Source organism: Odocoileus virginianus, chromosome 34 (genome assembly GCF_023699985.2).
Source record: "Odocoileus virginianus isolate 20LAN1187 ecotype Illinois chromosome 34, Ovbor_1.2, whole genome shotgun sequence".
NCBI lineage: Eukaryota > Metazoa > Chordata > Mammalia > Artiodactyla > Cervidae > Odocoileus > Odocoileus virginianus.
The window spans coordinates 22,427,456-22,499,544 of NC_069707.1; the positions used below are offsets into that span (position 1 = coordinate 22,427,456).

The 72,089-nt window shown below is 41.7% G+C and overlaps 1 protein-coding gene across 2 annotated transcripts; it reads left to right on the plus strand.

Annotated features, from left to right (window-relative positions):
• The first annotated feature begins 8,747 nt into the window (after positions 1 to 8,747).
• On the plus strand, positions 8,748 to 36,799 carry HIVEP2 (HIVEP zinc finger 2). Of its 2 annotated transcripts, none has more exons than XM_020899667.2 (6): positions 8,748 to 14,189; positions 16,115 to 16,269; positions 19,996 to 20,171; positions 25,030 to 25,131; positions 25,899 to 26,794; positions 33,419 to 35,897. In XM_020899667.2, exons 1-6 carry the CDS (start codon positions 9,018 to 9,020, stop codon positions 34,241 to 34,243), a joined length of 7,326 nt encoding a protein of 2,441 aa, XP_020755326.2. In that variant the 5' UTR covers positions 8,748 to 9,017; the 3' UTR covers positions 34,244 to 35,897. The 2 variants fall into 2 exon arrangements, with proteins under 2 accessions (XP_020755326.2, XP_070317427.1); XM_070461326.1 differs by lacking the exon at positions 33,419 to 35,897 and adding an exon at positions 36,002 to 36,799 and having other exon boundaries at positions 8,919 to 14,189.
• The last annotated feature ends 35,290 nt before the right edge of the window (positions 36,800 to 72,089 follow it).

Consider the following 72,089-nt stretch of genomic DNA (forward strand, 5'->3'; position numbering starts at 1 on the left):
CTTTGGACAGCCTGTATGTTGACACTCAGGTCTATGTTCCTGCGTTGCTAAAGAATTTGCGTGGTATGTCTTGTACTGGAGCTTATTGGCTCTTGGGTGGTGGTTGGTTTTGGTGTAGGTATGGAAGCTTTTGGATGGTCTCTTATTCCTTAATGTTCCGTGTAGTCAGGAGTTTTCTGGTTTTCTCAGGATTTGGGCTTAAGTCTCCTGCCCCTGGATTTCAGTTTTATTCTTCCAATAGTCTCAAAACTTCTCCAACTATACAGCACTGATAATAAAACTTCTAGGTTAATGGTGAAAAGATTCTTCACCGTGAGAGACAACCAGAGAGGTTCACAGAGTTACATGAAGAATAGGAGAGGGAGGAAGGAGATAGAGGTGAGCAGGAGGAGAAAAAGGGGACTCAAGAGGAGAGAGACAGATCTATGCAGTTATCTGTTCCCAAAGTGTTCTCCGTAGCCCAGACACCCACAAAGATTCACAGAGTTGGATTGGGAAGAGAAGGGGAAAGGAGGAAATAGAGGTGTTCTGAGGTAGAAAACAGAGAGTCAAAAGTGGGAGAGTATCACCACACTCCTGAATAGAAATGGGACCTGAATATTGGATTCTTAAATGACCAAAATTTATATCACATACTACTGAAAAACAAAGATTAAAAATCTAGTGTAGAGGTTAGACTCTTTGAAATACAATATTTAAAAACAAAAACAAAAACACACACAAAAATTTAGAACTGTATATGAAGTTCAGTTTAAAAATAGGGTTTCTCTCTCTCTCTCTTTTTTTGGCAAGGTTATAGTGAAATGAAAATGAAAATTAAGGAATAATAGAGGAGTATTAGACGACTTTAAAAGGAAATAGGAGAGAAAAACAAGAAAAAGAAAAAAAATTTTTTTTCCCTAATTAAAAAAATCGTAAAAATATATGAAAATGAAAGTTGAGGAGTAATGGGGGAGTAATAGGGAATTTTAAAAGAAAATAAAAGAGAAAAAATAAAAAATAAAAAAAAGGAAAGAAAAAAATTTTTTTTTTTAATTAAAAAAAAAAATATATATATATATATATCTAGGAATTTCTCTGGAGTTGTTGCGGTCAGCGTAGGTTACAGTTCAATTTCAGATAGCTCCTCTTTCCAGCTTACACTTCTCGATATCTGTAGGCCCCTTCCGGTGTAGTCGGTGTTACCTTCAGGGATTTTAATCTGTTGCACCGGTCCTTTCTAAAGCAGTTCCCTTTGTTTATTTGGCTTCTGTTTGCCGTCTCTTTGGTGTCTAATTTCCGCCCTGACACAGGCGGGCGGAGGTGATCTCTTATTTAGGTTCGCTAGTTCAGTTCAGTCCTGCTACGGGGAGGGCGGGGCGCTGCAGACAGATACCGCTCTGTGTGGATAGCGCTCACCGTGTTCCGGCCACACTGGGTTTGCCCCGCTCACGGGTGTCTGTGCTTTCCCCGTCTACACTGCTCAGGCTCCCGGCTGCTCTATATGGAGCGGGCCCTGCGTTGAGTGCGGTTCCAGTTTTCGGGTACTCCACAAAAGCGCAGATTCGGTTGCTCCTGCGTTTTGTGCCTTACCCGGCCTGAGCGGTTCAGGCAGCCAGAGGCTTGAGCGCACTCTCCCGGGTGCAGCACGCCTTTTCCCTCCGCGGCGAGCGGCCCAGGCAGCCAGAGGCTTGGGCGCACTCTCCCGGGTGCAGCACGCCTTTTCCCTCCGCGGCGAGCGGCTCAGGCAGCCAGAGGCTTGGGCGCACTCTCCCCCGGTACGGCGCACTTTTTCCCTCCGCGGCCCCAGCGCGCGCCGCCAGTCGGGTCTCAGGAAGTCTTTAGCTAGAACCCGGAGGCCTGTTTGCAGTGTGGGAGGGGGTGGCTTCTCAGGGGCTGAGTTTGCCCTTTTCCCCTCCCCCCTGCCTCCTACCTCCAGCGGGGATGGGCCGGCTCTTCTCTGGAGTTTCTCAGTCCCTTTGTTTTGCGAACCGCTGGCAGTGTGTTCGGGCCAGTTAATTTTGACCCTTGCTATCCCACAGTTTAAAAAGCTCCCTCCGATTGCTCTCAGGGTCTTCGGGCCGGTCCTTACCCTAAGCAATGCCGCCCGCTCCTCTCTGTTCCGCCCCGCTTGTTGCTGGCGGGTACGGGCGTCTGGGGTACTTTTCTGCTGGGAGTTGCTTTTAGGCACGTAATCTGTGGGCCTTGTTTAATTTTTCCTCCCAGTTAGATTGCAGAAAACTTCCCCCAGTCCCGCCAGTGAGAGGGTTTCCTGGTGATTGGAAACTTCCTCTATTAAGACTCCCTTCCCGGGACGGGTCTCCGTCCGTAGCTCTTTTGACTCCCTTTTTATCTTTTATATTTTGTCCTACCTCCCTTCAAAGACAATGGGCTGGGCGCCTGATGTCCTCTGCTAGCGATCAGAAGTTGTTTTGTGAAATTTGCTCAGCATTCAAATGTTCTTTCGATGAATTTGTAGGAGAGAAAGTGGTCTCCCCGTCCTATTCCTCCGCCATCTTGGCTCCTCTCCTGAATCTACTTTTGAATTTTGTGTAAATCACTTTTCTTCATCTTCTGGTCTGTTCTTTAATAGCAAAATATTATTAACTTTCCTTGAATTTTATTTGGTGCCTTTATTTTTATATATCCTTAGTGGATAAGAATTGTATATGTCTGGTTTAGGGTTTAATAAATGTAATTCTTTACTGTAAACCATAAAAATTAAATCTGATTTTAAAGGTTATTGCCTCATTGCTACACGAAAACACTATACTATATTTAATTATTGAATATAGTATCCCAGTCCCGTTTTTCATAAAATTTTATGTACGTGTTTAACTTGAAGTCCATGTGTTAAGCAAAATTATATATTCTATGAAAACTGAGAAATGGCAAGTGACCATATGCCTAATTTTCACTTGTGAGGTTCTTATTAATACTTTCTTAAAAGTAATGCTTTTCAAGGAACAAAGTAAAACAGTTGTGTGTCATGAGACTCAATCATGGTCTCACAAGGGGCTGTCTTCATTAATACTTCAATATACAGATTTTAACATTGTTTAAATTGTGGATTTGTTTGAAATCCATACAGAACTTATATATTCTCTTAGGACTATGAAAAATTCAAGCATGGAAGTATTGGAGTCAAGTGAAAATACTTAGGAGAAAGCATTATTGCAGATGTATTTTTTCTGTTATATTCAGTTGCTAAGTTGTGTCTGACTCTTTTTTTTTGACCCCATGGACTGAGCCTGGTGGCTTCTTGGTACATGGGATTTCCCAGGCAAGAATACTGAAGTGGGTTACCATTTCCTTCTCCGGGGGATCTTCCTCTCCCAGGGGTCAAACCCACATCTCCTGCATTGGCAGACAGATTCTTTACTGCTGAGCCACCAGGGAAGCCCATGTTTTATTTTACATTGTGATAAAACTTAACAGTTGAGCTGGGAGTAGGGGATGCCGGTTGGGGAGGTGAGACCCCCTTATGCTTGCTGCTGCTGCTGCTAAGTCGCTTCAGTCGTGTCCAACTCTGTGACCCCATGGACTGTAGCCGCCAGGCCCCTCTGTCCATGGACATTTTCCGGGCAAGAACACCAGAGTGGGTTGCCAAGCCCTCCTCCAGGGGATCTTCCCAAATCAGGAATCGAACCAGAGTCTCTTATGTCTCCTGCATTGGACATACTTAAGGTTAAAAAAAAAAAAAAGAAACAAAAGAAAGATTACCAGAAGTCATAAGGTTAAAGGTAGAAATCCCTTCCTTTGTCCTTTCTTTTGACCCCCTGGCTCCATTTCTGTGATTTAACTCATGTAAAAGCTGTTTGGCATCCTTACAGAAATTTTCTGTTTATTGCCTGTTTCTCTTTTACACAAATGGGACTATAAAATACATTCTAGGTCGCAATAAACTATTTTACATCCAATGTTACTACCTTCTGGATGAGCTTTTATATTAGTACTTATAGATATACTTCATTTTCTTTAAGTGGCTGAGTCCTATGACTGAGCCTTAATTGACCTACGTAATCCTTATACATACATCTTTGTGCTCTTGTGTACATCTATAAAGACACATTTCAAGAAATGGAATTTCTGGACCAAAGAATATGAGCTTTCTTACTATGATAAACACTGCTATATTGCCTATTAAGGAAACATCAGATATCATCATAATTGATAGAATTGAACATTGAAGTTCTCAGAATTCTATGTGTACTACATTGGCCATTACCTTATGGAAACTGAGTATTCACGTAATATCTAATAGTTTCTAAGTTGTCAAGTTTTCCTGGGCCATTCATAGTCATGCGGAAGACTCTTTCACTTTGCTGTCATTCAAATTTCCTAAAAAGGATATTTATTAAAAAAATTTTTAAATATACAGGTTACATTTTAAAAACCCACTCCTCAACTTTTTAATATCTAAGGAATTAAAACCAAGCCTTTCTGTTAAAAGTCTAAGATGTTTTAATATGTTAATCTTATATTTTAGAAAATATGATACTGAAGTTTAAAAAATTTTTTTCTCCTTGAGTTATTTTTAGGCATAGTGACAATCAATATTATGTTTACTACTTGAGTATAGTGTTTTCTAAAGCAGTTACTTGCTGTATTTTTTAGAGCACATAATACGGTGTTGTTTGCTGTTCAGTCGCTCAGTCGTGTCCAACTCTTTGTGACCCCATGGACTGCACCACACCAGGTTTCCCTGTCCTACACCACCGCCCAGAGTTTGCTCACACTCGTGTCCATTGAGTTGGTGATGTCATTCAACCATCTCATCCTCTGTCATCCCCTTTTCCTTCTGCCTTAAGTCTTTCCCAGCATCAGGGTCTTTTCCAATGAGTTGGCCCATCACATCAGGTGGCAAGAGTCTTGGAGCTTCAGCATCAGTCCTTCCAGTAATTTTTAATTCAGGGTTGATTTCCTTTAGGATGGACTGGTTTGATCTCTTTCCTGTCCAAGGGGTTCTCAAGAGTCTTCTCCAACACCACAGTTCAAAGGCATCAATTCTTCCGTGCTCAGCCTTCTTTATGGTCCAACTCTCACATCAGTACATGACTACTGGGAAAACCATAGCTTTGACTATACAGACCTTTGTCAGCAAAGTAATGTCTCTGCTTTTTAATATGCTGACTAGGTTTGTCATAGCCTTTCTTCCAAGGAGCAAGCATCTTTTAATTTCACGGCTGCAGTCACCATCCACATTGATTCTGGAGCCCAAGAAAATAGTCTGTCAGTGTTTCCATTGTTTCCCCATCTATCTGCCATGAAGTGATGGGACTGGATGCCATGATCTTAGTTTTTTGAATGTTGAGTTTTAAGCCAACTTTTTCACTCTCCTCTTTCACTTTCATCAAGAGGCTCTTTAGTTCCTCTTCGCTTTCTGCCATGAGGGTGGTGTCATCTGCATATCTGAGGTCATTGATATTTCTCCCCACAATCTTGATTCCAGCTTGTGCTTCAGACAGCCTGGCATTTCATATGATGTACTCCACATATGAGTTAAATAAACAGGATGATAATATGCAGTCTTGATATACTCCGTTCCCAATTTGGAACCAGTCTGTTGTTCCATGTCAGGTTCCTACTGTTGCTTCCTGACCTGCATAAAGGTTTCTCAGGAGGCGGGTAAGGTGGTCTGGTATTCCCATCTCTTTAAGAATTTTCCACATTTTGTTGTGATCCACACAGTCAAAGGATTAAGCGTAGTCAATGAAGCAGAAGTAGATGTTTTTCTGGAACTCTCTTGCTTTTTTTTATGACCCAACAGATGTTGGCAATTTGATCTCTGTTTCCTCTGCCTTTTCTAAATCCAACTTGTACATCTGGAAACTCTCGGTTCACATACTGTTGAGGCCTAGCTTGGAGGATTTTGAGCATGACCTCACTAGCATGTGAAACGAGTGCAACTGTGTGGTAGTTTGAACATTTTTTGGCATTGCGTTTCTTTGGGGTTGGAATGAAAACAGCTTTTCCAGTCCTGTGGCCACTGCTGAGTTTTCCAAATTTGCTGGCATATTGAGTGCAGCATTTTCACAGCATCATCATTTAGGACTTGAAATAGCTCAGCTGGAATTCCATCACTAGCTTTGTTCATAGTGATGCTTCCTAAGGCCCACTTGACTTTGTACTCCAGGATGTCTGGCTCTAGGTGAGTGATCACACCATCATGGTTATCTGGGTCATTAAGATATTTTTTGTATAGTTCTTCTGTGTATTCTGACCACCACTTCTTAATATCTTCTGCTTCTGTTAGGTCCATACCATTTCTGTCCGCTATTGTGTCCATCTTCGCATGAAATATTCCCTTGGTATCTCTGATTTTCTTGAAGAGATCTCTAGTCTTTCCCATTTTATTGTTTTCCTCTATTTCTTTGCATTGATCACTTAGGAAGGCTTTCTTATCTCTCCTTTTTCTTTGGAACTCTGTATTCAGATGGGTATATCTTTCCTTTTCTCCTTTGCCTTTCGCTTCTCTGCCTTTCTCAGCTCTTTGTAAGGTCTCCTCAGACAAACATTTTGCCTTTTTAGCATTTCTTTTTCCTGGGGATGGTTTTGATCACCACCTCCTGTACAATGTTTTGAACCTCCGTCTGTAGTTCTTCAGGCATTCTGTCGATCAGATCTAATCCCTTGAATCTATTTGGCAGTTTCACTGTATAATCATAAGGGATTTGATTTAGGTCACACTTGAATGGCTTAGTGGTTTTCCCTACTTTCTTCAATTAAGTCTGCACTTTGCAATAAGGAGTTCATGATCTGAGCCACAGTAAGCTCCCAGTCTTGTTTTTGCTGACTATATAGAGCTGCTTCATCTTCAACTGTAAAGAATATCATCAGTCTGATATTGGTATTGACCATCGGTGATGTCCATGTGTAGAATTGTTTCCTGTGTTGTTGCAAGAAGATGTTTGCTATGACCAATGTGTTCTCTTGGCAAAACCCTGTTAGCCTTTGCCCTGCTTCATTTTGTACTCCAAGGCCAAACTTGCCTTACTCCAGGTATCTCTTGACCTCCTACTTTTGCATTCCAGTCCGCTATGATGAAAAAGACTTTTTTTTTTTTTGGTGTTAGTTCTAGGAGTTCTTATAGAACATTCAAGAAGGTTGAGTGGTCTTCATAGAACTGTTCAACTTCAGCTTCTTTGGCATTAGTGGTTGGGCATAGACTTTGATTACTATATCAAATGGTTTGCCTTGGGAACGAACCAAGATAATTCTTTCATTTTGAGATTGCAGAGACATTACTTTGCCAACAAAGGTCTGTCTAGCCAAAGCTATGGTTTTTCCAGTAGTAGTATGGATATGAGAGTTGGACTCTAAGGAAAGCTGAGCACTGAAGAATTGATGCTCTTGAACTGTGGTGTTGGAGAAGACTCTTGAGAGTCCCTTGGACTGCAAGGAGATCCAACCAGTCCATCCTAAAGGAAATCAGTCCTGAATATTCATTGGAAAGACTGATGCTGAAGCTGAAACCTCCAATACTTTGGCCACCAGATTCGAAGAGCTGACTCATTTGAAAAGACCCTGATGCTTGGAAAGATGGCTGGATGGCATCACCGACTCAATGGACATGAGTTTGAGTCAACTCTGGGAGCTGGTGATGGACAGGGAGGCCTGGCGTGCTGCAGTCCATGGGGTCACAGAGTCGGACAGGACTGAGTGACTGAACTGCATTTTGGACTCTTTTGTTGACTACGAGGGCTACTCCATCTCTTCTATGGAATTCTTGCCCACAGTAGTAGATATAATGGTCATCCGATTTAAACTGGCCCATTCCTGTCCATTTTAGTTCACTGATTCCTAAAATGTCAGTGTTCACTCTTGCCATCTCCTTATATTACATCTCATAACATTGTGAGATCTACATATAATGAATTTTAAACTGACATTTGTAATTAGCAATGTTGTAGTTTAATGGAACAACATTTCCTAACTGTATTTATTTTCTACCCAGGAAGCGTCAAGACAATCATGCCCATGAGAACTCTAAACCATTCAGGTAAACATTATACTATTTTAACTTTCCCCAAAATATGTTTTGTCATCCATATTATGAAGATTTTATAACTATTTTATTTAGATGCACTTTTCTGCCTTTTCCAAAGCTCTTGTAGCCAGCCTTAGTCTCATCAATGTTTTTAAGCTATAAAATATACTTATATTTTATGTTAACATTATATATAATACATGTAACATTTTATGTTAACATCATATTATATACTTGTAAATTATATCATATTATAATTTAACATATCTAAATAGAGAAATATGTAGTACACTTAGCATGTAAGTCATAAAACTTGGTTAGAAATAGCTCCAAATTTATTTTCATGAAGACTTTTTAAAATGTTATGATTTTATAAATAATATATATCAAAAGTTTTCCTTTAAATGCTCTTATTTTATCAAGATTAAGGAGGTTTAAAAGGGTGACCAAAAGTTAAGAGATTTATGCTTATGAAAATATGAAATTTGCAATCAATAACCTTTAATTGTGGAATTAGTGTAACAGATATAAAAAGGATTTCTTGGAATAAACATATTTTCACTTTATCCAATTTCAGGCTGTATATTTAGGGTTGGTTTTAGTTTCTTACTTGATAACTGTTATTGACAATCTCTTTGTGTTTTGTTCTGTTTTCTTTCAGACCATTTTGTCTTAGTGAAACTGACAGTTGAACTTTGCTCTAGTTGATGGGCAAAATTTCTCCTAGACTATTCATCATCCCAATTTCATCCTAGTTGAAAATATTCAAATGCCATAAGAAATCTTTATAGATTTGCACTTAGCTTTTGGATGGACATTTCTACAATGGAGAGAACTGTGTTATAGCCCCGGTCCAAGGACATTACCATCAAATGCCCACAGACTACGGGGTAGGTGTGGAAGGTTCCAAAGAGAAGGAGAACTCAGCAAGTTTGCAGACACCCTGGAACATGGAAGCAAGCAAGCTTTGAAAGGCACAGCTTTGAAGGCACTCCATGAGTCTGCACGGCTTTCAAGCAAACTAGCACTTGAGACCTTGTGTGACAAAATGGACACTGGGGACACAGCTCTAGGACAAAAAGCTACCTCAAGGTCTGGAGAAACTGATAAAGCATCAGGTAGATGGAGACAGGAACAATCAGCTGTTATTAAGATGAGCACTTTTGGCAGTCAAGAAGGACAGCGGCAACCACAAATTGATCCTGAGCATATCGGAAACACAGCATCAGCACAACTCTTTGGTTCTGGGAAACTGGCCTCACCTAGCGAAGTGGTCCAGCAAGTCACAGAGAAGCAATACCCACCACACCGTCCAAGTCCTTATTCATGCCAACATTCACTGTCTTTCCCTCAGCACTCATTGCCACAGGGGGTCATGCACAGCAACAAGCCACACCAGAGCCTTGAAGGCCCTCCGTGGCTTTTCTCTGGCCCTTTGCCATCTGTTGCCTCTGAGGACCTATTTTCCTTTCCTATACACGGCCACAGTGGTGGTTATCCTAGAAAAAAGATTTCAAGTCTGAACCCTGCTTATAGCCAATACTCCCAGAAAAGTATCGAACAGTCCGAAGATGCTCACAAAAAAGAGCACAAACCCAAAAAGCCCGGCAAGTACATTTGCCCTTACTGCAGCAGGGCGTGTGCCAAACCCAGCGTACTGAAAAAACACATCAGGTCCCATACCGGTGAGCGGCCATATCCGTGTATACCTTGTGGCTTCTCTTTCAAGACGAAGAGCAATTTGTACAAGCACAGGAAGTCACATGCCCATGCAATTAAGGCAGGATTAGTCCCTTTCACAGAGTCAGCGGTATCAAAATTGGATCTAGAGGCCGGTTTTATTGATGTAGAAGCAGAAATACATTCGGACGGTGAACAGAGTACAGACACAGATGAGGAGAGTTCTTTGTTTGTTGAGGCGTCTGACAAGATGAGTCCTGGCCCACCCATTCCACTGGAAATGGCCACCAGAGGTGGCTATCATGGGTCATTGGAAGAATCGCTGGGAGGCCCAATGAAGGTGCCGATTTTGATTATCCCCAAAAGCGGAATTCCTTTAACTAATGAAAGCTCCCAGTATATTGGCTCTGATATGTTACCAAATCCGTCTTTAAGTACTAAGGCTGATGACTCTCACACAGTTAAACAGAAACTTGCACTAAGACTGTCAGAGAAAAAAGGACAAGATTCTGAGCCATCTCTGAACCTTCTGAGCCCGCACAGTAAAGGAAGCACCGACTCTGGTTACTTTTCCCGCTCAGAAAGCGCAGAGCAGCAGATCAGCCCTCCAAACACAAACGCGAAGTCTTACGAAGAAATCATCTTTGGAAAATACTGTCGGCTTAGTCCAAGAAATACACTCAGTGTTACAACCACCAGTCAGGAGCGCGCCACGATGGGTAGGAAGGGCACCATGGACTCATTACCTCATGTCAACACCAGGTTAGATGTCAAGATGTTTGAAGATCCTGTTTCCCAGCTGATCCCAAGCAAGGCGGAAATTGATCCCAGTCAGACAGGCATGCTAAAATCCACCAAATTCAACAGTGAGTCAAGACAATCCCAAACGATTCCATCATCTATCAGGAATGAAGGAAAACTTTATCCAGCCAATTTCCAAGGCGGCAGCCCAGTTCTACTCGAAGCGCCAGTTGACTCTTCACCCCTTATTCGAAGCAACTCAATGCCAACTTCTTCAGCAACTAACTTAAGTCTTCCTCCTTCTTTGAGAGGAAGTCACTCATTTGATGAGCGGATGACTGGCTCTGATGATGTGTTCTACCCAGGAACGGTAGGCATACCACCTCAGCGCATGTTAAGGAGACAAGCGGCTTTTGAGCTGCCTTCAGTCCAAGAGGGGCACCTGGAGGGAGATCACCACGGCAGGGTGTCCAAAAGCATCACAGGTCCATCCTTGAAGGAAAAGAAATTGATTCCTGGGGACAGGGTCGGCTATGACTATGACGTCTGCCGCAAGCCCTATAAGAAGTGGGAGGACTCTGAGACGACGAAGCAAAGCTACAGGGATGTTTCCTGCATCAGCCCCTTGAAACATGGCGGGGACTATTTCATGGATCCCTCGGCGCCATCCCAGGGCGTGCCAACCATGTTTGGAACCACGTGTGAAACTCGAAAACGCCGGAAAGAAAAGAGCGTGGGGGACGAGGAGGACACCCCCATGATCTGCAGCAGCACGCCCTTGGGCATCGCGACTGCAGATTATGAGTCCAAGCTGCAGATGCAGGAAGGCGCGAGGAGTGGGTTCGGCCTGGCTGGACAGGAAAACCCTTCTCATGGGCACTCTGAGCGCTTTGACCTGTGTCGACCCCCGCTGCAATCTGGGAGTCCCTCTCTCGGGTCGGAGGAGTCACCCTTGGCGGCTGATCAGGACAAGCAATTGGACGGAGCGGGCAGGAAGCCTCCCGGAAATGTGATCTCTGTGATTCAGCACACCAACTCGCTGAGCCGCCCCAATTCCTTCGAGCGGTCCGAGTCCGCTGAACTCGCAGCCAGCGCCCAGGAGAAAGCCTCGTCACCCTCCGAGACGTGTGACAGTGAGATCTCCGAAGCCCCGGTGAGCCCGGAGTGGGCCCCGCCCGGGGAGGGCGCAGACGGCGGGGGGAAGCCGTCCCCTGCGCCGCAAGCCCCGCCGCCGCCGCCGCCGCCGCCCTACCACGCGCCTCCTCGGCTGGTGCGTCAGCACAACATCCAGGTGCCGGAGATCCGCGTGACCGAGGAGCCGGACAAGCCGGAGAAGGAGAAGGAAACGCAGAGCAAAGAGCCGGAAAAGCCAGTGGAGGAGTTCCAGTGGCCCCAGAGAAGCGAGACCCTCTCCCAGCTCCCGGCCGAGAAGCTGCCGCCCAAGAAGAAGCGTCTGCGACTCGCGGACATGGAGCACTCCTCCGGGGAATCCAGCTTCGAGTCCACGGGCACCGGCCTCTCCCGCAGCCCCAGTCAAGAGAGTAACCTGTCCCACAGCTCCAGCTTCTCCATGTCTTTCGACCGAGAGGAGACCATGAAGCTTGCGGCGCCTCCCAAGCCGGATGAGTTCGGGAAGCATTCGGAGTTCTTGACCGTCCCCGCCGGTTCCTACTCACTATCTGTCCCCGGCCACCACCACCACCAAAAGGAGATGCGACGCTGCTCATCTGAGCAGATGCCTTGTCCTCACCCCACGGAGGTCCCAGAAATTCGGAGCAAGTCATTTGATTATGGGAACCTGTCCCATGCGCCCGCAGCCGGGGCGTCGGCCGCCTCTGCGCTGTCTCCATCCCGGGAGAGGAAGAAGTGCTTTCTGGTGCGCCAGGCGTCCTTCAGTGGCTCTCCTGAGATCGCCCAGGGGGAGGCCGGCGCGGATCTGGGTGTCAAGCAAGAGCAGCTGGAGCATCTGCACGCCAGCCTCAGGTCCACGTGGCCCCACGCCGCGTGCGCCGTGCTCCCTCCCCTCCCCGCCGAGGACCCAGGGAAGCAGGTCGTGGGTCCCTGCCCCCAGCTGAGCTCAGGTCCCCTCCACCTGGCCCAGCAGCAGATCCTGCACCTGGACAGTCAGGAATCTCTGAGAAATCCCTTGATACAACCGACATCGTATATTGCAAGCAAGCACTTGTCCGAACAGCCACATTTGTTTCCCCATCAGGAGGCTCTCCCCTTTTCTCCAATCCAGAGCGCTTTGTTTCAGTTCCAGTATCCTACCGTCTGTATGGTCCACTTACCAGGCCAGCAGCCCCCCTGGTGGCAGGCGCACTTCCCCCATCCCCTTGCTCAGCACGCTCCGAAGAGCTATGGCAAGCCTTCTTTCCAGGCAGAAGTTCACCCCAGCTACCCCTTGGAGCCCTTGGCCGAACACACTGGAAAGAAATCCGCTGATTACACGCACACGAAAGATCAAACCTACCCGGGCTATTCAGGAACATCAGGGCTACCCTCAAAGAACCTCCTTCCAAAGTTTCCCTCCGGGGAGAGCACCAAGTCAACGGATTCTCCCTCTGAGCAGGTTCTTCAGGAAGATTTTGCCTCAGTGAGCGCTGGGCCCTTGCAGTCCTTACCGGGAACAGTGGTTCCTGTTAGGATCCAGACGCACGTCCCATCCTATGGGAGTGTCATGTACACAAGCATTTCTCAGATGCTTGGGCAGAACAGTCCTGCCATTGTCATATGCAAAGTCGACGAGAATGTGACCCAAAGAACCCTGGTAACCAACGCGGCCATGCAAGGAATAGGATTTAACATTGCCCAGGTGTTGGGGCAGCATGCAGGCTTGGAAAAATACCCCATCTGGAAAGTACCTCAGACCTTACCCCTCGGCTTGGAGTCCTCAATCCCCTTGTGTTTACCTTCCACCTCTGACAGCGTGGCCACCCTGGGGGGCAGCAAACGCATGCTTTCTCCGGCCAGCAGCTTAGAGCTCTTCATGGAGACGAAACAGCAGAAGAGGGTCAAGGAAGAGAAGATGTACGGACAGATCGTAGAGGAGCTCAGTGCCGTGGAGCTGACCAACTCAGACATCAAGAAGGGTCTCTCCCGCCCCCAGAAGCCCCAGCTGGTTCGACAGGGCTGTGCCTCGGAGCCAAAGGATGGCTTGGCGTCAGGGTCATCTCCCTTCTCCTTGCTGTCCCCCTCCTCATCTCAAGACCATCCCTCTTCCAGCATGCCCTCAAGGGAGCCTGGCTCCCGAGCATCCCCCCTGGGGCAGAAGTCGTCCAGTGGGCCCTCGGAAAGCAGAGAGTCCTCAGATGAGTTGGACATTGACGAGACAGCCTCTGATATGAGCATGAGCCCTCAGACCTCCTCCTTGCCACCTGGGGACAGTCAGCTCGAAGAGCAAGGCAAGAGCCAGAAGCTGCCTGCTGGTGTGTTGGGCCCCAGGGCCTCGGGCCCCGGTGGGAAAGTGGCGAATTCAACTCTTCTTTTCACGGACGTGGTAGATTTCCAGCAGATTCTTCAGTTCCCCAGTCTGCGGACAACAACGACTGTGAGTTGGTGCTTCCTAAATTATACAAAACCCAATTATGTGCAGCAGGCCACCTTCAAATCCTCCGTTTATGCTTCATGGTGCATTAGTTCCTGTAACCCGAACCCATCCGGATTGAACACCAAGACCACGCTGGCTCTTCTGAGATCCAAGCAAAAAATCACTGCAGAAATTTATACTCTGGCTGCTATGCACCGGCCTGGAACCGGCAAACTGACATCGTCAAGTGCTTGGAAGCAGTTTGCTCAGGTAACAAACTGTTTCTGAAAGCCTTCTGTGTTGTGGATTTGATTGCTGAGCAGAATAACGTAGTAAAGAATGTACGAACGAAAAGATAAAAGTAAAGTGAAGGCCAAGGTGGGCGGAATCCTCTGTAGACAGGCCTTAACCACTGACCGTGAACTTGGTTATGAGGGTCTTAGGAGTCCCAAGCACAAAGTATCTCCCTGGCCAGGTGCTGAGAAATCGCACTACAAGGACTAATTCCTTAGAGTTCCTCCCGCTTTCCGAATGACCTGGATTAGTGACCTAGGAAATCGACTTTTTGTTGATGTGAGGAATTCAGGAAATTGTGAAATGAGGACATAGAACATGGAGTGAGCACTAGAGAGGAAAGATTGGGAAGGTGTCAATTACAAATTGGTGTTTGCCAAGGGCATTTATCATCTGCCTCTGCAGAGATTGCATCTGAATCCTGTGCTTCTGTAGCTGTTGACCTTCCACATGCCCTGAAGGGTATTCAGGGTAGAGAGTGAGGCACTCTGTACTCCAGGGAAACGGGTGGAGCAGGTCTTTAGATAGATATTTTCAGGAACTGATTCCATGATTCCAATCCTTGTTGTTGTTCAGTCACTCAGTCGTGTCCAGCTCTCGGCAACCCCATGGACTGCAGCACACCAGGCTTCCCTGACCTTCACTACCCACTGGAGTTTGCTCAAACTCTTGTCCACTGAGTCAATGATGCTATCCAACCGTCTTATCCTCTGTCACCCCATTCTCCTCCAACCCTCAATCTTTCCTGGCATCAGGTCTTTCCCAAAGAGTAGCTTGCAATCCTTGCATCTCCTCTTATCTAGGAAAGTGCTAAATCCCTTCATGGTGACATCAGCTCCTCGTGACTGGCAGAAAACCTTTTGTAAGAAGAGTGCTTGATGGCATTGAACTCCCCCTTCACCAAAATCTTATCTATTGACCTTCCCCCACTACCACTTGGGCTTCCCTGGTGTCTCAGAGGGTAAAGAATCCTCCTGCAATGCAGGAGACCTGGGTTTGATCCCTGGGCCAGGAAGATCCCCTGGAGAAGGGAATGGCAACCCACTCCTGTATTCTTGCCTGGAGAATCCCATGGACAAAGGAGCCTGGCAGGCTATAGTCCATGGGGTCGCAAAGAGGCGGACATGACTGAGGAACTCATACACACATACACTAACTCTTTGGAGCAGTTTCTCAGGGCTATCTAAAGTGCTATCTCCTGGGTTGCAGTCCTTATTTTGCCCCAAGTAAAACTCAACTTACAACTCTCACATTATGCATCTTTTTTCAGTCGACAAAGGAGACTGCAGGATGTCAAAACTGAACTCTGCAAACTTCTGAGGGAGGGGTTTTTCCCATTGACTATACTTTTTACTAAAATTTATTTTATATTTATAATACATATTATTTCTCTCAACTCATTTTCCAGAATTAGTGGGTTTGCTTCTGCATGAACAATTGTTGCCTTACATGTAAAATTATAAAAATATTAATAAGGGCCATTTTGGAATTTATGCTAATAAAAAAGTAAATGGAGAATTTATGAATATAATATATATAAAATATACAGTATATTTCAGTTACCATTTCTCTTTAATAACTTTTGAGAATATTTTGGAAATGCATAGAGATTGTTTGAATTGCTGTTTCCAAAATAGCACTTGTTTTTAACGTTTTTGTTAGCGTTGCATGGTATATGTGCTAATGGGGTCTTGTTTTTAAAAGAATGTTGAATTTATTCTGTGGAAACTGTCATTCTTTTCTGATTTTATCCCCATTGTCCCTTCTTTTATGTAGCCACCCTATGGCCTTTTAGTGTGGAATTTAGGCTAATTTTCAGAGACCATGAAAGAGTGGAATATGTGGGCTTCCTCTGTGTTTTAGGGAATGCATACAAAATGATCCTCTCTTTTTTCCTGCAGATGAAACCTGATGCGTCCTTTTTATTTGGCAGCAAACTAGAAAGGAAACTAGTGGGAAGTATCTTAAAGGAAAGAGGGAAAGGAGATATTCATGGAGATAAGGATATTGGATCCAAGCAAACTGAGCCTATTCGAATTAAAATCTTTGAAGGAGGGTAAGGAAACATAAGTGCAAATGTCAACTATTCTGTTAGACATCAGAGTAAATGGTCCTAAGTGTCTTTCCCTGGTGGCTCAGACGGTAAAGCGTCTATGCCTACAATGCGGGAGACCCGGGTTCGATCCCTGGGTCAGGAAGATCCTCTGGAGAAGGAAATGGCAACCCACTCCAGTACTCTTGCCTGGAAAATCCCATGGACGGAGAAGCATGGCAGGCTACAGTCCATGGGGTCCCGGAGAGTCAGACATGACTGAGTGACTTCACTTACTCACTCATCTGTGTGGAAAAATGTCGTATCTCCTCTGGTCCGAAGCATAAAGCAAATTCTTTTTCTATACACATTTCTGAAGTCTGCTTGGTAATAGATAATGAGTTCATGCCCATGCTTTCATGACTTGCTTTTAATAAAAATGTCTTAATGTATATGGTTTGAACTTCTGCCTTAAATTTTCATACCTCTAATTTAAATTGCTGGACTTTTGATGTCATCTAAGTTTGTTCATTCTTTCGTATTATTTTTACAACCACTTGTGTTACTAATGGACATGTTTTTATTTTGTGCTTACAAAAATGCAGTCTTGCACACTCATGTATGTACCTGGAAACTAGTTGGTTTTATTGCTTTTATTATTACCTGAACTCCAGACGTACGGGATTTTACCAGTTCCTGCCCTACCCTCTTTTTGTTCCAGGACCCAAGCCAGAGCACCATCTTGCACTTAGTTGTCATGTTTCCCCAGCCTCCTCTGATCTGTGATAGTTTCTCTGTCTTTAGAAGTTTCTTTTTAAGAATTCTGAGTTGCAGAAACTCAAATGATAAGGTTCAGTGACTTTGTTATCTATCTAGTTAAGAAAAATTGCATGTGTGTGTAATGTCAAGTTTTAGATTTTTATAGAAAAGTATCTTCAATCCAGTCACATTGGAGAAAAAGCCAAGATATTTGCTTTAAAATTTAAAAAATTTAAAGAACATTAACCACATTTGGGGATTGTCATGTAATTACCTTATCTCTACAGCAGATCTATAATTTACAACTTTCCATGAGCATGAATTTATTCTAATTATATTTGGAGGACAAAGTAATGTTATCTCTTTGACTCTAAATTTTTAAATGGTTGATCAGTTTCTCACATAGACTTACATTTGGAGATAGATTTTGGAAGCTGGTTCCCTCATAGTGTTGGCCCCCTTTGGGTGGATGCCTGAGCATTGTCACCACTGAAACCACAGTTGTTTGTCGTCATGAAGCTTGTCTCAGTATTTTTTGACATTCCTCATCTTTTAACACAAACAAGAGAAACAGAGATAATATCTTTCCTCAGAGACCAAGAAGTCCCTGTGACTGAGTCGACCCTTGTCTCCAGCAGTCTTCTTCAGAGCAGTACACTTGTGCTAGACAAGCGAGACCTTCACAGGTCTGCGTGCTTTGGGGAGCTCATCTCCACTAACAAAAGATGCAAATGAAAAGCATATGTGAACATTTTATGACTGTGTTTTGATGATCCAAAAGGGTTGTGCCGATATTTCATTTCCTCTTCCTTTCATTGTCTCTTTATGGGCTATATCTCATTCATTCCTTAATCTGTGATCCAACTTCTGCCTGGTGGTGACCAGTTGTTTATTCCAAGAAATGTGTTAAAACCTCTTATTTTGCCATTGCAAAGTGATGACTTCCAAAAAAAAAAAAAAATCACTGGCCAAATTTTTAAGTGTGTATGTTTCCTATATTGTCTAATTCATAGACCTAGTAATTTCATTGTTGTTGTTGTTTAGTTGCTAAGTCATGTCTGGCTCTTAGTGACCCCATGGACTGTAGCTCACCAGGCTCCTCTGTCCATGGGATTTCTTAGGCAAGTATACTAGAGTAGGTTGCCATATTTTTTTCAAAAATCCATTAATTCTTATATCAAGTAGATTCATGGGTCTGCAAAACTTTTGAAGGGTAAATGTTTTATTTGTACAGATTTTTCTAATACATTTATATTTTATACAGAACTTAATTTTCATTCTGGAAGCAAGTTAGTCAGCTAAGGAATTAAAAATAGTATTATTTGAAAATGAAATGCATTTTCCATCAAGTACAATGATGCACCACAGGAAGTTTGAAGTACCCTTCCCTGAAGAAGAATTGCTGTCTATTAAATTATTTGTTTTATTCTGTAGTCCTTAGGTAGTTTCATCCAGTTTGGGACAGAGAATAGTGGTATTAAAAGGTGACATATTGTGCAACTTTAGGTTCCTTTCTGCTTTATTACAAAAGACAATGAGATGAAAAATGAAGTTCAAAATAGCTTTGAAGAAAAAGTTGACTTTGGAAGTTCCTTGTAAAGGGGGAAAGATTTAAAGGACTAAAAAGTATGTAAAATTGACCATTGATATTTTTGATACTACTTAATTCTCACCTGGATTGGTACTGACCAAAAAATAGATAATGTTAAGATCAAATAGTATCCATAGCAGAGTTGATAGGATGGATTTTCTATCTTAAAAATCCTTCAGTGGTTTGGACGAATAAAGCTGGATTTGCTTTTATTCCTGATGATGGATTAGCTGGAACAAAATAGAGAAGTTTGCAATGCTCTTAGAATATTTAAAAACAAACAAAAGAAAAAAAAAAAAAAGGCTAAATCTAAGGCATTTAAGTCAGTCCACACTGAGTAAGGGCATTTGTAGGTCACTTTACCTTTGGAAGTTATAAAAAGAACCCTCACAAGAAATATCTTCGGCAGTAGACCCATAATTCTAGCCTGAGATTTAAGAGATAAAGATATTCACTGAGTTATTCAGTAGAATGCCGCTATACGCTGTGATGGGCATGTTTCCTTAAATTCTGAACAAAATGTGACTGATGGTGATCACTGGGTAGGTTTTTTCCGTGGATTATTACAGTGAATACCTAAGACTTTGTTCATCTTACTGATTTAATTAAACTGGATGACCTCAGACATCCTTTCAAACCTCTCTATAAATCCTCCCAGAAACAAAGGCAAATTTGATTGAAAAATAGAATCTCTAGTTTCCATTATGTAACGGTACCTTCCAGAAGCCACTTGAAATGTAGACTTCACTTCAGTACAGAATTACGGTCCTTGGGAAGAACAGATCAAATCTGTAGGCAACAGTTGGTGAGCTCAGCGCAGCCTGTGTAAGCTAGAAATTTCTGACTCTCGTGCCAGGATTGTAAAAATAGAGTAGAAACTTGCAGTGAAGAATTCTATAATCAGTTATATTTATTCTAGCAATTTAGAGGGGTATATGTGTTGTGCATGCACATCTTAGATGATGTAATGTTAACAAGTGATATATGATGATTTAAGTATGCTAGTATAACTTTTTGGATGTTTCTTGGTATCCAAATCTGGAAGTAGTAAGGCGCACAGTGTTGCAACTCTTTGCAGCTTATATAAGCCCATTTGAACTTCTGTACAGAGTCCATATAGTCACATGTCATAGAAGAGCCAACTCCACTTTGAACTCCACATAGAAAAAAAATTCCTTTTATTTACAATGCCAAATCTGTTTCCAAGTTCTTTCAGGTACGGCATAGATTTCACTGGCTCTGTAGAAATAAAGTTGAATAATTGTAAAAGACCCATCTAAAATTTTGTCTCGAAAGTGATTAGCTTTTGGTTTTATATATAACATGTATGTGGAAACATGTTAGTATTTGGAATCATGTAAAGTATTTGGAAACACACTGGATTTTCCCTTTTTTAACAGATATAAATCAAATGAAGATTATGTATATGTCAGAGGACGTGGACGTGGAAAGTACATTTGTGAGGAATGTGGGATTCGGTGTAAGAAACCCAGCATGCTCAAGAAGCATATCCGCACACATACTGATGTCCGGCCTTATGTATGCAAGTTATGTAACTTCGCCTTCAAAACAAAAGGTACAGGTCTGATTTTTTTTTTTTTTTTTAAGAAGGAAAACTCTTTTTTTCTTAATGGCTGTTCCAGATTCTGAATACCATTTTGTAACTGTCATTGACAATTCGATGGTTTCTTTGTGAAAATGTGACATTCATGAAATGTGTTTTCTTTCTGTAAGTGGTCTGAGGATGTGAGACAGTGAGGCTCCTTTTATGACTGAAGTAAGAGCTATAGACTTAGGTCCAGGCTAGTAGTCTCGAAGGAAGTGGCTAAGAATTGCCTGCATAGCTATTACTTCTTGTTGGAAATGTTATGTGGTCTAGAGAATCTTTGCACCGGTATTGAAATTCTGCAGGGAGACAACCCATTCCGGGGCAGTAGGAAAGCAAAGCAGCAGCTGGGAAGAAAACATGTGCCCATGGTCAGTTTCAAGATTATTAATAATGTAGAGACCCACAGAGTCCCGGGTGGGCCCCTCCATCCACACTGGCATTAATTATGCATAGAAATTTGATCGCTTGTGTTCTGTGTATTTATGAGCTCAGAGACAATTTCTTACTCTCAGGCCACAGCTATTAATCTCATAAAACTAAGACTTGCCTTGAAATGATATTCTGTCTTTTAAAAATAAGTCTGTTTTTAACAGGTAGTCTTACCTGAAAATATTTTATACAAAAATGTTGCTTCAATCTTACTTCTATCAGATTGTAAAATTATGAAAATGTTCATAAACCCAGTGTTTTCAGAATACAAATAGTTGTGGAATAGAGGTGATTTGACTTCTATAGAAGTTTATTTTACTACTTACTGTCAAAGTATGCAGGAGACAGGATATATGGGTTCAATCCCTAGATCAGGAAGATCCCTTGGAGGAGGAAATGGTAGCCCACTTCAGTATTCTTGCCAGGAAAATCCCATGGACAGAGAAGCCTGATGGGCTACAGTCCATGGGGTCGCAGAGTCAGACATGACTGAGCATACATAGACGCATGTGCACACGTAGAAATACTAATGAAACCCTATAGACACCCCACCACTGACCTTACACAAACATTTTCCGATGTTTTAACTTTAATTTGCATACTAATTAATCTGCTCCACTACCCATCAAGAAAAATAAATATCAAATAAAACTATCTTTGGTAGAGAAATATGTACATACTTTCTTTTATACCCCAAATCCAAAATTGTCTTTATTGGTTTGTCAGAAATGTAAATGTGTTGCCTCTGAGCATATCTGTTTTTTCTTTATTAAAAAGATATTTATATTACAATTATGCCTCTGTGAAGCCACGAAAAGGGGGAGGGAATGTTCATTTGCATTTCAAAGGAGGCAAACATGAGGTCCTTTAAATACCATCCACTTTTGCACAATCAAGCCTTTTATGTGGAACTTCAGTAAGAGACTCCCTAGGACATAAAAAATATATAAACTTTGGTTTTAGGAAATAAAGTGGATCCACCGGTCATTACAACTGGTATTTCCTGGGCGTGTGGGTTGACTGTGGGTATAGCCTCCTGAAACTGTACCTGAAGAAATGTCACATGGCTAGATAGTTCTTTTTTATCATGTTAAATTTGGCTCTGAACCATTGTCTTGGAGTTTTAGCAGAAAATAACTTATGCTTGATCATTATCGGAGTTTCCTTGTCACCCTTTGGAAAAGTACAAATGTCTTAGGATCTTGAAAAGAGCAAATCATCCTGGGAAACCCTCACCAGTGTCCACTTCCAGCCAGCTGCTGTCGTCACACCATCTGAGTACAGAATCAAAGTGCTCTTGTAGGACTGGTACCTCCTCTTTGCCTGTATCACTTCTCCAGGCACCCTTTCCTGCCATCCTGCTGCTTTCTCTTTGCTATAATTCTTCGGACATTCAAGACTTCAGTAAGCTAAAGTCAGGGCAGGGTCATTTCTGAGCCAGATTTCTAACTATAAACCTACCCTGAGGATGAGAGCCCAAAGCCTGAGTGCTTACTTGAAACAGGAAGAAAGAAAAATATAAGAAACACATATGAAGATCTATCTTGACTTAACTAACTTCCACATCTATCCACATACACAGATTATTTGCACCCTTACAGAAGCAGATGATTTTCATTAATTTACAGGTTTTGAAATTCTTGATAATCATGCGCTGTGCTTCGTTGTGTCCGACTCTTTGCAACCCCCATGGACTGTAGCCCGCCAGGCTCCTTTGTCCATGGGGATTCTCCAGACAAGAATACTGGAGTGGGGTGCCATGCCCTCCTCCGGGGATCTTCCCAACCCAGGTCTTCCGCGTTACAGGCGGATTCTTTACCATCTGAGCTACCAGTGAAGCCCAACACTACTGGAGCGGGTAGCCTATCCCTTCTCCAGGGGATCTTCCCAACCCAGAAATCGAACCAGGTTCTCCTCCATTGCAAGTGGATTCTTTACCAGCTGAACTACCAGGGAAGCTCATGATAATTTGTCTATAAGAATTTTTGAGACCTTTAGAAAAATTAGATGTATGACTTTTTGGTACATAAGAGCAATATGGGCCAGGAAATATTTCCATGTTTGGAGTTACAAAAATAGCACATTATATTTGTAGGAATATAAGCAATAAGCCAAATGTTAAGGATTCCCTGGTGGCTCAGATGGTAAAGAGTTTGCCTGAAATGTGGGAGACCCGAGTTCAATCCCTGGGGTCAGGAAAATTCCCTAGAGAAGGAAATGGCAAGCCACTCCAGTATCCTTGCCTGGAAAACCCCATGGACGGAGGAGCCTGGGGGGCTACAGTCCACAGGGTCGCAAAGAGTCGGACACAACTGAGTGACTTCATTTTCTCTAATTAAAAAACGAAGTAATATGAATAAAATAATAAACAACAGTGCCCCAGTTTAGAGTTGTGGCTCATATATTACAATAATAGTAAGCCAAAAACTCCTGCAAGAGGAACAAACTATTTCAGCAAGCTGGAGTTTCCGCCTGGATTTAGTGAGCCTACTCTTAAAGCATTTGCTGCTCTGTGACTAAAGCATTGTCAAAGAACAAAGTAATATGGCCCTTATAGCTGAATTAGTTCCTAAATTTCTTTTGATTAGTTATACATATGATGTGGAATGGGCTTCCCGGGTAGCTCAGCTGGTAAAGAATCTGCCTGTAATGCAGGAGACCCCAGTTTGATTCCTGGGTCAGGAAGATCCCCTGGAGAGGGGGTAGGCTACACACTCCAATATTTTGGGACTTCCCTGGTGGCTCAGATTGTAAAGAATTCACCTGCAATGTGGGAGACCTGGGTTCAATCCCTGGTTTGGGAAGATCCCCTGGAGGAGAGCATGGCAACCCACGCCAGGATTTCTGCCTGGAGAATCCCCATGGACAGAAGAGCCTGGTGGGCTACAGGCCATAGGGTCACAAAGAGTTGGACACGACTGAGCGACTAAACACAGCACAGCTGTGGAATTCCACATGATGTGAAATTTTATATATATATATACAATTTCATAGATCCTAAGTCAGAGGTGATTAATCAGTGTTTTCATAATTTCTCACATTCTGTTTAGAAATTATATAAATCTGTAGAAGCACATGGTCTTCCCAGGTGACGTAATGGTAAAGAAGCCTCCTGCCAATGCAGGAAGGAGATGCAGGTTTGAGCCCTGGGTCAGTAAGATCCCCCAGAGAAGGAAATGGCAATCCACTCCAGTATTTTTGCCTGGGAAATGCCGTGGACAGAGGAGCTTGGAGGGCTGCAATCCATGGAGTCACAAAGAGTCAAACACAACTTAGCGACTGAGCATGCACATGTAGAAACACACATACATATGTAATTAGGTACGTGTATAGTTATACAATCATCCCTCCTTATCCATGAACTCTGAACCTACAGATACAGAGGGCATCATACTATACTATTTATACTACACATAAGGGACAGTTGTCTATAACTATCTGTGTATGGAAGATGCAAGAGTTTGGGCTTATGCTATGTCGCTTCAGTTGTGTTTGACTCTTTGCGACCCTATGGACTATAGCCCACCAGGTGCCTCTGTTCATGGGATCTTCCACGCAAAAATATTGGTGTGGGTTGCCATTTCCTACTCCAGGGGATCTTCCCAACTCAGGGATCAAACCCCAGTCTGTTATGGCTCCTGCATTGGCAGGCATGTTTTTTATCACTAGCAACCTGGGAAGCTTATATCACCATCATAATACATTGAACAGTGGGAGTTTCAAGATAAATAAGGAATTTTGCTGCTCTGGAACTTTAGAAGTTGCTGTCATAAACTCTGCTGATATTTATCAGATGGATAGAAGCTAAATACTAAGATTAATGTTTCCAATAAGTAGTTAGCTAAGTATTTGTTTGGATCTTTGAATTCATTTACAGGATTGGCCCCAACATCGTTTTGTGTTTATTTTTTCTTCTGACAAGTGAGCATCCTGCCAGTTTAATCTATATCTGATTGATGACAGGAGGTCTGGGGTCCAGGGACGATGTTGATTACAATAGTTTACTCTAAAATCGCTCAGAGATGTGTTACCCAGCTTGTGTCACCCTGTTTATGTGGAGCCCAAGAAGGCAGACCCAATGGGGCCAAAGATATTAGATCCTCTCTCAGCCAGAAAAGTCTGGGATTCTCAGTCATACTTGAGTCTACACTTGAAATAATATGAGCTTAGACTTCCCCAGGTCTAGAACAAAGACGACCTGAGACTGGGCTGAAGCCGTTGGGGGTTCATATCTTCAGAAGCCAAATTGTTCCTCTTAAGTTTGAGGCAAGGAGCAGGGGGTAGAAACAAATTTGTGTTATCTCAAGTTGGTTCATTTCACACTGAATTTTGGAGCGGTCATCACATTTTGGTAACCAACTAATTGCTTTTTTTTTTTTTTGGCTGTATTTTCTAGGAAACTTAACGAAGCATATGAAATCTAAAGCACACATGAAGAAATGCCTGGAGTTGGGAGTCTCGATGACATCAGTTGATGACACCGAAACCGAGGAAGCAGGTATTCATACTTTGGTTGACTGACCTCTTTACTGTGCAGGCTGGCACTCTGCAGCCAAGGTGGTAGAATAAATATAGGTATTTAAAAAAAAGAAAACTGATCACGTTTCATTTTACTAAATACTAAACATAGAAGAGAAGTCTGACACATTGAATTGCTTGAGACCTAGCAAGAAGAAATCCATTTCAGTTTTGGCTGAAGAGGTAGAAATGCCTTAATGTGAAAACAATTCTGTTATTAGAATAGAACCATAAAGGAAATCTAATTGCACTTAAGTTGTAGTGGTGATTTAAATTTTATGATACTTTTTGGGAAATTTGAAAAGCATTTTAATGTCTTATTTTTTTGACCAAGAGGAAATCTAGTAGGAAAAGAAGTCCATCAATAACCTCAATAGAAAATCTGGGGATCAGCTGGACCTCCTGACTTGTAGAGACAGGTTCTTGCTTTTCTTTTTCCTCTAATATCATCATTAACATTGTGTACCCACTTATTGAGGGTTTTCGATGAGTGGTATGATGCTGAGCTAAAAGTTCCTACTCTGGAGGCCATATTTGTAGGTGGGAATGAAACCAGTTAGCTACATAAAAAGATAAGAACCAATCAGTGTCACAGAGGTAAGTGCTTATGTTATAGGCATTCAGAGATGACCATGTTTAGGGGCCTGGAGGATCGAGGAAAGCTTTTGGAAAGAGATGGCATCTGAATTAGCTTCTAACCTTCTTGTCTGAATCTTGATGTTCACTCTCTTTGTTCAATTGCTTCAGAAACGATGGAAGATTTGCACAAAGCAAGTGAAAAGCATAGCATGTCCAGCATTTCAACTGATCATCAGTTCTCAGATGCCGAAGAATCGGACGGTGAAGACGGAGATGATAATGACGATGATGATGAAGACGATGATGACTTTGATGACCAAGGAGATTTGACACCAAAAACAAGATCAAGAAGCACCAGTCCCCAGCCTCCTAGATTCTCCTCCTTGCCTGTGAATGTTGGCGCTGTGCCCCACGGGGTTCCTTCCGATAGCTCCCTGGGGCATTCTTCATTGATCAGCTATTTGGTTACATTGCCAAGTATTCAGGTTACTCAGCTGATGACACCAAGTGACTCATGTGAAGATACTCAGATGACAGAGTACCAGAGGTTATTCCAGAGCAAAAGTACAGACTCAGAACCAGACAAAGACAGGTTAGACATCCCCAGTTGTATGGATGAAGAGTGCATGCTGTCTTCAGAGCCGGGCTCCTCCCCACGGGACTTCTCACCCTCCAGCCGCCATTCCTCACCAGGATATGATTCTTCACCCTGTCGAGATAATTCACCAAAGAGGTGTCTGATACCCAAAGGGGATTTGTCACCCAGAAGACATTTGTCACCTCGAAGAGATCTGTCACCCATGCGACATCTTTCACCAAGAAAGGAAGCTGCCTTGAGAAGAGAGATGTCGCAGAGAGATGTTTCGCCAAGAAGGCATCTGTCCCCAAGGAGGCCAGTGTCACCTGGGAAAGAAATCATGGCCAGGAGGGACCTCTCTCCCAGAAGAGAGAGAAGATACATGACCACCATAAGGGCACCATCTCCCAGAAGGGCTTTATACCACAACCCACCGTTGTCCATGGGGCAGTATTTGCAAGCAGAGCCAATTGTATTGGGGCCTCCTGTAAGTATCGTTAGTTTTCTCTTTTTAATATATAAGCCTAAGCTCATTGGAGCCTCTTGATGACATACTGGTGTGAAATTTATGATGACATGGTATCTCTCGTGGGGAGGAGTGAACTTGGTTACTGAAAATAGCAGGAAGGCATTTTTATCACATGCTATTGTCAATCTCATGGCTGTGGCGTTACCCCAAGTGTAGTATTGCATCAGAGAAGAGCATTTCAATCTGGTAATGACAGGTGAGACCTCTCTGAATGCTTTCTAAGTTTAACTCGTTATAGGCAGGAGTTGAAACCTTGGCATGAGTGGAAAAGGTAAAAAGTCTTTGGAATGACATGACTCCCTAGACAGACACTCTTAGGGATATTTAGGTATCATTTATCTAACTCTCTACCAGGTGAAAATTCTGATTCAGGCATTAGCGTTGACTCTCAATCCAAAAAAAAGTTTTTTAAATAAACTAATTACTTTGCCGATAGTGAGTGGATGTGTGAAACCAGTCAGGGACCAGGAGAGGGGAGAATGAACCCCGTGGTATAAATGAAAGGCATGAACACGTATGCTTTTCTTGCTGGTCTCACCACCTCCTATTACCGAGAGCCCTTGTTCAATGATATCGTGAGCTCACAGTGGGCAGTTGGAAGAGGTAAGGGAGAAAGCATCAGAGGAGATTTCTGTGGATGCCTTCATTATAGATTAAGATAACAACAGTAGCAATCATGGATGAAATACGGGCAGTGGGGCTTAATGCACATCCATAGAAGAGGATCGGCCCTGCCTCACTTCACCGACATGATAGATCTTGATGTCTTTTTCAACTCGTGTAAAATTAAAAAAAAAGAAGCAGGCACCTAGCATACCTAGCATAGACAGAGGAAGGATACCTCTGGAGTTTGGCTGCTTTCCATGTGTTTTTTGTTTCCTGGGCTCTATTGGTGGCCATTCTCTCTTTGCTCTGGATTTCCATCATGTGGGGCGTCACTGCCCTTCACAGCCAAGGAAGCACTACCAGCTATCAGCTCTGCCGTCTTCTCACGGCCCTAGTGGTCAGCTTCCCCTCTCTCATCATCTTTTCACCATCCTGAGTTAGATGCTTAGAGGAAAACTCCCTGCTGCATTCTGCTTTCCAGCCCCTAGGACCCTCTGTTTACAAGCCTGCCACCAGCATGGTCTTCAGGGTGCAATGACTGTAGAAACAAACATGTGTAGCAATCAGGACATAACTTAGCTGCTGAGCTAATAAATTAGCCAGCTAAGAAAAAGAAGGGCATTTCCACAGGTTTTTGTGTCTTAGTGGTACCAAGTAGCAAGGAGGGCTCTTCTTAAGTCCATGATATTGCAAGATAAATAGAGTGAGAAATCCCTTTCATATCAGAATACCACATCTGGGGTGGAAAATGCTTTTTCTGGTATTTGTTGTTCAGTCACTAAGTTGTGTCTGACCCTTTGTGATCCCAGGGATTGCAGCACCCCAGGCTTCCCTGTCCTTCACGATCTCCAGAGTTTGCTCAGACTCATGTCTGTTGAGTCGATGATGCCATCTCATCTTCTGTCATCCCCTTCTCCTCCTGCCCTTAGCCGTTCCCAGCATCAGGGTCTTTTCCAATGAGTCAGCTCTTCGCATCAGGTGGCCGGCTTCAGCATCAGTTCTTCCAGTGAATATTCAGGGTTGATTTCATTGACTGCTTTATCTCCTTGCAGTCCAAGGGACTCTCAAGAGTCTTCTCAGGCACGACAGTTCAAAAGCATCAGTTCTTTTGGCGCTCAGCCTTCTTTATAGTTCACCTCTCACATCTGTACATGACTATTTGAGAAACCATAGATTTGACTAAATGAACCTTTGTTGGCAAAGTGATGTCTCTGCTTTTTAATAATCTGTCTAGGTTTATCATAGCTTTTCTTCCAGGGAGCAAGCGTCTTTTAATTTCATGACTGCAGTCACCGTCTACAGTGATTTTGGAGCCCATGAAAATAAAGTCTGTCACTGTTTCCATTTTTTCCCCATCTATTTGCCATGAGGTGATGGGACTGGATGCCATGACCTTACTTTTATGAATGTTGAGTATTAAGCCAGCTTTTTCACTCTCCTCTTTCCCCTTCATCAAGAGGCTCTTTAGTTCCTCTTCACTTTTTGTCATTAAGGTGGTGTCATGTGCATATCTGAGGCTGGTGTTATTTCTCCCTGCAGTCTTGATTCCAGCCTGTGATTCATCTAGCCTGGCATTTTGCATGGTTTACTCTGTATATTAAATAAGCAGGGTGATAATTGTAGCCTTGACATACTCCTTTCCCAGTTTAAACAAGTCCATTGTTCCATGTCCAGTTCTAACTGTTGCTTCTTAACCTGGATACAGATTTCTCAGAAGGCAGGTAAAGTGGTCTGGTACTCCCATCTCTTGAAGAATTTTCCACAGTTTGTTGTCATCCACACAGTCAAGGCTTTAGCATAGTCAATGAAGCAGAAGTAGATGTTTTTCTGGAATTCCCTTGTTTTTTCTACGATCCAACGGATGTTGGCAATTTGATCTCTGGTTAGACCCAATGGTGCTGTGGAGTGTGTCAGCTGAGGCTCCCCCATTCTAATTTGCCTAGTGGGTCAAGACTGTGATATATGGGAGATGTTGGAGTATACCAAGTCATCTGTAGGCATAAAAAATAATGCTTTGGTGCCAACACAGTACTGTTATTAAAAAATAATATCAACTCACAGTCACTTTGGGCAAAGGAAGCAAAGAAGTGGACTTAAAGACTTCATCTAATTTTTGGATCTCTGCCCAGAAAGTTGTTGGTGAAAAGAGATTGATTTTATTAGTGATTGAATTTGTATTTTTTTTCATACCAGTTCACCTGGATATTTAATGAAATTGTTGAACTTTACCATTTATGAAGCCCAAGTGTTCAGCTTTTGCTCTATTACCCAGTTTAATTCTCTGTAGACAGTTCTTAACATGCTACTTTGCTGACGTGATAGGAAAGAATAGCCCTTGGAATTCTTCCTAAAGCAGGGATGCTTGGTCTCAGACGCTTCCCATTTGATGCTTTAGCACTCTGTTTTTGAGGGGCAGCAGAGAATTTTCGTCTTTCCATGATGTATAGACAAGATTCTCATTGTGAAAAAGAATCAATGATCCTTTAAGGAGAACTTCTGCTGATTGCTGTAGGAGATGAGTGCTTCCCTGTCTGAAGAATCTATATTGTTGTTCTTCAATCAGTTAGTTGTGTCCAGCTCTCTGCAACCCCATGGATTGCAGCATGCCAGGTTTCCCTGTCCTTCACCATCTCCCAGAGTTTGCTCAAACTTGCATGTTCATTGAGCAGATGATGCTATCCGGCCATCTCACGTATGAACATATTAAATTGGAATAACCCTAAAGATTAATTATTTTTGGTGGAAATTCTGTTAGCAATACCTGTGGTTTAACATTGACCAAGCGCTCACAGCGTAGTGACTGGCATTGAAAGGACCTCGTAGCCAAGCATGGTACACTCGTTATCTGGTTCAGCCTGTAGTGGTAGGTTCCAGGGAGCAAGTTTGGAGGAGATGATATGCAGTCACTGAGATTCTAGAACCCTGCTATTTCTGCTCTAATGTCCTCTGGTTAGTTTTAATTTTAAGATAGATGATAAGTAGGTAGGTAGGTAGGTAAATGGATGGATAGATAAGGAGAAAAGGAAAGAAGGAAGGAAATAGAGGGAAGAAGGAAGGAAGAGGAAGAGAGAAAAGAGTTTTATTCACTCATTCAGTAAATTTTTTTTGAGGGCTTAATCATATGTGGCTCAGTGATGATGACGGAAAAATTGTATGGTTTCTGGCCTCATCCTTTTAAAACAAGAATTGTTCCTTTTCCGTTTTTAAGGTTTTGGTAGATAAATAGCAAGGAGACAAAGAAAGTGTGTCCTGGTCCGCAGTGCAGAGCATCCGTGAACACTGTCTAGTACAAGGGTCATGATTCGGTTCCATCCCTTGCTCTCTGTGTGGTCTTGAGCAAGTCACTTAACCTCTTGGTTAGTTTTTTCATCTGTTTGTGGCAGCCAGGGAGGTGGGCCAAGTAGACTTCTGTCCTTGAAAGAACTTACCATTCAGCTGTAAGGAATGCAGTGAGCTAACAGCCTCCTGATGTTGGAACCTTCAGGATAGACCTTCGTCTTCAAGCCAAGGCCACGTTCTCCCCTGCGCCCTCTATCGTGTCTGAGCCTGGATCAGTTCCAGCTGACCCCCTGTTTCCTCTCCCTGTTTCCGTCACATACCTTACATCCCGCTCCCCGTCACCAACCCCAGCCAGAACTCCTGTATCTCTACCTCCTTCTCATCCTTTGCTTCCAGAGGACCTACTGACACTGTTGAAAAGATGAGTTGGGGTAAATATCTGGTACATAGGATACAGATAGATATACACATACATATGCATACACTTAACACAACCCACACAGGCATTCATTATTCATATTTCTGTGTCAAGATTTTTAAGTAAGGTGGGATTTTATTCATATTAAAATGGTAAGGCTCAAATTGTAAAACAAGATAAGGTTGCAAATGAAGTAAAAATTAGAGTAGAAAAATCTCTTGGAGAGTTATTTGGAGGGTGAAGAAGGGGTGAATCTGAGGACAAAGAATATGTGAAAGGCTTGGCAGTATTTGGAGCCATGGAAGTGGTTACGTGATAGGAATTGTACACTCGCTTCTGTGGTTGTAATCATTTAATGTCTGGTCAGTAAAAGTCTGAATATAACACTTGTATACTTAACACAAAATTCTATTGGCTTTTGAACAGATTGAATACATCCTATTTTTAGAGGACACTTCATCACTCGCTTTGTTGGACTTGAGTCAGAGATCTTATGAAATAGGACAGCTCTGTCTTTGGCTGCCTCACAAACCCCCATTCTGATTAGGTATATACCGTGGACATCACAGAATAGCAACCAAAGGCAAGATGGAAAAAGAGCCAAGCTATGTTTTATTTCAAACTTTACATCTGTGATCATTGTGATCCAAAGAAGATTCATTTGGTTACATTCACAGGTGGTTATTGTAGGCATTATGATCTTCCACCTTACCTAGTGTTGGATGAAGTAAACATGCCTTTTTAAAACCAGAGCAAATAAATACAAGCGGGAATTTTTGGTCTCAGTCAGTGATTTTTCTCATACCATAGAATTCTTCCCTTACGTAGCTTATGAGGTCCTTAGCTTATGAGGATTGATGTTTTCATGATTTCTCCTGCACTTTCAGCACAAGTCTTTTGTTTTTGGCTTGAATAAGGTGAAGCCTAGAACAGGGTAAGGGCCAAGAATGGTACAGAGTAGCAGAAACGGTGGATAATTTATCGTTCCTAACCTGGTCTCACAATCTAATTAGAACTGGATGAATCACTAATGGTATAGAGCACAACTTGCATTTTAGATCTGAAACATTCTTGAAACGGTGGCACAGTGGTAAAGAATCTGCCTGCAATGCAGGAGACACAGGTTCAATCCCTGGGTTGGGAAGATCCTCTGGAGAAGGAAATGGCAACCCACGCTAGTATTCTTGCCTGGAGAATCCCATGGACAAAGGAGCCTAGTGGGCTACAGTCCATGGGGTCGCAAAGAGTCAGACATGACTGAGTGACTGACCATGCATGCATTAAAAGGATGAATCTCGGTTAATTGAAGCTTTGTCATCTCATTTAAACCCGATAATCTCACAGCTAGGTGAGGTTTTGCTATAGAAACAATTATACAAAATGGGTTCTCCATTTTCAGGACTGGGACCATGAAATCTGGAATTCTGGCCCCAAACTTTAAACGTCCTAATTTATTAAGTGCCAGGAAGCTATTTAAGTGGAAATAACAACATAGATAGAAAAATTAAAATATAGTCATTTCTGGTTCCCAGCCACAAAGTTGAATACGAATTATAACTATTTTAAATACTTAGCATTAACTACTTTGATGCATAGTTTCCATACAAAATCTGGCCTTGAATTATGGTCTGATGGAGATGCTGGTGTTGATCTTCTGCCTCGATGCCTCCTGAGCAGAAATCTATTTCTTTAGAGCAATGTCTTACACATTGGAGGGACCAGTTTGTGTATCACCACCATTTTGTCATCTGTTCTGTAGAAGACTAAAAAAGAAAAAAAAAAGAGAGCTAATTTTCAAGCTTGTCACTCCATTTATATTCATCAACACTTAAGAAAAATATTAAAAATCTGCCCAGTATATAAACAGATGGTAATCGTTTAACTTTCTTTTGGATTTAAAAACTTGTTATTAGTGTTTTTTGGCTCAGTATAGTTTTTCTGGTAATTATCCATTATTTTCTTTTCATTCTGTCTTACAAAAAAAAAGAGCTGGACAGTCTCTGTACCTAGTGGAAAACACACTGCAGGTTTTATCACATTCCTGTTTAACAACAAAAGCAACTTTTCACAGACCTACCTGCTTCATTCAAGAATCCTAAAAGACGGCGGAGCAAACCTCTTTTGTCTTGAGGAGTGAAAGAGTGATAGAGAGATTAGGGAGTCTTCACGTGTTTTGAAGGAATGAGTTAGTGAATGAATGAATGAATGAATGAATCAGCTTGACCTAAACATGAAGCACGGTGGGTCCTAAGTGTTGTCTCTCTGTGTCCCCGATGCAGAATTTAAGAAGAGGATTACCTCAGGTTCCTTACTTCAGTCTCTATGGAGACCAAGAAGGTGCTTATGAACATCCAGGCCCCAGCCTTTTCCCTGAGGGTCCCACTGACTATGTCTTCAGCCACCTTCCACTCCACTCTCAGCAGCAAGTGCGAGCTCCTATCCCCATGGTGCCAGTCGGTGGGATCCAAATGGTTCACTCCATCCCGCCGGCCCTTGCCGGTGTCCACCCCCCACCCACATTGCCTCTGCCAATGGAGGGCTCCGAGGAGAAGAGGGGCGCCTCGGGGGACTCCTTCGCCAAGGATCCCCATGCAGGTTCGAAGCCGCCTGGGAAGCGGTCGCCTCACGCTCCCCAGTCATCTGGTCCACCTAGCACGGCCTCCTCTCCGCGGCTGCTGATGAAACAGAGCACTTCAGAGGACAGCCTGAATGCCACCGAGCGGGAACAGGAGGAAAACATCCAGACTTGCACAAAAGCCATCGCCTCCCTCCGGATTGCCACAGAAGAGGCCGCTCTGCTGGGGGCAGATCAGTCAGCTCGGGGGCAAGCGCCTCATCAGAAACCCTTGGAAAGTGCACAGGCTAGCATTAGACACTTTAGTGGGCCTGAGCCAGGCCAGCCCTGTACCTCAGCCACCCACCCTGACTTGCATGATGGCGAAAAGGACAATTTTGGTACATCCCAGACTGCATTCGCTCACTCCACGTTTTACAGCAAGAGTTGTCTGGATGACCAACAGTCGGGCTTTCAAGACAGCAAGGAATTACCTTCAAGCACAGAGGAAGGCAAGGAATCGGCTTCAGAGAAGAGTCAACTACATTGATCTAAGATGCATGGAGACTTTCATTTCCACATTTTCCCATTTGTTTTTGTTTTCGTTTTTCTAGAAATAGAGGTAATCAAGTTTATAGCATGCCTGTCCTAAGTTACTGGTAGTTTGCTATTATATATACTTTTGTTATATCAGAAGAATTAGGTAAATTAACAAGTCATCATGAGCCTGACCAAAACAAAATTTGAAATTAACCTATTGGGTCTGGTACTTTTAAAATTGTACAGATGTTTGTGCCTTTTCTTTACTTTGCTTATATTCTTATAAGCATTTTTTAGCAGTAATTTGTACATATTTTAGAATTTGTGTATCTGCTTTGTAATAAATGTAATTTCTTTCCTTTTTTGGACACTTGGATCTAAATGATGTAAAGCAAAACAGCATCAATATATATGTGAGGTTGCACTAAAACATATTTTTATATGATTAAAACTGAACAGCTTTTATGTACAGCTCTGATTCTGTAATACTAATATTTATTTACTTTGTTTCATAAATTGTACATTTTTTCTTAATGTTGTGGATTGCTTTTCTATGTGAAGCATGGGGTTTATTGTTGCGTAACTAGAACAAAAAAATGTATATTGTAAACAAGATATTTAAACTAGAGTATCTTATTCTGCACTTATGCATTAGTTAAAAAAAAAAGATAAAGGATGTATCAGTCAGTTCTTAACTCTTGTAAATTTTTTTGTCTCTTGTTTGCTGGATTGACTATAACTTAAGTGCTGATTGTGATTTTAAACTGATAGTACCGTAAAGCATTAAAGTAAACAATGTGCTATTGTGAGTTTTTTCAAAGCTTTATAAATCAGTTATAAATAATATTAAAAGTATTTGGTCTTATGTGAACATGTTGATCTATATACTCAACTAAAAATATGGGAAAACATTCCGCCCCATGTAAATATGTACAAGTGCATCACTGGTACAATTTTATGTAACTCAGTTGGACACTAGGTTGCCACAGGCCTATGCTAGGGTGTCTTTAAAAATTAAAGTGACAAAGCACATTGGACTGTGTTGAGCTTGGTTATCGGCCGGCCCGGTGGCTTGGCAGGCGGTGCTGTGCGCTGCCCGTGGAGAAGACCTGGGCTTAGCAATCTCCTTGGTTCTTGCTGCACGAGATGGTGACTGAGGCTACTCCAGAGGGGTCGCGCTTGGACTGAGGTGGGTGTGGAAGCGGGGAAGGGCAGGGAGACCTGCTCCCCAGCCTTTTCTGTCAGCCAGTCTGCACGGTAACAGGGTTGACATCAGCTCTGGGGGAAGCCACTTGACCCTACTGCAGAAGGGGAGAGTGTCAGACCCCTGGCTATCTCAGGGGGAACGGAAAAGAGGCTTACCAGGGAAAAGAACTTGTGGGAGGATGCTGTCTTTTGTATATAACATTCAGAATGGGCTTTGGTTAGCGTTGACAATGGGCAGAGCCTTTGTTTGTAGGTTCCGATGAGTGGAAGGAAGGGAAGGGGTACAACACATGGGCACACACACACGTGTGTGCACGCACAGACACACACACACACACACAATCTGGGTTATCTTTGTGCTATATAGTGGATTATAATTCTGTGAAACCAAGTTTGTATATTGAATTACATTAAGGAGTGTTCTTTAAAAAGAGAAATAAATATACGATTACATGCTTGAGGTGTCTAGTTTTTATGTCTTGTTTGACATTTTGATTTCCCAATTTTGTTGCTGGAGAAATGTTGATGCTACCAACTTGCCATCTGTGCTTTTCACTCCTAGGCTCTGCCCGTCCCAGGCTGCGCAGAGTATGAATGCCTTGAACAAGTGAGAAGGCAGTCACTGGCTTCAGCGTGTCACCTGATTAGAACTGAGAGTGGTCAGCACAGTGCGCATTCTGGAAATGGAGTCCTTAGAACCTGGACATGGGAATGGGTGTCTGAAAGGAGTCGTGAAGAAATCAAAACATCATTTCCCCTCAGCTTCCCTCTCAGCATGCATGCATGTCTGAAATTCCACTACCCGGGAAACCTCCTGATTTTTGCTGAAATGACTGAAGGTAAAATCCAACTGAAACCAATACACCATAAAATATCCACAAATCTCAGTTCCTTTATTACAAAAAGAGTAGAATCTTTTAAATAATGGAAGTAGCTCATTAAAGGTCAAAATCTATCGGTATTTCCATTCCAGAAATCTCAAATCGGCGGATTTACAACTTACCTATGATGTTTTATGAGCCAGGCTGTCTCTTTAAAACTGTGTTTTACAAAGGTGATTTAACGGCCACCAAGACCAGGCTAGGATCCATCTCTCACAGAGAAGAATCCTTGAAACATTTAATTGCATAGGGTGATCTGTGTGTTTCACTCCTCACTGGTGTGTGTGTGTGTGTGTGTGTGTGACCCCGGGTCAAATCAAATGCTCTGCTTCTTCCTCTGATTTATGTATTCACTTGCTCATAAAACAGTTTTTGAATGCCTACCATGAACTGGGTGCTATAATGCACATTTAGGGTGGATAAGAGTATTCCTGCCATCAAGGAGACCAAATAAAGAAAAGAGATGATATGTGAGTAAAGGTGTGCAGTATGCTATTAGTGCTAAAATAATGGTACATTTGAAGTATTTTGCAATTGCAAAGGATCAAATACCCTGCTGAGAATGGAAGGCAGGATGGAGCAGGCTTCTTTGCAGAGTTGGTCCTGGAGCATTACCAACCAGGGTTCTTGGCCTTCTTAATCGATAGAAATTGCTGAGTTCAGACAAGAAATCCTGGCAAGACTTCACTGGGGGCACCTGCTGCAGCACGGAGGTGAGACGAACCAACGGGTGCCTTTGCTTGCCCACTTGCTGAGGGGGAGCAAGCAGGTTCCTTGTACGAGGTGAGGGTGGGTGTGGGTCCAGGGGTCAGGTTGGAGTGGTGGCTCCGTTCGTTTGCCCACCCCTTCCGTGGTCATGTGCAGAGGGTATGCCCAGCACTCTGCTTTGGCTCCCAACTCCCTGCTTTTGTCCCAGCTCTTCAGAAGTGGCCATTGGGCTTCTTGGTCTTTCTGCACCTTGTTCTCCATAATTTGCCCCAGCTGTCCACGCAGTTATTTTTAGTCCTTTATAACATCTTTGTATTTCGTTGCTCGAGGCATTTGTTCAACGGCAAGCACTGGAGCGAACCGTCCCAGGTCTCAGGTCTCATCCTATCTCAGAACAATTTATTGACTTTTCAATAGATAAACTTCATCATGGACACTGGGACACTGTTCTGTGTGCTAGGTCCACGGTACTACGCAAAACACAGCAGGTCCTTGCCTTCATGGAGTTTACATTCCAGTAGAGGTGGGGCATAAAAATAAATTGGAAAGCGGCATGTTAGATAATCGTGATCATGTTGTGTAAGACTGAATGGAGAAAATCTAGATGTAGCTGGCTGTCTGGGTCTATGACAGGATGGACGTAGTTAAGCTGGAAAAACAGGTCAAAACCCAAGATCCTAATCCAGCCCAAGGAGCTCAGATCTAGCCCTGTAAGCAATGAGGAGTGGAGCCAAGGGAAGATTGAAACAAGACAGTGGCATTGCCATTGTTAGTGTCTTTGTTATTATTTAGAAAAATATCCGTGTGGCAGCAAGGAAAATAATCGAGTTGAGAGGGAGTGGAGGCAGGGACACCAATTGGGACAATTATGAAGTCATGTTGTTTCCATGGAAATAGGACAGCAACAATCCAAACAGACAATGGAAGTAGAAGGGACAGTTTTGCTTAATGAAGAGGAATTGATCATAACTAGTGACTGATTTGATGTCAGGGGGAGAGAGAGATGGAGAACCTAAAGATGACCAGAATTCTAACCAGGGCAGTGGAAAGTGGTGGTCTTGTTAACCAAGAAAAAGCCTGGATTTATAAGATATCTGAAGATGCAGGTAAGGAATTGAGCTTCCCACTATGTTCATAAGGAGTGTGGTCTCAAGAAAGGCCCACACTGGAGGCTGATTTGTCCCTTCTTGTCACTTAATGATAGCTAAGCCCTGAACTGGATGAAATCCCTCAAGGTGTATGTGTTTGGAGAGCTAGAAAGAGGAAGTTTGAGGACTCTCATAGGAGAGAAGTTAATTTGTGATATGAAATGTCTTCGGGCATCAGGGCTTACACTTCTTGTGGAACCCTATTTGTAAAGAGATGTGATCAGTTGCTCAGTCATGTCCAACTCTTTGTGACCCATGAACTGTACCCCACCAGGCTCCTCTGTCCATGGGATTTTCCAGGCAGGAACACTGGAGTGTGTTCCCATTTCCTTCTCCAAGGTGTAAAGGGATGGACTGTAGTGTATTTCCCAATTCAACTCAAGCCCAGTCGCATTGTCAGACCTGGTTACCAGAGAGTGTATACTGAGTCTCATAGCATAGCATAACATCTTCTCAAATTGTACTTGAGATGTGGCTGGTCCAAAGGGATAAGTGCTGTGAATATAAAGTACATGCCAGACTTTGAAGACATGGCAGAAGGAGGAGGCCAAATGTCTTTTACAGTTTTTCGTATGAGTAGCATGTTGACATGATTAGCATTTGGATATAGTAAGTTAAATAAATTGCTATTAAAATTGATGGCCCATGTTTCCTTTTCTAAATGTTGGTCCAGAAAATTGAAAATTGCATAGAAGTCTTACTGTGTTTCTGTTGGATGATGGTGAAGAGAGGAGAGATCTGAGGAGATAAAGAGAGGAGACTGAGCTTAGCTTGGAGGCTATTTCCATAGGAGATGATGGTAGCTTGACATACTGTGGTAGTAGGCAGGAGAGAGAAAAGCAGATAGATTTGAAATATGCAGAGGGACTAGAATTTATGGGAAGGGGGGTTTATTGGATATAGGCCTCTCAGAAAGGAGAAGAGTCACATATAATGCTCCATGGCTAGCTGGCTACTACTAGGTTAAACATGAAGCCTTTTCACTACAAGGTTAAATCCAGATAGGAGCAAGTTTGGGGGAGTAATGGGCAGTTACTGAATTTGGTGACCCTGGTCTGAGTTTGGGGTCCATGTGGGGCATCCATAAGGAAAGATTCAAGGAGTGACTGGATATGTGGGTCTTCTAATATGGTATCAAAAATAGTAATAATACCACCAGTCATTTATTTAAACCTATCATATGTTCAGGAATATCTCCTTTAATCCTCACATTTATTCATGGATATGCTTCCATGAATATACCACCTTCCCTTTTTTTTTTATTTTAAAGTTTCTCTATATCAGGGGTTCACAGTCCTATTAAACCCAGTGCCACTCTCCTTTACTGATACATGTTTTATCATGCCCCTTTTATATAACATAATTGGCCTTTATATAACATTTCAAATTTTTCAATATAATATTCTAGCTGTATGTGAAGGGAGAAATGACAGGAACGTAATCTCTAAGGTAATTTTATTTATTCATTAGATAAATGCTGTTTAACTATTCCAGTTAAAGGTTACAGTAGAAGATCTAGTGACATAGTTTGGTACCTGCTCCTCTACACAGATCACCAGGAATATGACAGCTGCCAGTGCAGACTCATACCAGGATATCATGTTGGGGAGTTCACGGACCACAAGTCTTAACTGCCCAAAGGATATGATGTTCTGAAATGGTGAACAAATCTTGGAAAATTCCAAACCAAACAAAACCCACATTTTTCTTGATGGTAGCTGCCTTCCTAGAACAAGTCATAGTTCTCCTCTGACATTTGCTTTAAACTTTGTTCCAAAGCAATTGACATATTAAGGAACAATCTGAACATAATACATTTGCTGATTATGCTGGACATTTTCAGCGAGAAACACTTGGCAGACCCAGAGAAGTGCACTTCTTCTGAATGATTCATGTTCAGGAGTACACACACACATGCAAATGAACACACCAGACACAGACCAGTTACTTCATTTCACCACACCCGGACACGTAGCGAATGGGGCTGCGGCTTTCCATCCAGTTTCAGATAACCCTCCACCACTTCACAGTTACTCACAAATGTCGCCTCCTCTGTTGCTCGCTTCCACTAGTGAACTTTAGGGTTTTTTCCCCCCCGTACTTATTGTAGTCCTTGTATATTTCTTAACCATTTACCATGTATAAAACTATGCTACTACTTTTAATGGGATCCCATCTTTTTATTTATGTGTTGAATATAGTGTTCCTCATGAGCCCTGTGTTTTTTATTGCATGATTTTGCATAGCATGATGATTTTTAGAAACACGTCTTATAGCAGAAACGACGTACTAAAGATCTATTCCATCCCCAATTTGTCTTTAAAATAAAACAGATTCTAGATTCATATAAATCATAAATCTAAATAGATCTTTCACTTTCATGAATGACTCCTCTGGGAAAAAGAAAAAAAATGAGTATCTCCTCTGGAGGGACATTAGCAAGTTGTCCAGAACTGTCCTACACACAGCTGGGACCCCAGCATCCCAGAAGCTGGTCTACTAAATGTCAGTGTTACACTGCAGTCAAGATACCCTGCAATTATAGCAGCAATGGACAAGTCTTCATATATTTCTGAAAGGCACTGGGTGTTTATGTGTGTGATACTGCCCCAATTAAGAACCATTGGTCTGTTTGAAGCCGGGGGAGATAAATAGAAATTCATCAGAAATGTATTTATTTATTCTAAAATTCTCATCGTCAATTTCACAGAATCATTTTGAGTTTTATATCTGAAATGATTTTTCAAAGCATTTGACAGTTTCTAGAAGTCTATTCTGATTATAGTTGCTGATATGTAAACTCACCCATAGTGTGTTAAGAAGATTACTACTATTTAAGTATGATGCCAGGAAATTCCCTGGTGATCCAGTGGATTGGACTCTGCGGTTTCACTGCCAAGGGCCCGGGTTAGAGCCCTAGTCAGGGAACTAAGATTCCACAAACTATGTGGTGAAGACAAAAAAAAAAAAATTATAGTCCTGAAAAAAGAAAAAAAGTTGACAATAACTACTATTTTACTACTTTGTGTCTGCTGTTACTAAAATGATGAAGTTCAAATCCAAGTTAGACTCATTATTGTCATCCATGCAGTCTCCCTGTTTCTATATTTATTTGGTGTGATAACATAGATTTGTAAAATTTACACACATGCAAACATTACTTTACATACATATCCAAAGGTCTTCAAATTGACCTCTACCTATAAACTCATAAAAGTGACATTTCTTTACTCTCTTCACAAACCAAGCTGAATGCTCAAAGCTGTTCCCAATACATCTGAGCATTTTTGCTGTTACCAGTTGAATTACATGAAGTTGAATTTAATCCCAAACCAGTTTGTGCAAGTTTTGTGGATTATTGAAGTTGCATAATTTAAATGTCCCATAAAACTATGAAGTATGAGTACAAAAAGGGAGAGTCCTAACATCAATGACGACAAAGTTAAATGCTTTAGAAAGACTTAATAAAGATGAGTCACTAAAATTTGTCATTAAATTATGTGTGGTCGACACAACTATTAAAGAGTCAAAAAAGAAAATAAAAACTAAAAAATGATTCTGCCCTCCAACTGATTCTTAAATGTCTTTGAATTCTCATTCCTCTTTAAATGAAGTTGGAATTTTAGTTTATTATGGTTGGGTTTTATTTAAACTACCTGATTAGATTTCCAACAACAGACTCATACTCAAAAGAAAGATGGTGCATTTTCATATGCTAAAAGATAAGTGTATGAGCATTTTTAACTAAGTTAAAAGGAAATATTTAAAGGTATAATTATTAACTTTTATAATGCTTTGACTTTTTAAAATTAACTAATCAACTACTAGTTCTAGTTGCATTATATAAGACAACTTACTGTGTATTGCATTTCTAGAGTTTGGTGTAACAGAACCAAACCACAAGAACCAATAATGGAGTATTCACAAATAGAGCAGATTATATAGATATAGATCATCATTTGTTTCTCTTTATAACACTAGGGGTCCAGGATTAAAAAAAAATAACATCTTTCATCTTTGAAAGTAAAAGTCTAAGGAAAAAAAAGCAGTGTCTAAGGAAAAAGCAGAGTCTAAGGGAGATTCCAAAATAAACACTTATTAACTATTTTCTAACAACCTCTGTTTTCATATTAATCATTCTCTTTTCCCCAAGATGGACCGGAGAGATAAATTAACTGCACCCTTAATTTTAAAATGCAAACATCACCACAGAAACCTCCTTTTTGCATTCTTTATCCATGAGTGAGATCTCAGAATTAAAATATCTATTTTGAGGCCAACCGGTAACTATAAACTCCAGTGTAAACAAATCCTGCTTGGTGGGGAAAGATGGCAAGAATGAGCAGGAGTGGTATTTTGGAATGCCTGTTTCTTTCTTTCCAAACTTATACCAGGAAGACTTGCCAATTGTTTAGGTACACTATGTACCATTCAACATTTTGGACATGGACATGTTTAGGATAAGTTATACCAGAATGATCCCTTTTCATTTTTATTTTCTGTAAAGTTCCAGGGAAAAAATTTCTTTCTTTTTTTTTTTTAGTCATATTAAATAAGGTGTCAAAACTCTCTAAGGAATGTAAACCTTGGAAAGTATGGAAGGCCCCAGAGCCAACCCTAAACGTCTCGCCATCTCCCCTCCTCCCAAGAAAAGTACAGCATTGCTTCCAGATTTGGTGGACTCTGCACTAGGGGACCCTCCTGAGAAGGTGGCAGGGAGAGAGTCGGAGTTTGAAGAAACGGCACTTGCGGGATATTTGTAAGGTTCAAAATGTTAGTCCTACTCTTAGAAGGAATAGAAACAAGCCATCATCCTTGCCACCATCAAGCAAGATCTCTGTTAAATTGGGTGAAAAGTGAAAGCGTTAGTTACTCAATCGTGTCTGACTCTTTGTGACCGCATGGACTATAGCCCACCAGGCTCCTCTGTCCATGGAATTCTCTAGGCAAGAATATTGGAGTGGGTAGCCATCACCTTCTCCAGGGGATCTTCCTGACCCAGGGATCCAACTCGGGTCTCTTGCATTGCAGGCAGATCCTTTACCATCTAAGGCACCCGGGAAGCCTGTGGTGGGGTTTCAAGGCACAGTTGTGTAACGTAGAACTCTTACTGCTTGCATCTGTGCATTTCTGTCTGACTCAAGATGCAGAACAGGGTTGACAGTATGAAGCATGTGAGTCTCCTCAGCTCCTTTCCAGATCTTGATGGATGTCAGTAGTCAGGCTTGTCCTTTTTCTCAAGAGGCAGCCTCGTGCAATGTCAGCAAGTTCAAATCTGTGCTTTGCTACTTCCTAGTTCTGTGGCCTTGGATAAGTTATGGGAGGCTAACTGCTGGAACAAACAGCCCCCAAGTTTCAGGGGCTGCACGCACAAGTAGTCTATTTTAAACTCACAGAAAGTTTTCCATAGCAAGTGGCTTTCCTTTAAGCAACGATTTAGGGTAAGCTTGGTAAACTAAGGTCTGTGACTGAATTTGGCCTGCTACACATGTTTTGTACAACCAATTAGCTAAGAATAGTTCTTGCATTTTCTTTTATTTTTCCCAATCTTATTTATTTTAGACTGAAGGAAAATTGCTTCACAATATTGTGTTGGCCTCTGCCATACATCAGCATGAGTCAGTCATGTTTTTAAATTACCACATTTTAAGTGTTTATAGATGTAAATAGCTACATAATATCTGCAGTTCTGTGCTTCTTGGTCCTCAAAGGTATTCACTTTTTGGTATTTTACAGAAAAAGTCTGTTATTCCTCGATTTAGGGCCCAAAGCTCCATCTAACTCATGGCTTCACCATCTTCAACAGGAAGCTTCCAGAGCCCATTCATTACACAAGAAGGATGGATGGTACTTGGGAGAATTTAATGAGCCAGGCCGAGAAGTGCTGCGCACCATTCCCCAGCCATGTTCTCGCAGCCAGAACTCAGATACTTGGCCACACCTAGCCTCAAAAGAGGCTGAAAAATGTAACCCAGCTGCCTAACCAGGAAGCAAAAGAGAGGAGATGGATATTAGTTGGCTAGTCTCTGCCACAGCAGATTACTTAACTTCTCTATGTCTCTGATTCAGCTTGTGTGAAATGGGAATAATAAAATTTTAAAGAGAATTGAATGAACAGGCCCTGGAATAACACAAATGCTGTGTAAGCATTTGCTATTATTTCTCTCTGCCTGCAGGTGAGAAATCTTGATTTTCTTCTAGACATCTACTGTCTGGAATATACAATCAATCACATCAATGTCCTATTGGTCCATAATACTCTCAGATGTGTCCTCTTCTCTCATATGCCACTGTTTTAAAATGTAGTTTTACTGTTATTAAGGTTCAGCAAGGCCAAAGGATTGGGAGACAATTGCCATTTAAAAGATTAGCTTGCTATACTCACAGAAGAGGGGCATCCCACTGCATGTGGAAGCCACACAGGGAAGCTCCAGGGTTTGTCAGGAGGCAGAGGAGAGAGGATAGAACATGGTGGAAGCCTTTACTGTGGTTTCCACTGGAGGGAATGGGCAAGGCAGCGTAAGCAGGTTTAGGATTAGCTAGTTGCAGAATCTCAGTGGGCCCTGGAGCTATCTGGTTGTATGGTACCTGGCCTTGGGGTGACTAGGGTAGGTGGATACTGGCCCAGACTGTAAGAGCTTGATTTCAAAAAAAAAAAAAAGACAATTGAGGGCATTGGCTCTGAACAGTTTGGTTTTCATATAAAGCTATGCTTGAAGGCCAGTTGTTGTCAATCTCTAGGAATTAGTTAGTCCTGGGAAAAGCAGTCCACCAGGATCAACCAGCGCCAGATGCCCAAGTATCAGAATACAGAAAGTGAAAAGACCTGGTTAGCACAGCCTCTGTCTCGAACTGGATGGCTTGCGATGCTCTTCCATCTCTCTTACCCGTGTGAATAAGCCTCTCTCCCGCAGGCAGAGTGACCTTCTGAAAGCCTACATTGTGCCACCAGACAGCTTAAAATGATGCCGGAGTTTCCCAATGCCCTTGGAAGGAAGGTCAAGGTCATTGTCACTGCCGTAGTGCCCTAGTGTGCAGACCTCTCTTCTGGTCTCTTCCCCTGGGCTCTGCGCGGGCAGACCGGCACATCAGTTTCCTCGGTGCTCCTGCTCCTCCACCTACTGGGCCTTTGCGCCTGCTCTACTTTCTGCCCCTAAAGCTATTCCTTGCTCTGTGGCTTCCCCTCTGTCTCTATTCAATACGTATTTCAAATTTCATTCCAGATTCACTTCCTTAGAAAAATGCATGATCTTCCAGACATACACATACATTGTGTGATTAATTTCTTGGGTGCAAAGTGGCAAAGTTGATAAATATTAACCTTTGGAATTTGACTAAATGGATTCAAATCCCACCTTCATCACCTCTCCCCTGTTGGACCTTAAATACGTTATTTAATCACTCTAAACTCAGTTTCCCCTCTCATGGCCTAGGGATAACAAGAGGAACATTCTCCTGGGCTTCTTGGTAGGATTAAGATAATACATCTATAATGTTTAATCATCTCTAAGACTTAGATGTTTCATATTAAAATTTCCTATTAAGCCTCAGAATGCTTTGTAACCTACAGTTCTTGGCAGCCACTACCAATTAGTCAGGACTCAAATTGAGACCATTTTCATATCCCTGATTAAGAGAATGGTTTGTTAATTAGTATCAATCACTTCAGAAGGTTAATATAAGCTAATTAATAATTTAGATACTGTTATGGAAATGACATTTGCTCACCACGGGCACCAAAATGGTTTGTTTTTTTTTTTTTTTAGCTTATCTATCATGACATATAAATTATCCTTTTTTTTATTAACTGAGTTCTGCATATTGAAAATACAGAGAAAATAAACATAACATATGATGAGAACAAATATAAGGGCATCATTATTAACTTGCCTTTTCTCACTTTCTGCAGATGAAATCTCATTTGACCCTTGAATTCCTTCTAATAAAGTCTTACTTCTGTTAGGGTGAAAGAGTGAGGTACTATGTATGTGTTCATGCTTGAGTTTGTGCTAAGTTGCTTCAGTCGTGTCCGACTCTTTGCGACCCCATGGACTGGAGCCGGCCAGGCTCCTCTGTCCATGGGGATTCTGTAGGCAAGAATACTGGAGGGGGGATTGGGATGGGGAATACATGTAAATCCATGGCTGATTCATGTCAGTGTATGACAAAAACCGCTACAATATTGTAAAGTAATTAGCCTCCAACTAATAAAAATAAATGAAGAAAAAAAAAGAATACTGGAGTGGGTTGCCATGCCCTCCTCCAGGGAATCTTTCTGACCCAGGGATCAAACCCATGTCTCATGCAGCTCCTGCATTGCAGGTGGATTCTTTAGAGCCACCAGGGAAGCCTGAATGTATTCCTATATCAGTACAAAGATTAGATTTGATCAACAGTTGCCCAGAGCTAGGAGGGAAGGGAAGGCCTAATTTCAAAGAGTCACGAAGGCGTTTTTGGAGGAGACTGAGTGGTTCTATACCTTTACTGCCCTGCTGCTGGTGCTGTTTCTCATTTGTGCCGACTCTTTTGTGACCCTGTGGACTGTAGCCTGCCAGGCTCCTCTGACCACGGAATTTTCCCAGCAAGAATCTTGGAAATGATTGCCATTTCCGATTGCAGAGAATCTTCTGGGCCCAGGGATCGAAACTTTGTCTCTTGAACCTCCTGCACTGGCACTTCTTTACGACTGTGCCACCCGGGAAGCCCATTGTTTAATACATACATTTGTTAAAATTCGTGGTCTTATACATTAAAAAGGCAACTTTTACTCCATACAAGTTTTATCATAATTTTTTTAAAAAAAGAAGGATTGGCTTGACAATTCAGTGTTTTCTTAAGCTAGGAAATGTTAAACATCCCATTATGGAGGAGACCAAGAGTAATATATTCGTTCCCTCACAAAATCATGATCCAGTGATAATTTCAAATTTTAAAACTGACTACAAATACAAAATAACTCAGTTATAGGTAGGTAAGTGTTGTCCTTGCCACAGAGACCGTATGGGATGCTGCCTAGTGAGTAGCAGGAGAATGAAATACACAGGACATAGCACCTAAAGAAGACCTCCCAGAGGCTGCACTTTTACCTAACTGCATGGAACTTGGAAAAGTCTAGACTTTTTTGTAAAAACGGTGAGAACCCCTTTACATTGGTACAGCTACTGCGATGTGAAGACTCGTAAGAAGGTGCAAATTGACTCATCACTAGGTGATCGCTACACACAGAGTGCATGCTTTCAATACTGAAACGATTTACAGCCTGCTAATTAAAGCATGCTGAAATTGGAATTTTGCTTTTATTTTTGCTGGGTAGAAGAGGATTTTGTTATAATAGCTTGGCCCTTACCCCTAGGGAATGTATGGAGTGAATGCCTTCTACAGAAACGCGTGGCTTCTTGAGAAGTGTGAGTCACCAGCTGAACCATAGGTATGGGATAAAAAACCAAAACGCTCCCAAACTAAATCAAAATGTTAAAAGTTGGTACCTATCCTGAGGCAAATGCTGTCATTGTTATTTCTAACGTTGTTTCTACTCCATCGAGGAGACCTTACCTCTGACAATCATGAGCTCTTTTTCTGGTTAAAAATAAAAGATCTTTTTTAATGTTTGAAGGTGCAACAATCAGCCTCCTCTCTCCAGTTTCCCTGGAGCGATCTGCTTATAAACTATTGACAGGTTATTTCTTGCATCTGTTAAAAATTTATGGGCGCTTTACTAGTTTCCAGGTATTACACTAGATATTTGGAATTGAAGGACCTGTTACCAAGAGATTTTCTTACTACTGCATCTATTGGATTTTTTACATTAACTAGGTCAGCCTAATTTAATTTTTGGATGGAAAGGATAACTTTAAAAATCTTTATCCACTAGAATTTCTCTTAACTCCTCTGTTATAACAATACATATTTGATACTCATCTGTAACATTGTAATATTTATCATTGAAATTCTTGTCACAAACTAGAAAAGCCTATGTAACATGAATGAAAAACAAATTACTAATAAGTGAAGAATTTTACTTTTAAAGCTTTGGGTGCTATAGGAACTTAAACATTTATCCATTTACTCAAAATTATTATTTTTTAGGAACAGTTACCATATGCTAGGCATATAACTTACATATAATTTACCATAATAGGCCATGTTTTAGATATCAGAGTTAGAGAAGTAAACAGGATGGACGAAGTGACTGCCCTTCTCAAATGTATGTCCCAGTGAGGTGCAATAAACAAGTTAAGGAGTGAGTAACCATGGTTCGGTTCAGAGAGAAAAGTGAAATAGAGCAACAGGACTGAAGATGGGCTCCTTGGGGAAGAGGTACGCTGAGAAAGTGACATCTGATCAAAACACCTGAGCCACGAGAGGGTGTGGCCGTGTGAAGAGCGGGGAGGAGCTTTCAGCTGAAGAGTATGCAAGTGTGAAGTTCTACGGACAGCAAGCACTTGAACTCTTTTTTTTTTTATTAAAATTTTTAATTAAAAAAATTTTTAAATTGGAGGTTGATTGTTTTACGCTGTGTTTGCAATAGCTTCTGCTGGACAACAATGTGAATCAGCTATTTGTCTATATTTAGCCCTTCCCTCTTGAACCTCGTTCCACCCCCCACCCCATCCTACCCCTCTAGTTCATCACAGGACTGAGCTGAGCTCCCTGCAGCAGCTTCCTACTAGCTGTTGGTTTTACACATGGTAATGTATACATGCTTCAGCGCTACTCTCTCAATTTGCCCCACCTTCTCTTTCCCCTGCTGTGTCCGCAAGCCAGTTCTCTAGGTCTGTATCTCCATTCTTGCCCTGCAAAGAGGTTCATCTGTGCCATTTTCTAGATTTCATATATATGAGTTAATAGACAATATTTTTCTCTTTCTGACTTGGACTCCTCTAGGAGCTTCTAGGAGCTGCTTCCTGCCCAGAAGGCCAAGTAAGGAAAGTCAGATTCATCCTGAGTAGCATGGGAAACTATTTTGGACACAATTTCAAATTTACAGGAAATTCAGGTTAAGAGGTTCAAGGAATATATGCATTTCACTTGTTTATTATTGGCATTTTGCCCAATTTCCTTCCTTTATTATTGATTATCTCTCTCCTTCTCAAAAGCATTTTTTATTTGAAGTATTTGAGAGAAAATTTCATACATCATGGCTCTAAAATGCACCAATGTGTATTTCCCAACAAAATGACTATTCCCTGTTGTGAGGACTAATTTTAGGTGTCAACGTGACTCAGTCATGGGGTGCTCAGATATTTGATCAAACGTGGTTCTGAGTGTTTCTGGGAGAGTGTTTGCATGAGATTATTATTTAAGTCAACAGATGGACTAAAGCAAATGGCCCTCTCTAGTGTTGGTGGGTCTCATCCAACCAGTTAAGGCCTCTATAGAAAAGAAAATGGCTGACTCTCCCCAGAGTAAGAGAGAATTTTTCCTGCCTGATGGACTTTAAATTGGAACATTTTCCTGCTTTCAGACTCACACTGAACCATTATTCTTCCCTGGTCTTAAGCCTTTGGATTGGAACTACCTCATCAGCTCTTCTGGGTTTTCAGCTTGCTGACTTGCTCTACAGATCTTGGGAATTGCCAGCTTTCATAATTGTGTGAATAAATTCCCTATCTATTTATCAGCTATGTATCTCCTATTAGTTTTTTTATCTGAAGAATCTTGACTAATTCTCCATACAGAAAAGACTCTGATGCTGGGAAAGATTGAGGGCAGGAGGAGAAGGGGACGACAGAGAATGAGATGGTTGGATGGCATCACCGACTCAATGGACATGAGTCTGAGTAAACTCTGGGAGTTGGTGATGGACATGGAGGCCTGGCATGCTGCAGTCCATAAGAATCAGACACGACTGAGTGACTGAACTGAACTGAACAACAAAATAGTTATCAACTTAAGTAAAGTTTAGCATTAATATAGTACATTTATCCTAACTACCATCTGTATTCCAATTGCATTAGTAAAGTCAGTGATAACATATTATTGCATATTTTCTCTTCCAATATAGGATCCAGTCTAGGATCACATATGTACTCAGTTTTTGCATCTTAATTCCTTTGATTTGTAACACTTCTTCAGCCTTTGTTCTGCTTTTATGACTACTGGTTTGAAGCAGGACTTCTCCCAACCTCTGTCCTCATCCCTACCCCAACCACCCCTTTTTAATAGATCAATCCCCATTTTGAGGTTTGTCTAACATTTCCTCATTATTAGATTCAGGTTAAACATTGTTGGCAGGAATGTCACAGAACTGATACTGGCTCTTCTCAGAATATCCTATCTAAAGACACTCAATGTCCATTTGCCTTGTTCATGATGTTAATTTTAATCACTCAGTCAAGGTGTTATCCACTTTTCTGTTGTATAGTTATGTTTTCTGCTTGCTGTTAACAAGCAATCATGCAGATATACTGATCCTTTTTTTAAAAATTAATTTATTTATTTTAACTAAAGGCTAATTACTTTACAATATGTAGTGGTTTTTGCCATACATTGACATGAATCACCCATGGGTGTATCCTTATCAAAACTTATTCCCTAGATTTATCCTTTCTTGATGACCCTTGCCTGAATTTCTTTTTACTGCAATGTTTTCAAAATGACGGTTTTCCATATCCAGAACTCATCTTACATTTATAGCATTCTACTGTTAGTAGAAGCCTCCCCTTCTCCTTTATTCCTTGATTCATGGTTTAACATCAGTATGGACTTGTGGATTCCTATTGTTTAATGGTTTATGGTTAATTACTGCACTGAATTATTTTATTATTTCTCAAATTGTCCCAGGGGAGTTCCTTCAAATTTTTCACTTTGCTCTTGCGACAAGTCTTTGTCATTTTGAGGCAACATTTCCTTAATCTTTCATGTAAAGAGAAAATTTGTATCTATTTCCCTTACCCAGTCCAGTAAACAATCATTTCTCTGAGATCCCTGATTCCTTTGCCTGGAGGTGGTGTCAGAAGTCAAGTTCTAGCTGGGAAATGTGATCATTTTGCTACTGGGAGTGTCATTGCTCCCAAGGTTCTTTTAGCAGATAGAACCAGGAAATGTGTGTATTTGTCCAAATCCATGCATGCATACAATAAATACATATATTCAAACACGAACACATCTTAGAAATCACAAGTCCGCATCAAAATCTCCAGATCTCCAGTTTCTCAAGATCTCTCCTGCCTTTATCAGGGTAATAATAAGAGGTCAAAATATCTTTCTATGTTTCTGCAGACAACTCCATAGACAGTGTCCTCCAGGGCAAGCGTGGAAGCAAGGAGACCGATTAGGAGCCGTCACAGCAGCTTAGGGAACAAATTATGGTGACTTGGACTAGGTTTAGGGAGGAATAGTCAGACTTATATATATATATATTTTTTTTTAATTATTTATTTATTTACGTTTGGCTGTGCTGGGTCTTCATTGCTGTGCAGCTTTTCTCTAGCTGTAGCAAGCGGTAGCCACCTTTTGTTGCAGTACGCACTCTTCTCAATGCGGTGGTTTCTCTCGTTGCGGAGCATGGGCACGCTGGACTTCAGTAGTTGTGGCTCCCGGGCTTCAGATCACAGGATCAGTAGCTGGGACACATGGGCTTAGTTGTTCCACGGCATGCGGGATCTTCCCCAATCAAGGATCAAACCTGTGTCTCCTGCATTGGCAGGGGGATTCTTTACCACTGAGCCACCAGAGAAGCCCCAGACTTCTTCTAAAGGTGTAGGTTGCGCTGTAAGGACGCACTCTGCCAGCAGAGAAACGGAAAGGAACCATGCATTACTCTGAGAGATTTAATCTCAGCTGTGGATATGATTTAATAGGCTCAGCGGCATTGATTTGACACTTAAAGAGTAGAAAAATGGCCTTCATTAGTAGATCCATACAGGATGCGGAAGTGAGAACACATCTCTATGGCCAAAGAAGTCCCCTCAAACCTTGAGTCTATCATCAGTGGGAAAATATTTTAAAAAGCTAACATTTAGATACCTCCTTTACCCACTTCAGGAAAATGTTTGGGATACAGGAATCCTGGAGGGGGGCGCTGTGTGACAGGGAAATATGCTGATATTCCCAATATGAAGAAGTTCCAGAAGCAAAGCAAGAAGAAAATCAGCCTGCTTCCCAGATATTCCTTCAGTTTATTTTATTTTTTTAAATTTATTTTATTGTGGTAGTGGTAAAGAACCCACCTGCCAATGCAGGAGATGTAAGAGACGAGGGTTCAATTCCAGCATCGGGAAGATCCCCTGAAGGAGGGCATGGCAACCCACTCCAGTATTTTTGCTTGGAGAACCCCATGGACAGAGGAGCCTGGCAGGCTACAGTCCATAGTGTTGCAAAGAATTGCACAAGAAGAAGGCGACATAGCACACACATACTAAAGCACTTAAGCACTTAACATGAGATTTACCATCTTCACAAATTCTAGTGAACAGCAATACAGTATTGTGTCTTGGTACAATGTTACACAGCAGATTGCTAAATAATTCCATAACATCAGAACACTCTCAGTGTACAATCCAAAGAGATTGCAAAGAAAGCAGAAGTTGCATTGTCCACTGTTTCAACAGTTGTATCTCCTGAGTATGACAGTCCTGTGGGACCCACTATCCTCCAAGAACATAGCTATTTTCATTTCTTGTGTTTCCCTTCAAGCCACATTGACAAACACACACGTTCTACAGTGAAGTCATCACTGCATGCTTTATGATATGTTTAACCCTAATTTTCTGCTTTTATATTTATTGAACACTGTTATAGAGGCACTTTAATTTTCTGAATATCCCATTTGCGACATTTTGTGTCATCTTTTCATAATGTAGATATTCACTCCTGTCCCCACCCATCCTCCCAGCCCTGCCCCACAAAAAATAGTTCCCAGAATGCAATCATTCCAACTCTTATCATCATGCTCTCCTTATTGCTTATACCCATCCTCGCTTCAGGGCAGGAATGTGTTTCAAGTCACAGAAAGAGAAATTATTAATAATTTATCTACTGATTCATTTGATCCTCTAACCAGACGCTGAGCTGTCAAATCTAAGCCTGCTTTCTTATCTGCAGAAGAAACCAAACACAGTTTGATCTGCTTCATTTACTGTGGGCACTGCTCCCATGAATGAAATTCCACAGCAATGGCCAGATAGGCACATCGATGTCAGTTATCTCTACAAACACACCACAAGCCCAGGGAAGAATCCCAGCTATCCATGTTTCCCAAGTCCTGATAGGGAGTTCCAGTGGGTGATGACATCTGAAGAACAGCTTCTTGTCTGGTAGGTTTAGGACCGCCTACTCCTCCTCTCATGCAAAATTCCAATGGTCTTTCTAAAACCCTTAACAGTGCAGAACCTCCTTATCTCTGAGTGCACAGGGGCCTGTGGAACCGGTACTTCCTGCGCTACAGGAATAGGAAACTCAGTGCAGATGATTTATTAAAGATGTTTCATGCACAGCTTGTGCATCACCATGCCCCCTGATGTTCTATGTGGCTGTCGATCTCTGCTTCTGGAAATATTAAGGTCCAGGATGGACACACCAAAAAACATCAAGAGAGATTCTTTGGGTGTAAAATAGACGCTGACATATTGACCTTCCATCACTTGAGAACCCTGATCGGGGTTTATTGATAGGAGGAGGAAGTTGAGGCAAAGGAAACAACACAAAACTTAAAGCCAATTGTTTTAAAACTGCAAAGTCTGTGGGAATGGGATTTCATACTTGTTTTCCCATTATAGCCTGTTCCTTGCATGCTCCCCTCAATGCCCTTCCTCAGGAGGTGATATGTTTATATATACTTCACGAGGCAAAGGATTTTCATATATATTCTGAGAGAATTCTACCAAACAGATCAAAAATTGAACCTCTAAATCCAAGATATCACACATGCATGGGAATAAATAATCAATTTCTCACAGTGGAGGAAAGAGACTGCAACTTGCAACTCACAGCCACTTTTTCTCGGCATTTTGTTAGCAATTTCCTGGTAGCAGTTCTCAGTGAGGTGTTACCTGGAATTCTGCCAAATCAGTCTTACGCAATTTGTTACAATGACTGTAGGTCACAATCTAACTGTTGGCAGGTGTTCTGGGCTTGCCCTCACTTGAGGAGCCCCAGTTAATCCAGTTTGGTACAATTCTTTTCTGCTTAGTTCTCAAAGATCCTCTTATACACTCTCTGAACCAGAAAAGTTAGTGAGCATGAGCTCACCCAAACCAGCCCTCACAGTGCTGAGAGCATTGATTTCCAAGAGCTGAATGAATCTTTCGAGAGCTCTTCACATATCTCTTTCCAGTCTCAAAAGAATTTTCAATGGATCTGTGAAAATAAAAGATGTAACAGATAACAACATATTGTCAAGAGTTAGCTGACCTGCTTCTGTAACTGCGTATATTAGTCCATTTGTGCTGTGTGCTCAGTCGCCTCAGTTGTGTCCAGCTCTTTGCGACCCCTTGGACTGTAGCCCACCAGGCTTCTCTGTCCCTGGGATTCTTCAGGCAAGAATACTGGAGTGGGTTTCCATTTCCTGCTCCAGGAGATCTTTCCGACCCAGGGATCAAACCTGTGTGTCCTGCTGCTCCCGCACCGCAGGTGGAAGTTTTACTGCTGGGCCACCGGGGAAGCCATTGGTCTGCTCGGGGTGCTATAATTGTATATCATAGACTGAGTGGCTCAAACCACAGATACTTATTTCTCATACTTCTGGAGGCTAGGACATCCAAGATCAAGGTTCCAACTGATTCTTTTCCTGGTGAAAACCCTCTTCCAGGCTTGCAGAGGCTGTCTTCTCACTGTGTGTTTACAGTATCCGGTAGACCAAGAGCTCTGGCGTCTCCTCCTCTTCTTACAGAAGTCACTAATCCCATCATGAGAGCCCTACCCTCATGACTTTATCTAAACCTAAATATCTTCTAAAGGATCCATCTGCACATACCATCACATTGGGGCTAGTGTTTTGTCACATGAACTTTGAGGAAAGCACAAATATCCAGTCCATAAATCCTGGAAGGAGCCTGGTTGAAAGCTGGATAAAATACCTTGACCAAAGAGGACCTGTCATCTGGGAAGGTGACCACCCTATTCACCTAGGGTTTCAAGAAGTTCAAGAGCAGTGGAACATTTTGTTGCTCTTGGCTGAGAAGGTGTTGGGAGTTTCCCTGACATCCAGGATATTCCAAGGCCCAGTGACAAAAGACAGCTTCTACTGTGGAAGCTGTGCTTGTGATTTAATGCCCTGGGGAAGCTCAGCCCATGAGGCACCTTTTAGAGTTGTGTCTGCCCATGTTTCAGGAGTGGAGGGCCAGAAGAACAGGATCCTTGTCCTAGTCATCTGGGGCTTCTGGCTCTCTCTTCTGTTCAATGGACCAGTCCACTGACATGAGTTATTGTTCAATTGCTCAGTTGTGTCCAACTCTTTGCAACCCCATGGACTGCAGCAGGTCAGGCTTCCCTGTCCTTCACCATCTCCTACAGTTTGCTCAAACTCATGTTCATTGATACCATCCAACCATCTCATCAGATTCCTATAGTCTCCATTTGCCTCACCCTTTGGGGATGAACTCAGTCTTCTGGCTGTAATGGTGCCTTTCCCTCCTGTCTCCTTGCTCCTCAGAGGATGCCCCTTTAAGCTCCAACTAATTTCATGGTCATTACCCAGACTATAAGTGGAGATTAAGAACAGCAGAAAAAAAAAGAATCCATTCATGAAGTTTCTGCCTTCCTGATTTAAGTGAAAGCGAAAGCGTTAGTCACTCAGTTATGTCCAACTCTTTGTGACCCCATAGACTATAGCCCTCCAGGCTCCTCTGTCCATGGAATTCTCCAGCCAAGAATACTGGAGTGGGTTGCTATCTCCTTCTCCAGGGGATCTTCCCAACCCAGGGATTGAACTCGAGTCTCCTGAATTGCAGGCAGATTCTTTAATGTCTGAGCCACCAGAGAAATTAGAGGATGGTGTGGCTGCACCCCAGGGAAGCTAAAGGGTGGTATGGTCACGGTGTGAAGATCAGTAGGTGGCAGGGGCAGAGAAAGAAAAAGGCTTTCCTGACTGGTAATTGAACCTGGGCCATAGCAGTGAGAGCACTGAATCCTAACCAGTAGACCACCAGAGAGAGATTCAGCTCCCAGAGGCCTCTCCTCCAAATTCCAACACATTAGTGCTGGTTCAGAAACAGGAGGGAAAGGGGCAGGGCACAACTTCTGAGAGAACGACATAGCCCAAGGACACAACAGAAACTGATTAGGATCAAATGGGTCCAAGATGGCAGACAAGTTGACTTCGACTAGACCCTGATCCTCAATCAGCAAACTAAATGAAACACTCAGAGGCGCCATGACAGTTCCAAGGCACCATCAAAAGACCAGAAAGTGAGCTGTGGCCCAGCTCCTGGAAATCTCCACCCCTTCTCCCAAATAATTGGAATAGTCCTCCCACCCATCAGCCTATGAAATTTCAGTTCAGTTCAGTTGCTCAGTCATGTCTGACTCTTTGTGACCCCATGGACTGTAGCTTCCCTGTCCATCACCAATCACAGAGCCCATAAAAGCTAACCACGCCACATTTTCAAGGTCACCAGACTTGCCCTCTGCAATGGACCACACTGTCTGTGGAGTGTGCCTCTCTCAGCATCGGAATAAATCCACCTCTTACTTATCACTTTGTCTGTGAATTCTTTCTGCGATGAGACATCAAGAACCTGAGCTCCATCATGTCCTGAAACCAGGTACGGTGGGTTTTGTCTGAGTCCAAGTCCCAGCCCGAGGCAATGGTTTCAGTTTCAGTATATGAACTTGGGAAGGCGTCGGGGACACAAGCATTCAGTCTATAGCGGTGCTGATGGTGATGAATATACTTATTTGAGGAATTTATGGCCTGAATTTGTCCTTCTGGGGCCACGGGCCCTATGCAGTGCAGAAAAGGTCAGAAGTGGTCATAGAATAAGCTTCTTCCTGCCATGGCAAAGTCATCATCTGTTCCTCTTATGGAAGAGCCAGATAAAGATTTCTGAGAGCCTCGAATTACCCCAACTCATCTGGCACTCCTGGGAAGCCTAACTGTTCATATTTCCAACAGATTCCTTCTCCTTTTGGGGAAAAAAAGAAAAAAACTAGTTTTCCTGCTAAAAATGAGTTTGGAGGTCCTTTTTCTACCATTATAGAACCCAATATGTTCAGTCCCTGCAGCTACAAACAGTTTATTTTGAAATCTGTTGTAGGATTATTCTCTGCAGCAAAACTCACTCCAGCCTTTGGTTTCTCTTCACTTCCAGGCTTTCATGAAGAAAAAAAAAAACAACAAAAAACTACCTTTAAATAGCCATATTATTGTTGCTCTTTTTGTTAATAGAAATAACAAGAACATCATGCAACAAGCATAATATTTTTCACATTCACCTTCACTGATATTCATGACAACCCTGTGAAGAAAGTAAAACAAATCCATCAGAAAACTCATTTTGTCTTCTCAGTATCTTCAAGTATTAAATCTTCATTTTCGGTTCTTTTCAATAATGTGCCATGTGGGACCATCAATGACATTTTGCTAAATCTTTCTGCTTTAGGACATTTGACCTTTGAATCTTTTTGTCTTTCCCATTCCCACTGAATTTGCCTTAATTAAAGCTGTCTTCCAACAGTCTCCAATATGTCTTTTTAGCTCAGATCAAAACCAATTGTCACTCATGGCTCTCAAAATCCTGCTCAGCCTTCAATCTTATTTCCTCTTAGAGGTCTATCAAATGCCACCATCAGAATCAATGTCTCTGTTACTCACTCTCATTGGCCTTTACTTAAGGCTCTTCTCCTAATAATTTAAAGCACAACTTGGTCGTCTACTTAACTGTTGGCAAAGCTCTTTCAGGGCAAAGTTCTGATTTATTCAGGTGTGTAGTGCTCACCCCCTAGCCTAGACCTTCTATTTGGTAGCACTTCACTCTTGAAAGAATAAAAAGAGGATGGCACTAAAGAGCTTTAAGACAGTCTATGAAATTTATTAACATCAGTTACTCTTATTGTATAATGCCCAGAACATTTTTTCAATGCTGGTTCTTAAGCAAAAAGTTTTTTTGTTTGTTTTGCACTAAGATAACCTTAACAGATCAAGTGACAGAAACTCTTTCTTGCCCGTCATTTCACATTGGCTCCTATGGAAACCTGCTTGTAAAGTAAATATAGAATTCAAAAGGTCCCTGAACTTGAAAGAGATGTTTAGAAAGAAACAAGGGAGTTTGAATCTAAATTGTGGACAATTTCATTCATGAACGTCCTCAAATTAAGCAAGCTGTGGTTAACTTGGAAAGTTCTCAAAGGTCAAACTTAGAATCAAGATTTGGAAACTGGGGTCAATGATAAGAGGATAATGTAACTCCAATTAGTCAGGATAAAGAGAAATCTGTCTTTAAAACTGCGCATTAGAGAGCATAGGTTATTGTTATAAAGTTGTGTAGATGAAATTTTAAGAGGTGTTGACTTTAACAAAATCAAGTGAAGTATTACTTGATAATTGGCAAGGTATTACTTTATACTTGGTAGAGAAACTTATCAGGAAGACATCTTTAGGCTCTAATCTCTCCTCTGAACCTTAGGATTATATGTCCAATTTTACAAGTGAATGCCTGAGAGACATCTTATATATAGCATGTGAAAGTGAAAGTCGCTCAGTCGTATCTGACTCTTTGTGACCCCCATGGACTATACAATCCATGGAATTCTCTAGGCCAGGATACTGGAGTGAGTAGCCCTTCCCTTCTCTAGGGGATCTTCCCAACCCAGGGATTGAACCCAAATCTCCTGCATTGCAGGCTGATTCTTCACCAGCTGAGCCACAAAGGAAGCCCTATATTCCCCACAAGGGAAGCAAGCTCATTGTTAAATGCAAAAAGAAACCCCAAAAAGAGCATATACAGTGTCTTTCCTTTTGTATATGAAATAAGAGGAAAGAGCAAACGAAATAAGAATATATATGTTCTTTTATATATGCATACTTGCTCATTTTTTCAAAAATAAACAAGGGAAAAAATAAATCAGCAATTTAAATGGTTAACTCTAGAAGTTCATGACAATGAAGTAGAAGGGCCTGGGATTGGAGTGAAATTTCTCTGAAGATTTTGATTTTTGCACCATATAAATATTATATATTATCAAAATAAAACTGAATTAAGCATGGTGAAATAAGAGTAAACATTTAATATTACATTTTGAAAACTTACCTATATATCAAATTTGTATTAAATCACATAGGAAAGATTAATCCAAATAATTCTGAACACAATGCTCTGGCTGTACATCTTACTGCTAATGATTTAAAGAAAAAATAATTGGAAAAGAATCTCAAGCTTTATTAATTAGTTTTGTTGTGGCAATGGTTTTGATGGAATAATTATAAAGTTGTCTTTGTGTGTGCCGAGATACTGAGTAAGTATATTAATGTTTTATGAACTGGGAGTCTCACTGTGATAAAAGACAGCTATATACATGAGAATGATCAGTGCAGAGAATGCTGTTGGATTTGAATTCATGGTATCAGTATGAAGTAATAATTTTTAAAGTTATACAGATCCAAATATTATTATCCATTAATTACAAAGAAAAGAAGTTCCTTTTGAATAGAGGATTCTGGCAGAAACTACCTTAGACAAGTAATCAAATTTAGTATTAAATCCACTTGATGCTTTGCAATGAGAAGTATGCACCAACTTTGTAGTACTCTTGCCAAAAATTGTTAATATGAACCTAATCATGAGGAAATCATGGGACAAATGCAGAATGAGGGACATTCTCCAAAATAACTGTCTTGATTTAAAAAATGTCCGTATCAGGGGAGAATGGGGGAAGGGATAGCTAGGGAGTTTGGGATGGACATGTACACACTGCTATATTTAAAATGGATAACCAACAAGGTCCTACTGTATAGCACAGGGAAATTTGCTCAGTGTCACATGGTACTGGGTAGGAGGGGAATTTGGGGAACAGTGGATACATGTGTCTGTGTGGTTGAGTCCCTTTGCTGTCCACTTGAAACTATCACGATGTTAATTGGTTATATCCCAAAAGGAACTGTAAAGTTGTTTTTTTCTTAAAAAAAAGAAAGATAAGAATAAACAACTTTTTAAAAATACAGGGGAATTGTTCTATATTAAGAGACCAAAGAAATATGACAATCAAAGGCAATGTGGGAAACTTGATTGGAAAACTGAGGCTACGAAAGTGTAAAAAAGTCAAAGTCACAATATACTAAGAGGCGGAAAGAGGAGACCAAGCTGATTGTGTTCACCTCCAAAGCCGGGACACTCAACTTCTCGTCAATATTTATGGGTTTTCACAAGACCCCGACATTTAACTTGTTCAAAGCTGGAGAAGAAATAAACATCACTTTTTCAGAAGCTCTATTTTCACAATTCATCCTTCCATCTCATCAACTGGTCACAAAACAACAGGTGTCTCGAATTTCATAAAGCATGTTTGTCTTAGACCACAAAAGTGACAGCTGATTTACTCCATTCTAATGGGAAATTACAGATCAATAGAGGGACTCTTTATACCTAAAGATAGATCTGCAATATGGAGTCTCGCTCTTGACCTCCAGGGCTCCAATCCTAGGCCCCTACCTTTTAGAGGCTAGGAAGGAAGTGAGTTAAAGTGAAGCAGAGAAGATAATAGCACAAGAAGTAGAACATTTAACAGGAACAAAATGTGTCTGTAACCCCTGTCTCCACATTTAGTAGCTCAGCTACCATCCATCATTTGCCAAGGAAAGCATGAAAAGCATCATGTTTGTGTTGAAAGGAGGAAAATGTGAGTGGCATACTTGGTAGCAAGGCTTGGAAGTGGGAGGCAGTGAGGAGCTATATATTATACCTGGAACTCAGGCATACTGGTGCCAGCTTCAAAAATGGATTTGAGAATAAGAAAGAGCTAAAATTTTAACAGAATCTGGAGCCTTTTGAAGTGTGAATGAATGAAATGAGATGTGTGAACATGCACAGACCCGTCCTTCTGTTCATCCTAGGAAGCTCCCAGCCTGCAAATCCCCAGATACCCGCAGAGGAAGAGACCTTCCGAATGAGGACGCACTGTGGGTTTCCCTGTAAGATCAGTGCGGGCACTTAAGGATGTGTGGCGGCTTACTCCCCGGCCAGTTTTGGGTCTCTCAAGTGATGGGGCTTCCTTGGGTCCACGATGGAACAGCTTGTGCTGTCAGGGACATCTTTAGACCCTCACTGGCACCGTCACAGAGTGGATGTATCTGTGAAACGCACTTGGCTCTCTCTCTCTTCTTGATGTTTGCCTGTCGTTCTCAGCATTACTGAGGGAGCTCTAAAAAGCTGGAGCTGGCATCCTGGAAGCTTTCCTGTGGGGGGCTTCGTTTGGACCAAATTTCCCTTTAGAATTTCATTTCCCAGGGGATGCAAATTGCAAGCCAAGTTGTTAGATGCAAAATCATCCCAGTTCTCCAAGATCTGAGCATTTTGAGTACTTCTGATGAGAACAAGTGCATGGAGTACAAATACAGCATATGGAGAACAAAGGCTCTGTGTGTTCAGGAAATGGGAACATTCAATTCTTATGTGCAGAGAGTGATCAAGATATTAATAATTGTGTTTCTTCATGAAATGCAACATCCTCAATTCTTGTTTCACATACCTCTCCTTTAATATAACATTTATATCTTAAGGCACTGAAGACAGTACTTTGAAATTTTGAATATGTTGTCCTGGAATTTCTCTCAAATAATTTCCTTTGTGTTCCAATTGTTTTCCTATTCAGATTTCTAACTACAGAAACACCAAGCCCTCCATTCACATTGTGCTTTCCTTAGAGATCATTGTGGAAACAGACCTTTGCCCTTAGTCCTAAGCATGTTAGTGATGAAGTTGGGACCAGACTTCCTAACTCTTGACTATTGGAATTATTCTCACACTGCCCCTTCTGCCTTGGAAGAGCTTTAATTCTCCTACTTCTCACATACACAGTATAAAGGAGGCTTTCAGGAAGCTCATGCCAGCTAAATGAAAACAGAAGTATCCAGGTGGTTGGACAAATTTCTATTCCTCCTACCTCAGAACTCTAGTCTCCCTCCCTGGGGCAGAACTTCAGGCTGTCAGGCACCTCCTGGGGGAGTAGGACAGGAGAGGTTTACCAGAAGGCTGAGTGGTCCCAGCCTGAACTGAGTCAAGCAACCAGGACACATTATAGAATGGGCCATTCCACTGCCACATTTTTTGTTTGCTGTTTAAACTCTAGATGATCATCAAGACATATCCTAACCATTAACACTTGTGACAGCACACAAGTATCATTTCTTTCCCCTTTCTCCTTGAGGTGAGATGAATGGAAAATGCATAGTTGGGTAATCAAGCAACTTCAGTAGTTCTAGTTCCAACTCCACCTAAATAGCCCTGTGACTATGGGAGAAACTTTTCTTCTTTTTTTCGTTATTTATTTTTAATTGAAGGATAATTTCTTTACAGTATTATGTTGGTTTCTGCCAAACATCAATATGAATCAGTCCCTTCTTGATTTATTCATTTGTAAAAACAAAGGGGGTTGAACTAAATATTTGGTTTTCAGAGCAGATATTTTTTGCAAAGTGAGAGCAACTTTTCTTCAAAAGCATGCTTACTACAAATGTCAATATATACATCTGGTGCTGAGGAAGTGACACTGATTATGGGGCTTTGGGGGATCCTGAGGCATTTCCTCATCTCCTCCACTAACCTTGAAAGGATTTTACAAAATCCCTGGGACATAAAGAAGAAAGTCTAAAATGTATGTACTGTGACTTCCCTAGTGGTCCAGTGGTTAAGCCTTTGCCTTTCAATGCAAGGGGTGCAGGTTCAATCCCCGGTTGGGGAGCTAAGATCACACGTGACTCACAGTCAAAAGGTGTGGTCACTCAGTCATGTCTGATTCTTTGTGACCCCATGGACTGTAGCCAGCCAGACTCCTCTGTCCATGGGATGCTCCAGGCAAAAATACTGGAGTAGGTAGCAATTTCCTTCTCCAGAGGATCTTCCTGACCCAGGGATCAAACCAGGGTCTCCTGCTTTGCAGGCGGATTCTTTACCATCTGAGCCACCAGGGAAGCCCATATGTACTAATTAGCTAAGAACTTTTCTATTGTATCACTCTCTGAGTAATATGCATATACATATGAACATGTACATACACGTGCTTGTATATAACATGCACACAGAGTTTGATGGGTCAGACATGAGAGGCAGTAGATAGAGGTTTACAGTCAGTCTAGGAGTGATTAGGCCTTGGACATGAGACACATTCATGGGGGTCTTGAACTGGTCTTGAACTCCCAGGTCTTGGGAGTTCACTTTGCATGCTTCTAGAGAGAGCCAGGCAGTGAACCGTCTGTAGAATTTGGAGACAGTCAGGTGCTCATTGGTCTGGAGTCCCATCAGGTTGCAGCAGGTGGCGTCCCTGCGGTGGAGACCTCATGAGTGGGAGTCTAGGAACAAGGTCTTGGAGAAATTGATGAGGAAACAGGTTGAACACAGCTGGGGTTATTTAGGAGGCCCATGGTCATTAGATGTATTCAGTGTCCACTGAAACTACCCTAGGTCTCCTATATCCCAGATACATGTGTAATTTCCAAATAAGTTATACCGTTTTTTATAATTAGAAATTGTAAAGGCAGCACATCTCTTCATTTCCTTTGGTTCTCCTGGATGTCTCCATAACTGAATGCTTACCTGACAGACAGCCACTTAGCTCTCAACTGATATATTTTTCTCAAGATTTCATAGGATTTTCTTTGTCCTAAAGAATGTGTAGTCTTAATTCAGAGGTGGTTTCTAAAAAAATAAAGACAGTATTTGGGGTTAGACATCTATTTTCTGAAAGCAAACATACTTAACTCTAAGAAGGAAGGCTTGCTGACTCAGACATTAGTATTTCCGGGGACTTCCTACCTCTCTGTGGAGAGGTCCGTAATCTCCCTTCTCTTGTCGAGAAAAGGAGAGGATTCGACTTTCATCCTATTTCTTAACTAAAATCCAAAGTCGCCTCAGGATTATTTCTTTCAGAACTTTGATATTAATCACGCTTTGTAGTCTGCAGATGGACCGTGGCATTCCTCTGATGAAACATTGATCGTTGGTATCACTCAGGTAAGTGAGATATTAGTCATGAGTGTCTAACACAGTGCCTGGCACCCATAAAAACAACAACTAAACAAACCAGCTGGCTTCAAGCCAACGACGGTCTTGGAGATTTGCGTCATTTAGGCCCCAGGTGAGTGAGTCAAAGTCGATTGCCTGCCAGGGGTCAACTAGGTGGTGAGTTACCAGTGTGATTTGAATGGCTCTGGCCTTTCAACAGCAATGCTGCCTGATGTGCCCGCTGTAGCCAGGGTTTTGGAGTGTCTTCATTGGCGTAGGGGTAACGGTGTGTACCATTGCTTTGGTATGCTCTCTCTGAATCCTTGTGAAGGTAGGAGGTTAATGAATGACTTCCTACTGGGATACTGTAGCACTAGGCTTCCATCAGTCACTGTAGAAGGACTGAGTGGGTTGGTATGAGTCGAGTGGTTGAGTTCTTGAGGGGTGATGAATAAGATCCATGGGCGAGTGCTGGATAAGGCGGAGGGCAAACTTGAGTTCTCCTTGCTAATTCCTGGCCATTGCTTTGGCTTCTGTCTTCATACTGCATGGAAGGAGCTGGCTGTGCTTGAAGTGTGTGTGTGTGTGTGTGTGTGTGTGTGTGTGTGTGTGTGTCTCAGTGGGGGAAGATACAAAAGAAAGGGCAGAGGTGACACCTAGCCTCAGATGGGGTGAGGAGACAGAACACACAGGAGACAGCTGGTGCATTTCTAAGCTTGCAGTCTCTGCCGTGGTTCATCTCTTGCCTGGTGTCAATTTTGGTTTGACCGTGGTACCAGCAGAATTTTTGGTAATAGAGGGTCATAATTTTATTTCACATTGTGAGGATTCCCTTTTAATAGAGAGATGGGTAGATGGGTATAGGTAAAGAGGAAAGTCTTATTTTCTGCATGGAAAAGAGAAAGAATGTTGTATCCATGTGCTATTTCTTTTTAGAGCAATGATGTGCAGTGATGCCTTACCCAATGGCGAAACACAAGCCAGTGTGCTCCCTTCACCCCACCTTTCACATAAACTCCTGAAAAAGAGAAAGGTCAGTTCTCTGTCACAGCCTCTGGGAATCTACAGATATCATCATGCAGATAATAGCTGCATAAAATGGAGTTTTAAAGTCCCTCACCATCAGAATGACCTTGGAACTGGGAGCTGGGAGCTCATAGAAATGCAAATCATCTTCCCAACTGCCCTGTATCCAAGGATGTTGCCCAGGAATCTGTGTTCTAAGAAAATCTTCAAAAGCTCTACAAGATGAAGGCAGAGGAAACTATTCTAAAACAGACACAGCTGGCCAAGAATACAGCTGCCTCTTTTTGTTGACCAGTTCCTGCTATATAATTTTTAATCAAACCAATATTGTAAAGCAATCATCAATCAATTAAAAATAAATAAATATAAAAAAATCTAATTGCACTTAACGGGAATATTTGTCTCTTAATGGGGATATTTCATCCTTTTGTCTTTTAATGGGAATATTTAATCCTTTTGCAGTTAATGTAATAACTGATATATTTGTATTTATATTAACTACTATCTTACTATTACTGATTTTCTGTTATATCTACCTACATTCCTTTTTTTTTCCCTATTAATTCTTAATTTTTGGATAAATCAACTATGCTAAGCAGTCCATTTTTCCTCTTCACAACCTTTTTAGTTACATAGTCTTTGACTCTTCATTTAGTCTTTACCCTAGAGATTACAATTTTATCCTTGACATATCAATGTCTTACAAAAATTAATATATTTATCACTTCTCCTATATAGAAAGTTTTATGATATTTAAACTCCAGTTGCTTCCTCCTGTTGTTCTTGCTGTTGTTTCATCTCTCAGTCATGTCTAACTCTTTTGAGACACCATGGTCTGTAGCCTGCCAGGCTTCTCTCTGTTCATGGGGTTTTTCCAGGCAAGAAAACTGGAGTAGGTTGCCATTTCCTCCTCCAGGGGATTTTTCCCAACCCTGGGATCAAACCTGCATCTCTGAATCTCTGAGTCTCCCGCACTGCAGGCAGATTCTTTACCACTGAGCCACTAAGGAAGCCCTTATTTCCTCTGACCTTTTGATTAGTGTCCTCATGCTCTTTAATTTTACGCATATTTAAAACTTTACAAGATATATTATTGTTTGTACAGCTAACATTTATTTATATTTGGCCAAATATTTGTCCTTTCCTTTGCTCATTATCCTTTTTGCATTTCCTTACATCAAAGTTGCAATGTTTTCCTTCTGTGTGAGCAATTCTTTAATATTTCCTTTATACAGAACTATCGTGACAAACTTTCTTGGTTTTTGTTTTTTTTCTAGAAACTTACTTTTATTTATTTTGCATTTACTTCAGAAGTGTACCTCCACTGGTTACAGAATTTAAAATAAATCAATATTTTATACTAGCACTTTGAAGTTATCAGTACATTATATTCTGATTTCATGCTTCTGTTGAGAAGTCAGCTGTCAGTCTCATTGATACTCCTTTAAAAATAATATGTTTCATCTAGCTAGCTTTAAGATACGCTATTTTTTCTTTTTCTTTTGTCATGGTGACATAGGTTTTCCAGGTGGCTCAGAGGTAAAGAGTCCACCTGCAGTGCAGGTGAACTGGGTTCTATCCTTGGGTCAGGAAGATCCTCTGGAGAAGGAAATAACAACCCAGTTCAGTCAGTATTCTTGCCTGGGAAGTCCCTTGGAGATATATTTGCTGTTTAAACCATATTTTTGGCCTTGCCACTGCGGGATCTTAATTCCCTGACCAGGGATTGAACCCACGCCCTCAGCAGTGAAAATGCAGAATCCTAACCACCAAACTACCAGAGAATTCCCCATTTTAACCATTTTTAAGTGTACAGTTTATACAATTCAATGATATTAATGCATTCATGATGTTGTACAGCTATCACCACTATCTAGTTTGAAAACTTCTCCATTACCGTTGTTATAGATTGAGTATTTGTTGAAAATTTGCAAGCTGAAACCCTTCTACACAATGTGATGGGATTAGAAGGTGAGTTCTTCAGAAGGTAATTTTAATCAGATGAAGTCATAAGGGTAGAATTCTCAGGGGTGGGACTAATGCCTGTGTAACCGTCATGAGACAGCTTGCTTCCTCTTTCGGCTCGCTCCCACCTGAGGAGACAATGCGAAGCTGACAGGATGCAACCTGCAAGAGGCCTCCCACCAGAAAAGGATCCTCCCGCAATGTGGGAGACCTGGGTTCGATCCCTGTGTTGGGAAGATCCCCCGGAGGGAAGCATGGCAGCCCACTCCAGTATTCTCGCCTGGAGAACCCCATGGACAGAGGAGCCTGGTGGGCTACAGTCCATGTGGTCGCAAAGAGTCAGACATGACTGAGCAACTCAGTGCAGCATAGCACCAATCTTAAAGTACTTGCCTCTGGAACTGTGAGAAATAAATTTCTATTTAAAAAATTACTTTATATTGGAATATGTCCTGACCTGTGTGTGTATGCCCAGTTGTGTCACCGCTCACCTCTTGTGTCTCCTGCATTGACAGGTGGATTCTTTACCAGCAGAGCCACCAGGAATGCCCATTTTGGAGTATAATTGATTTACAATGTTTTGGTGACATTCTGCATTCTATAAGCCAGCAAGTCTATGATATCTTCGTTTTAGCAGCCTGAGCCGACGAAGATAACCACAAACAAAACTGTACCCATCAAACAATAATTTTCCATTACACCCTCCCCCTCAGTCTCTGGTAACCTCTATGCTACTTTCTGTCTCTATGATTTTGCCCATTCTAGATAATTCATATAGGTAGAGTCATACATTATTTATCCTTATAAGTACTTTAGTCATATAATATCTATCCTTTCACATAACATAATGCTTTCAAAGTTTATACATGTTGTAGCATGTGTTAGAATTTGATTTCTTTTTATGATGGAATAATAATATTCTGTTGGATGGGTAGACCATATTTTATTGGTCAATTATCTGCTGATGAACATGGGTTGTTTTCATCCTTTAGCTATTGTGAATAATGTTGCAATAAATATTGGTGTACATGTTTGAGGCCCTGTTTTTCATTATTTTGTGTACATACCTAACAGGGAAATTGTTAAGTCATATGGTATTCTGTGTTTAACTTTTTGAGAAACTGCCCAACTATTTTCCAAAATGGTACACTATTTTATACTGTCAGCTAGTAATACACAAGGGCTGCTGGCCTGAATTATGAGGTCATTGGTGTTTCTGTTCCTTAGCTTGTCTTCAGAAAGTGTTTTGACAGGATTTCCTTGTTTGCCAGGAGTATTTTTTTTTTTAACATTGCCTTTTTCTTAAATAAGCATTTGTTCCATTGCTGTATTACTTCAAGTATTTTTCAGTTTTGAAACAGTTGGTTCTGGCATTTCTGCTTGTTTTGATGTTTTTTTCAGGAATATGGGAGCTTGAAGCTTCCTAATCCACTCTTTGGCTGACATCACTCCCAAGTAATACTTTTCTTTTTAACAATGTTGCTATAATGTGTCTTGGTATGGCTTTGTATGTATTTATTCTCTTTGGTATTAAAAAAAATTATTTATTTATTTGGCTGCACCAGGTATTCATTGCAGTATGTGGCATCTTTGATCTTGGTTGCAGCATGTGGGATCTTTAGTTGCAACAGGCAAACTCTTAGTTACAGAGTGTGGGATCTAGATCCCTGAACAGGGATTGAACCCTGGCCCCCTGCATTGGGAGCGTGTAGTCTTAGCCACTGGACCAACAGGGAAGTCTCAGTTCTCTTTGGTACTTATAATGTTTCTTGAACCTGTTCTCAATTCTTTTCATCAAGTTTTGAAAACACCACTTCTTGTTGTTGTTGTTTACTTGCTAAGTCGTGTCTGACTCTTTTGTGACCACATGGGCTGTAGCCCTCCAGGCTCCTCTGTCCATGGGAATTCCCAGGCAAGAATACTGGATTGGGTTGCCATTTCCTTCTCCAGGGGATCTTCCTGACCCAGGGATAGAACCCACGTCTTCTGCATCACCGGCAGATTCTTTACCACTGAGCCACCGGGGAAGCCCACTGAGCCAGTACACCTTCAAGCATTGTTTCTTTCTCATTATCACTCTCTCCTTGTCTCCTACATTTCATCAAGCTATATATTAAGCATTTTTCCTGTGCCCACATGTCTCTCATGGTCTGTATTAGTCCAAACTCTACAGAGTGACAGAACCAATGGAATATGTATAGGTACAGCAAAATACAGAGAATTGGTTCATGTGATTATGGAGCCTGGCAAGTCCAAAAGCTGCAGGGTAGGCCTGCAGGCTCAAGACTCCCAGAAAAGAGCACTGATGATACAAATCATGTCCAAGGACCATCAACAGGCAGAATGCATTCTTGCTTAGGGGAGGATCAGTCTTTGTTCTACTGAGGTCTTCAACTGATTGAGTGACGCCCTCTCACGTTATAGAGGGCAAATTACTTTACTCAAAGTCCTCTGATTTAGATATTAATCACACACACATAACCCCCTCACAAAAACATCCAGGGTACTGACTGCTTAACCAAATATCTTGGCCTACCATAAAATTAACCATCACGTTTTCCTTTTAATATTTTCCATCCTATTTGCTGTTAGCCTAGGTGGATTTCCTGCTGGCCTATTTTCCATCACTAATCCACTAGCTGCTGAGTCCCAACTGCTGTTAAATCCAGCCATTTATCTACTATTTAATTTCAAATATTATATTTTTTCTGCTCTATAATTTTTACTCGATTCTTTCTAAAATGCCAATAAAGAGCCAGAGACATAAAAATTTTTCCATCTCTGAATTATTTTTAAAGATAATATATTTACATTTGACTTTTTCTTTCTTAATTTTGTCACATTTAATTACATCTTTCAAAATCCAAGTATAATAACTTTGATAATTAAAATATTTGTGGGTCTGATTATATTACCTATTTTTTTAATCTTGGTTCTTTCCTTCAATATGGCCATAATTTTTGGTCAACTGATGGATATATGGAAAATTGTGGAGGCAGCCTCTTCCTTTGGGAGGGTTACCCTATCCTTTGGTATGTGGTCAGAAAGGAGGCAGATCACTTTGATTCAATTAGTAACTAAACTGACTGGAGGCCGGATTGAAGTTTCAAAAGCCACATCTATTTCTGGTTTGTTCCTCATCGCTGATATAGTTCCCAGGAGCTCCAACTGAGAGCCTGGTGTGTTGGCTGGGGCCTCTCTTCCAAGTCAGGTTCTGAATTCCAATTTTTGTCTTTCAAACTGTGTGAGGCTCAAAACTCTACTCCCATTTTTCTGTGACTTCCTGCTTAGCTTCTTGTCTTATGCAGCTTAAGAATTTGGCACATACTTCTAGGAGAAAATGAGGTATCTCATTTACTGCCCTATGCTTCTCTTTTCTCCAGAATTCTGCTCCCTCAGGTCTTCGATGCTTTGGCAAACCAACCTCTCTTTCTTTTCCAATCTTTTTTTCCCCCTTTCCAGTCTGCAGCCTTGCAATATTTTCATAAACTTTGTTTCTCTGCTTATTAGCCAAGATCGCTAGGTGTATTCTTAGCCTCTGATTTCAGGCCCCAAACTAGTTATTACCCCAAGTGGAAATTCTGTGTTTTTTGCTTGCAGAATATCAGCTCAGAGCTCTGTGGTCACCTTTTCTCTTCTCTCCTGGGTCTGGGCCCCTCAAATCCTAGTTGCCTGAGACACTTTCCAATGCTTTCAACCAGAGGGCTGTTGGGTTTTTCTTTACATTTCAGCTGACTTTTTGATTTGTTCTTACCAGAACAATTGGTTTGGTGCAAGCTACTTCACTTTTTTTTTTTTCCATTTATTTTTATTAGTTGGAGGCTAATTACTTTACATCATTACAGTAGTTTTTGTTATACATTGAAATGAATTAGCCATGGATTTACATGTATTCCCCATCCCAGTCCCCCCTCCCACCTCCCTCTCCACCCGATCCCTCTGGGTCTTCCCAGTGCACCAGGCCCGAGCACTTGTCTCATGTACCCAACCTGGGCTGGTTATCTGTTTCACCCTGGATAATATACGTGTTTCAATGCTGTTCTCTTGAAACATCCCACCCTCGCCTTCTCCCAGAGTCCACAAGTCTGTTCTATACATCTGAGTCTCTTTTTCTGTTTTGCATATAGGGTTATCGTTACCATCTTTCTAAAGTCCATATATATGTGTTAGTATACTGTAATGGTCTTTATCTTTCTGGCTTACTTCGCTCTGTATAATGGGCTCCAGTTTCATCCATCTCATTAGAACTGATTCAAATGAATTCTTTTTAATGGCTGAGTAATATTCCATGGTGTATATGTACCACAGCTTCCTCATCCATTCGTCTGCTGATGGGCATCTGGGTTGCTTCCATGTCCTGGCTATTATAAACAGTGCTGTGATGAACATTGGGGTACACGTGTCTCTTTCAGATCTGGTTTCCTTGGTGTGTATGCCCAGAAGTGGGATTGTTGGGTCATATGGCAGTTCTATTTCCAGCTTTTTAAGAAATCTCCACACTGTTTTCCATAGTGGCTGTACTAATTTGCATTCCCACCAACAGTGTAAGAGGGTTCCCTTTTCTCCACACCCTCTCTAGCATTTATTGCTTGTAGACTTTTGGATAGCAGCCATCCTGACTGGCGTATAATGGTACCTCATTGTGGTTTTGATTTGCATTTCTCTGATAATGAGTGATGTTGAGCATCTTTTCATGTGTTTGTTAGCCTGTAAGCTACTTCACTTTATCCAGAAGTAAAGATCTAACACAGGGGTTTGAAAATATCACTCAACATATCTTTGCTTGTCTTTTGGTCTGCTACTTGAAAATAAAATACCAGCATCTTGCC

What these genes read in the sequence shown, in the direction of transcription:
- HIVEP2 (XM_020899667.2), top strand. Translation starts at nt 9,018, where the DNA reads ATGGACACTGGGGACACAGCTCTAGGACAAAAAGCTACCTCAAGGTCT. An exon ending in CTTGGAAGCAGTTTGCTCAG is followed by an intron (nt 14,190 to 16,114) that starts GTAACAAACTGT and finishes TTTTTCCTGCAG; the next exon opens with ATGAAACCTGATGCGTCCTT. An exon ending in ATTAAAATCTTTGAAGGAGG is followed by an intron (nt 16,270 to 19,995) that starts GTAAGGAAACAT and finishes CTTTTTTAACAG; the next exon opens with ATATAAATCAAATGAAGATT.